Here is a 69,539-nt window from a genome sequence, read left to right as displayed (position 1 = left end):
GGTGGGGCACGATTATTAACCCTGAGTTGAAGATGGAGGAAGGCAGCTCAAATCTGAGATTTGGGAGCAAGATCCTGGGAGCAGGAGCTAGTGGTGAAGTGAAGGCGGAAACAGGAGAGACTGCCTAGAGAAAGGCCAACCTGGAAGAGGGCACACCCCTCAAGCAAGCAGGAAAAAGCCCCCTGCAGAACCTTGGCACCCCAGTTCCTAGGATGAGGGTCATAACGGGGATATTCGCTAACATTTATTGAACCTTTAATATTTGCAATGTTCTCACATCAGGGCCTCGTATTCATGGTCTCATTTAACCCTTACAGCAAACCTATGCTGTTATGGTTCCTGTTTTACAAGTGAGGAAACTGGTTGATGGACCCTGTTCTTTCCAGGCCTGCCCACAGAAGGAGGATGAGCCCAGAGATGCCACTTTCTCCCTCCAACTGGCTCCTGGAACCTAACCCAGGGAGGAATTGGGCACCTCCACTGCCAAGCCAGTGGGTTAGGGCAGTGCCCTGAGTTGGCACGGTTACTCCAGAATGGTCAGGGACAGAGGGATGAGAGAGACAGAGATGGGTGGAAGGAGAGAGGGAGGGCCAACTGTGGGACTCTGGGAAATGGGCTCCCAGAACTTGCTTCTGAAGCTCACACGGATTCTTGAGGGAGCCCTGCTCAGCTCCCAGTCCTAACTCAACATCCTAGTAGTGTCCCGAAGCTCACAGGTTGGGATGTTTCAGGTCAGGTGGCAGAAGGATGACATGGACAACAACCTCAACTTCTTCTCTGTGTCATCTGACGGCAGGATTGTGTCTTGGACGCTCTTGAAGGTGCCTGTTTCCCAGAAAGTGTCATATAGGGTGGAGATGGGGAGTGGGGGAGGGTGCTAAATGGCAAAGGCAGCCTTCAGCCCTGCTGATGCAGCCCCACCCGTGTACCCTCCCCCATCCCTTCTGACCACAGAGCGAGCTGGTTCACACAGATGTCATCAAGCTGAAGGCGGAGGGCAACACCACGGATGGTCTCGATGGGTTGCAGCTACACACAGTGGGTAGGAACCCCAGCCCACTCACATCCAGACCTGACCACTTCACTCAGGCCCCGTGAGGGTCAGAGACAGTGGCCCTCCCCTTTTAGCAAGCACTCCCTCCTCCACTTGCGCTGGACAGAAGCCTGGACAGGAGGTAATGGGAAAGCTTGGCCCTGCTGTCCCTGTCCCGGAGCTTGGCTGTTTGCAGACCCTCCCTGTTTATGCAGATCCCATCCCTGTTTGCAGACCCTTGTTCCTGTTTATGCAGATCAGGCCCCTGTTTACCCAGATCCTATTCCTGTTTACTCAATTCCTGCCCTGTTTATGCAGAGTATATCCCTGTTTGCACAGACCATGTCCCTGTTTGCAGACCCTATCCCTGTTTACCCTGATCCTGACCCTGTTTAAATCAATCCCTGCCTTGTTTACCCAGGCCCCATTCCTGTCTGCAGAAGCCCTGGCCGTAAGCAGAGTCCCAACTGCCTGGGACAGGCAGCAGGCCTGACGGCCAGTTTCTGTTTGCCTGCCTGGCCCCAGCCCCTGCGAGAGCTGAAAGCCGGGGCTCAGGCTATCACAGGGGCCTGCTGGGTAGAGGAGGTGCTGGGAGCCTCCCTCCCAGAACCGGGCTAAAGTTGCTCTACCTCTTCTCCCAAGGCTGTGGCACCGCCTTTGACTTCCACAAAGAGATTGACTATATGTTCCTAGTGGGCACAGAGGAGGGAAAGATCTACAAGGTGAGGCAGCGCCGCCCTGTGCCAGCTTCTTACGGGGCCGCTTAGGCCCGAGAACCATGGGACTTTATCCTTCTCAACAGACCCTATTCTGGCAGACCTTAGGGTTAGTCAGTTCTAGAAAGCTTCTTGGGAGAAGTTAATGTAGTCTTGACTTGCTTGGGTGGCAGGAAGAGGGGATGACTGCAGAAAAGGGGATGAAAATCTAGAGGGTGACTTTAGCCCAGCCTGGTATCTTTCCCTCTGGGCCCTCCCTCCCTTCCTAGGAGTAGAAGAAGTAGAAGTGGGAGCGGGCGCTGGGGGGAGTTGGAACATTCCAAGAAGACTTCCTGGAGGAGATCTGGAACTTGAGCTGAGCTCTGAAGGCTGGGTAACACGAAAATTTAATCTCTGAATCTTGGGTGTGTTCCAGCCAGTAGGATGGAACTTCATGGCCAGTTTCTGTAAGGTCTCAGTGTTAGTAGGTGAACATCCTTCTGAACCTCCATCTATCCAGAAATAGCTCTGCTGCAAGCTTTTCTTAGGCTCAAAGACTCAGAATGTTAATTACAGACAGCCTCCCAGGAGCCCCCGAGGCCCAGCAGGAGCTGGTCTGAATGCAAAAGAGGTCCCCAACCCCCCTATGCCCGTCTGAATGGCAAGCATGGGAGAGGCAGGAGGGAGGAGACTAGTCAGTCACACTGTCTCTTGGAGGGAGAGAGAGGCGCATGCTGGTCTGGGCAAGAAACCCAATGGGAAATCATGAGATTGGGACTTGCTCCTGGCTCTGCACCTACTCTTACCTGGGCAAGGTGGGATGTTTATCACTGTTGCAAGGATTTTATCTGTGGGCTATGAGTGGACCCAGGGCTCTGTCTGTCTGCCCATAGGCTTTGGCCTGGACACAGGCTAGGGCACACCTCACCCAGGGCCCCCAGATCTGCTCTGCCTTGACTCAGGGAGAGAAGGCCTTCTCTACTTGGCCTGGAATCCTTTGGGCAGACTACAGCACTGTCTCTCACCCTCCAGGAAAACTCCCCAGCCCGTTAAGCCCCTCCTTTCTCTCTGGTCATGTTGAGGACACAGAGAAGAGCAGCCAGCAGCTTGGCCCCAGTTCAGCTATGACAGTGATGTGGGGACAGAAGAGGAGTCTTAGGTTCTGACTCTCCAGGGCTTCCAGGGAAGTGGTGGCTGCTGACTTCTCTCTCATTCCTAATCCCTGATCCTCCCACTGCCCTCACCCTCGCCCCAGTGCTCTAAATCTTACTCCAGCAAATTCCTCGACACCTATGATGCCCACAACATGGCAGTGGACGCTGTGTCCTGGAATCCATACCACACCAAGGTCTTCATGTCCTGCAGCTCTGACTGGACCGTGAAGATCTGGGACCACACCATCAAGTGAGAGAGCCATGCCCTCCCTCAGACCCCACCCTGGGCGGGGGCCTGTGGAACTCTAGCACTGTGAGTCCTCTGTGTGGTGAACTCTCCACCCCTCCACCACTGCAGGACTCCGATGTTCATCTATGATCTAAATTCAGCTGTGGGCGATGTGGCCTGGGCACCTTACTCTTCTACTGTGTTTGCAGCAGTCACCACCAATGGGAAGGTGAGTGCCCCCTTTGGACCCTCTACTAGAGATAGGATGAGGTATCCTAGGGTCTCCCCCCTAGAGAGCCATGCAGTGCCCTTACCAGGTAGAGGAAAGTGAGACATAAGGACTCTCTATTCTCAAGGGGTAGGCCAGCCAGGGCCCTGGTCAAAAGAGGAATCATTCATCCCACGAGGCCTCGAGGAGAGAATGGGGCTGTTCATCTTGAAGGACAGGACACTCTGGGGGATAAGATGCCGTGAGGAACAGTTATCTTCTCTGACGGCCCTGGGGAGGGAGCTACAGGATGGCAGAGGCAAGCTGGATGTAAGGAAAAACTTCTGGACCAGCATTTATCTGTGATTGAAATAATGTCTAAAAGGTAGCAAGGTCCCCATCCCTGGGAATGTGCAAGCGGAGTCTGAGGAAGGAAGATGGGAGGGGTCTGTGCAACACTGAGAATTGGTAAAAACTCAGAAGCAAACATTTTTTGAGGAAATTCTTGGATGCAAATCCATTTTTCCTTATGGCCTTTGATATAACCTGAGAGGCACCCACTCAAGGAAAGTCTATATAGTCGAAGGCATCACCCTAAAGTCAATCAGTCACCTATTTGCCGAACAGATGTTTACTAAGGGCCAACTATGGTGCCCAGCACCAGGGCAGGGCCTGGCGACTTCGGTCCCTGCAGTTATAGAGCTCACATTCTCGTGAAAGTAAAGGGACACAAGGCAACCACAAAATTAGCGTTAAGTGCTAGGCAGAGATGACCGGAGGAATTATGTGTGCACACGGTGTTCATAGCATTATTCATAATAGCCAAAAAGTGAAACAAACCAAATGTCCATCAATTGATGAATGGATAAACAAAATATGGTATATCTAAAAGGATTATTATCCAGCAATAACAAGGAATGAAGTATCAGATACATGCTACAACATGGATGAACTTGAAAACATGCTAGCGTAAGAAGTCGGTCACACTGTATGATTCCATTTATGTATGTCTAGACTAGGCAAAACTAGAGAGACAGAGAGTAGATTTGTGGTTGCTCAGGGCTGGGGGTGTGGGAGAACATGGGAAGTGACTGTTAATGGCACAAGGGTTCTTTTGGGGTGATGAAAATGTTCTAAAATTGGTTGTGGTGATGGTTGCATAACTATAAATATACCAAAAACCAAGAACTGTATACTTTTAAGTGGGTAAATGTTTTTGTATGTGAATTATATCTCAATAAAGCTATTATATTTTTTAAAAGAGAGAGAAAAGGAGTGATGTAAAAGAAAAGGACGGGGCGGTCTCTTAGAGTGGTCAAGGAAAGCTTCTTCAAGAGGTGACATTCAGGCTGAGAGCTGAATGACAAGAGCTAGCCTGGTGAAGACGGGGAGAGGCACTGCAGACAGAGGGAGTAGCTAGGGCAAATGCCCCGAGGTGAGAATGAGCTTGAAAGGGTCTCAGGGACAGGCAGGCAAGTGTGGCTGGGTCTAGGAAACAAAGGCGAGAGCGCAGGAAGTGAGAGTGGAGAGTGCAGAAATCTGGAGTAAGGAATCTGGATTTTATGTATACTGCCAAGGGAAACGTCTGGAGGAGTTTAGATAGTTTAAAGCTAAGTCTAGTGGCTGCATGGAGGATGAATGGTAGAGGGCAAGAGTGGAAGCGGAAAGACCCCTCAGGACACGGCCACAGTTGTCCAGGCAAGAGGTACTAAGGGCTTGGACTCAGGGAATGGTAAAAATAAGATTAAACATTTGTCTGAGCACCTTGCATATATTAACTGGTATAAACCCTGGCTCTGCCACTTACTGGCAAGTTACCCTTAAGAGCCTCTATCGCCTCATTTATAAAATAGGGCTAATAACAGAACCTACCTTATAGAGTGTCTGTGAGGATTATTAGGTGATACAACTATGTAACATGCTTGCCCAGAGTCTAGTACACAGTAAGTGTATGGTAGTTACTATTATTGTTAATTCTGCATAGACTTAAATTTTCTCCCAACCTTTTTATGTTCGGAAAACACATAATCAGAGACACAAATCCCCTCTCCCACTGCCTCCAGCTCCAGCTAGCCAGGCTTCTGTTGTGTTTCCCCAGAAAGCCCATGTGCTGGTTCTTCTGAGGTGGGGGACAGGGGCCCCCTTATCCTTGAGTGTGCTGACACCCACCTCTCCACAGACCCATGTGTTTGACTTGTCCATCAACAAGTATGAGGCCATCTGCAACCAGCCCGTGGTGGCCAAAAAGAAGAACAAGATCACCCATGTGCAGTTCAATCCTATCCACCCCATCATCATTGTGGGTGATGACCGTGGGCACGTCATTTGCCTCAAGCTCTCACCCAACTTGCGCAAGACGCCAAAGGTACAGACTTGGGTAGTTTGGGCAGCTGTAAGAAGTAAAGTCCAAGGTGGTGGGGGTTGAGAGAAGGGGGAGGAGCCAGGGGGTGGCCCCCAGCTTTCTAGCTTGGGAAACCCAGGGTCAGGATGGTGTCATTTGCCCAAATACGGAGCACAGGAGAAGCAGGTTTGTGGAGAGAAAATTAGATCAGTTTTGCCATGCTAAATCTAAGTTACCTGTGAAACTTGCAGGTGGAGACATCGGTAAGTAGGCGACTATATGGGTCCAAAGCCTGGAGAAGCACATAGACATCATTGGCTTGTTTAGTGTAGACCAGATTACCCAGGAAGGGGGCTTGGGGCTTAGTCACTGCTTCATTGGCCTCAGCTCCAGTGGTCCTTGAGCTGGGAGCTGGGGGTCCACACAGGGAAGAATGTGAAAAGGAAAAGAGGTTAACTAGGTCAGCAGCTAGGCAGTCCTCCTTGTGAGCTCCGGTTTCTTTCTGGGATTTGTACTGATCTGGAGGCCCTGCCCAGAGCCCCAAAGCCCTGAAAACAGGCTATGGAGGCCAGAGCCAGCACCTCAAAGTCTAGATTTCAGAGTCCTGATTCAGACCTAAGCATCCAGGCCTTCGAATCCAGAGCCCAGTCCTGCCCATTTGGGTGCTAAGTGAAGATACGGAATTTGCTTTCTGCCAGGTTCTGGGCCAGGATCAGAGCTGAGCCAGGGCTGGGCCAAGTTGCCCTGGTGACTACACCTCTCGGTTGCAATATGAGGCATTTATTTGCGGTTTGAGGCAAGGGCAGGGCCCTGTCTCTTTCAACTAGTGATACCTGCCCCGCCCTGCGCCCTTACCAAAGCAGGGGTCAACGTAACATCCCTCTGGTACCTGCCTGGTCTATTCCGCACCATGACCAGGAGACAAGGGCTAGGAGTTTGGCCGGGCCTGTAATTGTAGCCAGCTGGGGGAGGGGGTGGACTTGGCTATAAATACTCAGAAGGCTGCTAAGCGCCTGCAGCTGTGGCCTAGAGTCTGTGGTGGGCTGGGGGTGGTGGGGTGGGGTGGGAAGGGATGGGATGGGGTGGAGGGTCGGGCATGGTCTGAAGCTCTTTGCTGAGCCCAGCAAGTTGGTCTCAAGGAGGGGGAAGGAGACAGCACAATTTGTGGAACAGATAAAATCTGCTCTTAATATAGTGAGGAGAGAGACCCAGGCTTGAGCTGGCAGAGCTGGACAGCCCAGTGGGAGGGGCAAGGGTACAGCCATCACACCTGGAGGGTGGAAGATCTGGGTGGGGGCCTGCCCTGCTCACTCTGACCCAGAGAGGCAAGGATCTCCCACAGTCCCAACTCCTCTCAGAGCAAGGGTCAGCCCTAGCTAAGAGGGCTGGGCTCTGCGTATCTGGGGACCTGTATCTCTGAAGCCCTGAGGATATGGGTACCTGGGGAGCAGAGGACCTGAGCGGGTGACAGCTGGGGGCTAGTGCTCCAGTGGATTGGAGGTTCCCGTGAAATTGTCATCTGATCCTATCAGTAGCCAAGTGATTTGTTCAAAAGGAAGTCCTCTGAGCATCCTTACTGCCCCTCCTCTTTGGGCTGCAGTCTCCCTGTCCTTCCCAGGAGGGTTTGGCCAGAGGCCCAACTTCCTGACCCGGGAAGCTTCCTCTGGTGTCAGAGCACAGCCTGTCAAAGGTCAAAGGCTATCTTTCCCTCACTACAGTACAGGTGGGAAACTGAGCCCAGAAAGGCAAGGGACTTGCCCAAAGTCACATAGGGAGTTAATGACAAAGCTGGAACTATAAGCCAGGTCCCAAACTCCCAGGGGATGGGGTGAGGCCAAGAAGAGAACACTAACTTGATTTGGAAGGGAGGATAGTTAAAGGAAAAGACATCTTTGTCCTCTGCCTAGAGAGTGTAGAGGTGAGCTGGCTAGTGGCAAAGGCACTGGGCCACAAGGGGGGGTGGGGGACAGGTTTGGGAGCAGGTGCGGCGGTCACACCAGGAGGAAATCTGAGCTCCGCATGGTGTCAGTAGCCAGGATGGGGCCAGGAAGGGGCCTGCTGGCCATGCACTCTCTCCTCTCCTCACAGCCCAGGCCAGACCCAGGCTGGGTCCTCAGCAGGCGAGGCTGGAGCGGGTGCCAGCGAGCAGTGGGCACAGGTGGCTGAGAGGCAGGGCAGGCGGGGGGTGGGGGCTCTGGAGCAGAGGAAAGGCAGGAAACGGCAGCCGCCAGCCTAGGCCATAGCCCGCTGCCTGGACAGAAGGGAGGATGGGACTGGGGCTGGTCTGCTGTGGAGCTCTTGGGGCCTGTGACACATACCCCAGTGTCCCAATTCTCGTTTTCTCGGGGCATTAGAGTGCCCTGTAGGCTGGGGTGAGGGCTCATAAATTTAGGATCTGCTCTTCTGAGGGACAGTCCCAGCTAAGGACATCTGGAATCACATGGGGTGCCTCATGTGCCCTCCTGGGTCTCTTGACAGACTCCTCCACCCTGGGTATGTCCGAAACAGCAGGCCTGGCCCCAAATGTCTCCCACCTGTGGCTTTGTCCATACCTCTCTCCCTCTGCAAACACACACCCCTTAGCTTCTTGTTAGGACTCAGCCAGGACCCCTCCTGTGGGAAGGGTGGTCCCAACAGTCAGAGGCCTTACCTCTCCCCGGAGCTACAGCTCTCCTAGCCTGAAAGGCTAGTTCCTCTGAGGGTTAGTGGGTAGATACCTTCTGCCACTCCTCCCAGCATCAAGACCATTTATTGATCCGAGATTCAGAGCCAGACTGAATGTTTCTCGGAGGCCCCAGCTGGGCCCAGGTCTCCTAACCTGAGTTGGGGCTGAGGAGAGGCAGGGATCCAGAATCTAACTGGCCGGGAGAGGGGCAGGACAAAGCTGGGGCAGGCTGGGCAAAGGAGGCAGAACTGGGACCCAGAGAAAGGTGGCCCATCCCTCACCATTCCCCCTCCTCCATGTACTTCTCCCCTCCCCAGGAAAAGAAGGGGCAGGAGGTACAGAAGGGTCCGGCTGTGGAGATCGCAAAATTGGATAAACTGCTGAACCTGGTGAGGGAAGTGAAAACCAAGACCTGAGGGCCTAGCCTCAGTCCCTGTCCCATTTTTTGAACCCAGTACTTGTAACCCCTGACCCTGGTACCCAAGCCCAGCCTTAGTACCCAGTATGTGACCCCCACCCCTGATCAGGTCCCAGAATCTACCATCAGCACTCTACTTCGGCCCTGGTCCCAGCACCTCACCCCAGGACTTGGCCCTCAACCATTATCCCATCCTACTTTGCACAAATAAACCGGTGTCTGGAAACTCACCCCACACCTTTATTTTTGCTACTGCAGGGCCCTCAGGAAGAGGAGGAAATCTCAGGGTAGAGCCATAGTTCCATTTATTATCCAGCAAACAGTGGGAGGACCCGAGGAGGGGCCCAGCCTGGACGCCCTCCCGTTATTGCCATGGATTCCAGTTTGCTTCCCCAACCTCAAGGGCCTGGAGGCAATTGGCCTAGGGAAAGGTAGCCCCAGTCCCTGGCCCTCAGTATGGAGCAGAGTCAAGATGGCCCTGGCCCTAGCACCAACTCATGAACCCCCACCCCAGGCCTGTACGAAGGGCCACCAGAGTGCCTCGTGGGGCTAGACCGGCTAGACTCTGGGCTGCTAGGTCCAGCTCCAGACAGGCTGGACTCTGGGTTCTGGACCCCAGGCTGGCTAGACCCTGGGATCCTGATTCCAGGCTCTGGGAGGGGCAGACTTAGGCCCCAGACTCCAGGCTCGGCGAGGGGCCGTCAGGGCTGCAGCAGGTAGCTGCCTTCATGGCTGGGCTTCTGAGGCGGGGGTGCCTTCTCAGGACAGGGGCCAGGGCTGGAGTTGGGACTGGATTCCGAGAGAGAGTCGATGTCCACAGAGCGGGAATGGCAGGCCCAGCAGAGAATGACCCAGAGCAGCAGCAGCAAGAAGCCTACAAGGCCGTTGCAGACGATGGCAATGAGGGCCCCCTGGGAGATGGCTGCCCCCATGACAGGCGGCACCCTCAGACCAGCCCAGACCACGGGGCTGGCTCAGTGGCAAGGCCCATGCCGAGGCGGAACTCCAGTATAGCCGGCCCTCCAAAGAGGCTGTCCTGTCCACACACTCAATGATTCCTGGGCAGTGGATGTCCACCTGCAGTCCTGAGCCTGTGGCAGGTAGAGAGCAGAGGAGAGGGTGGTGAGGAGGCAGGGGTAGGCTGAAGGGGTAGGGTGAGGCCTAGGAGGAGAGGGGTAGAGAACAGAGTCCTTTCCCACATCTCTGGCTTCCCTGGCAGAGGACTCTGGGTCCCAGCAGGTCTAAATAACCCACAGAGCCAAGGCCCCATCCTCAGGCCTGGCTCTGGGCACCTGGATGCGGGTGCGGCCACAGTGGGAAAGCTGGAGTAGACATCCTACATCTCAATCTCCTCAGAACCAGTGGGCATGGCCTGGCCCTGCCACCAAGCTTCCAGCTCTCAAAAGCACTGTGTTGAGTGGATGAGACTAAGGAAGCCCAAGGCCTTAGAGGACGGGGATTGTAACCAGCACTGGTGTGGCCTGGGCACCTCCCCCTACGCAGGACTCCAGCCAGCCAGCCCGGGAGGCCTCCAGAGGTGCGAGCTCAGACAGAGGGAACTTTGTGGAGGCCCCGGCACGCATGTGTGGCCTGGGTACCCAAGGCGGTGCTCCCAGGTGTGCCTCTCTGTGGGACTATCTCTCCAGGTCAGTTGTGCGTGTCTGTGTGTCTGGCTCTTAATCTTTCGGTGCCCTTGCCTAGACGTGTGCCTCCGCCTCTGCATACCCACCTCTGTGTTTGTGCAGCTGTCTTTCTGTGTGGCTCTCTTTTTACCTGTCTCCGTGTGTCCCCATCTCTGAGTGTATCTCTTTTCTCTGTGTATATGGGTCTCTTGTGTCTCTCGGTCTCTCTTTTCTTCCCTGCTGTGTGTCACTCTGTCCCCGTGGACGCGTCTCTCTCCCCTTCTCCGTGGGGTCTGTCTCTCTAGTTCTGTGAGTCGCGTGTGTCTCTTTGTGTCTGTCTCTTTCTCCCCGGCTGCGCCTCTATGTCTCCATGTGGGTCTGGGTCTCTTTATCTCTGTCTCTGGTTCTCGGTCCCCGTACCCGTGGGGGGAGGGCCCCCCCTTACCTGAGTTGAGCCCGGTGCGCGCCCGCGGGAGGGTCCGGGGCGGCGCGATGCTGGGTGCCGACTGAGTCTCTGGAGCCTGCGGGCGCGGGGCGGGGGGGAGGGGGGGGGCGGGAAGAGGCGGGCAGGGGCGATGTGCCCTCCCCCGGCCCTCCCCCTCGGCCGCGCAGCCTCCGCCGGCCGCTCCCGCCGCGGCGCGACCGGGTCGGCCTCTGCCGCGGGCGGTCTGCGGCGAGCCGGCACCTCCTCTCCCTGGGGCGGTGCCTCCTCCGCGGCCGCGGCGGCTCGCTAGCTCGTTCGGCGGCGTTCGGGCGGCGGCGGCTGCGGCCCGGGCACGAGGTTCGGGTAGGCTCGGCTACGTTCGGCTACGTTCGGCTACGTTCGGCTGGGCTCGGCTGGGCTCGGCAGGCAGCAAAAACAGCGGAGAACCCCGCTTCCTGGGAGGCCGGCGGCCGGCGGCCAGTGGCCACTGGGGGGTGGAGCCATCTCCGCGCCGCTGCCGTCATTCAATTGGCTGGCTGCGCCAGGCTCCCGGACGATTGGTCGCGCGCTGGGGTGGGGACTGGCTCGCCGCTTGTGCAGGCGTGGGGCGGGGGCGAGAGAAAGACTGAAGGGGCTGCTAAGTCTTGATCCGTCTGGAGGAAGGGGGTGGGAACGAGGCCCACCTACTTGCGGGGATTTCTTGCACCTTCAACACCTGGAAGAGCTGCGCACAACATCCGAGAAAGGCCTCTGTACCCTCATACGTGAGGAGACTGCCCATCCATATCTGCCTCTGCCCGCATCGTCCAAGGAGGAAGGCCTTGGGTCCCCATATCTAGGAGGAGACTGAACGTCCTCATCTTGGAAGCCCCCTAGACTTCTACACAACCACTCCCAGCTGGGGGTGGACTCCGCATCCCCACTTTAGAGGGTCTGTAGGTGGCTCTACATTCCCTGGCCCCAGGAGGTGTGAGCAGCTCTGCCAACACAAGTTCTTTGGGCGTATTTATTGAGTTCCTACCCAGTACTGGTCGCGGGTTCGTGCTTTGCTGCGCTGTGGGGGAGCCTAGGTAGAGAGTAATGGGGTATTCCGAGAGATCGGTCAGCCAGGGCTGGAACAGGACCAGGCATGACGCTCCATCCTAGAATCTCTCCTAAGAGGAAGATCAGCTTGGGCAGAAGCCTGTCAGGTAGGCCTTCCTACCCGACCTCATAGGTCAGTGATTCCTAAGTGTTCTGAACTGGACCCTTTTCTCGTCCTACTCTACATATTCGCCATGGATGCTCACATCCCTAAAGCTATACCATGAAGACTCTCAGTGCTCCCAAATCCAGCATTACTTTATCTCTGGAATTCTAGCCATAGATCCAAGTGCCTTCCAGAATCAGGGGGGTGTTGATTCCTGGTTCTGCCATTTAACTAACTTTGTGATCTTGAGCAAGTTACTCACCCTCTTTTAGCCTCAGCTTCCTCATCTGTAAAGTTGTTGTAGTAATAGGTACCTCTCAGGGTTGTAATTCACCAATTCATTTATACCCGACCCACCACATCTTAGCAAATGCCAACTGACACAACGCCAAGGACCATATGGCTAAGGGGCCCCTTCCCTCAATGCCATGAAATTCACATGAGATCCCTATAAATCCAAATGCTATCTTGAAAACAAGAAAGGGAAGGGTAAGATAATTTGAAATACTGAGTCATACTTACAGACTGTCTAAAATAAATTTTTGGACCTACTGAGTTTACCATAATGGATTAATTTTAGTTCCCCTGCCCCTGTTACCCAGCAGGGTGGGGGCATTGTGAGCAAGATCAAATCAGTTCTAGGAAAGAGAGGAGACCTATATTGTTGCACATCTGAGTGTAATGTGAGTGAATTTGTGACCCAGCTGCAGGAGTTCAGATTTTATCCTGGAAACAGTGGGGAGCCACTGAAGAATTTTGAGCAGAGGAGTAAATGTGATCATATCCAGAAATTACAGGGATGATTTGGGCTGCTAGGTGGAAGGGGAGATTGAAGGCAGTTGAGACAAAGGACTGAAATGATGTAGGGGAAGAGGATTGGAGAGAACAAGAGAGCACTGAGAATATTTGGGAATTACCATTGGCAGAACTTAGACACATAGACCTACAGGATATGGGGAGTAAGAGGGAGGGAAAAGTCTGGGATAACTTCCAGGTTGGTGACTAGGGATACTGTGATTCCCTTTACTGAGATAGAAAACAGGAGAGGAGGGGTGTTTCAGCAGGGGTCTGGGGTGGTGTGTGGGGGAGGTGGAGGATGATGAATTCCATTTTAGATATGCTAGATTTGAGGTACCAATTGGACACTCAAGTTGAAATGTCCCATATACAGTTGGATAAGTATGCCTGAGGTTCAGACTGAAGACAACATTTTGTGAGTTATCAATAAATGAGTAATAGTCAAATCAGAAAAGTGGATGAGCAGGTTGCCTGTGTGGCTCAGTCGGTTGAGCTTCTGACTCTTGATTTTGTCTCAGGTCATGATCTAGGGTAGTGAGATTGAGCCCCACATGGAGCCCCACGTCAGGCTCTGCGCTAGGTATGGAGCCTGCTTAGGATTCTCTCTCTCCCTCTCCCCCTTCCCACCCCCTCCCTCTCTCAAAAAACAAAAACAAAAATACATAATCAGATACTGAAACCTAAAAACAGGGATGCTTCAGGAATAACTGGAACTAATAGACACAAAAGCCATTAGGATCTCTCTCTACTTCTCATCTCTGTTACTTTCTGCCAGGCTCCTTCATTTCCTTCCCCTGCCCTGCCCAGCCCCCACCATCCCCACCACCAGACTGGCTTCTAGTGTTTTTCTGGTCCACATGGTGAAAAACATCACTTCAGACAATCCCAAAGCTTAAAAATATTATTGTCTAGGTATCCAACAAGACACTGGCTTCTTTTTCTTGGTTGCAGTTTGCAAATTCCTCAGGAAGTGCTCTGATTGGCTCAGCTTGGGTAGATACTTAACTCTGGACCCCATCAACTGTGGCCAAGGAATGGATGAAGCTCAAATTGCCTAACATGGCTCACATGAAAACCCCATGAACATTGTGGCAGGGGAGGGGGGTCCTAAGAGAAAAGAGAATGCAGAATGGCAGGTGTTCGCTGTAGCCCACCCTTTGCTTGCCCAACACACACACATTATTTTCCTACATATATATGATTCCAAAAATGTCCTCACCTACATATTCCAACCATTCCACTATACATATGCCAATAAATTCACCTCCTCTCTAGTGGAGGGCAACTCAATGACACATCTAGCTCCTGCTTCTGGGAATTATATCATAGGACCACTGTTCGTCACATATAAATTCTCTGCGTAATGTCCCTTCGTGCTCCAGTTAGGTTTCTATAAGGTGTGAATATGGCTTCTAATAATCTCATTACCTTTGTTTGAATTGCCTTTGAACTACCTTTAAACCACTACCCCCCTGCCCAAAAATAACCCCCAAAACTCCTGATATCTAGCGATGGAAGAAATAAAGAACAAAATAAAAAGAAGGCTCTGTAGAGTGGTCAGTAATCCAGAGCATCATATATTTTTTGGCCATGAATGACAATGAAAATGGTGGGCCATGAATGACGATGAAAATGGCATCTGTTTGTTGACTCACATCTTTGGCTACAGAGTTTCTCAGTCAGCCAATCTGCCTGCCCCAGGTTTTGCCCACAAGGATGTGATCCCTTATCCAGTGTTCTGAGAGCATCATTGTGGAGGATTTCTCTGTGGGGCACTGTACTGATTAGCACTACACTTTCTGGTGGTGTTTTAGGGATTATCCTGGGATTGAGCAATCACAGATCTCTGCATTTATGAGATTGGGTGTGGTTTTATTTTCCTCCCAGATCATACAATTCTTTTAAAATCATAATCAGCTGTCTGTCAGTTTCATCTGGGGGAGAATTCGTTTTGCTAATAAATTATTCATCCTAAAGCACTCTTCCCCCCTAGTTTAAACAACTCTAGGGATGCCTGGGTGGCTCAGTCAGTTAAGCGTCTGCCTTTGGCTCAGGTTATGATCCCAGGGTCCTGGGATTGAGCCCTGCTTCAGGCTCCCTCCTCATTGGGAAGCCTGCTTCTCCCTCTCCCTCTGCCACTCTTCCTGCTTGTGCTCTCTCCCTCTCTCTCTTTCTCTGTCAAATAAATAAATAAAATCTGTAAAAAAAAATAAACAACTCTGAAATCAGAATACAGTCCTACAATTAATTGCATAAAATAGTTTTTTAGCCTCTTTTTTTTTTAAGATTTTATTTATTTATTTGAGAGAGAGAGAGAATGAGAGAGAGACAGAGAGAGAGAGCATGAGAGGGGAGAGGGTCAGAGGGAGAAGCAGACTCTCCGCCGAGCAGGGAGCCCAATGTGGGACTCGATCCCGGGACTCCAGAATCATGACCTGAGCTGAAGGCAGTCACCCAACCAACTGAGCCATCCAGGCACCCAGCCTGTTTTCTTCTAGTACTGTTGACCCTGCCTTGTACAATGCAGGGGTTAGGGGCACCAAACCCTTGCACAGTCAAAAATCCATGTATAACTTTTTTTAAAACTTTTTTTAAGTTTAGTGTTTTAGTAATCTCTACACCCAATGTGGGGCTTGAACTCACGACTCTGAGATCAAGAGTCACATGCATTCCCCACTGAGCCAGCCACGTGCTCTCCATGTATAACTTTTGACTCCTTCAGAACTTAACTACTCATAGTCTACTGTTGACCAGAAGCCTTACCGATAACAAACAGTTGATTAACACATATTTTGTATATATATTATATAATGTATTCTTATAATAAAGCCAGAGAAATAAAATGTTACTAAGAAAATCATAAGAAAAATACATTTACAGTACTATAAAAAAAATCCGCATATAAGTGGACCCATGCAGTTCAAACCTGTGTTGAGGGTCAACTGTAGTTCATAAAATAACTTGCCTCAAGTAACGGATGGAACATGAGATTTATTAAATATAGTAATTTCATCAGAGTTCTTTTTCACAAATAATAGAATCCACCCTGGATAATTAAAACATAAAAGGGATTTGTTAAAAGATACTATTTAGCTCAGAAATGTTAGGAGGACTGGGGAAATGAATTTGAGGCTCAGTTTCTAGAAACAACACTCAAACCATACCACACAACCTGCTGAGGACACTGCAGCCATTGCCCCTCCAAATACTAAGTACCAAGAGTTTACTCTGCCTGCCAGCTTTACAAGCTCTGTAGCATTTCTGCGGTAAGAACTCAACATTGCAACCCCTGGGAAACCACCCCTGTTGCCACTACCACCCCCCGAAAGGGGACACTTATACTACCAGCAATAGCAGAAATTGAAGCCTTTTGTCCAACCCGCTTCCTTCCTGTATCAGTCAGAGTCAGGCAGGTAACAACGGTTATGAACAACCCCAGATCTTACAAAGATGGATTTCTTGCTCATGCTACAGTTCTGGCATGGGTGAAGTGGGGAGGAGGAGTCTGCTCACTGTGACCACTCAGGATCACAGTGATGATGGAGGTTTCACCATCTTAGGATGATGCCTTTCTTTCCTTTCTTTCTTTCTTTCTCTCTCTCTTTCTTTCTCCTTTTTTTCTTTGTTCTTTCTTTCTTTTTTAAGGATTTTTTAAACTAATCTCTACAACCCACGTGTGGGGCTTGAACCTACAACCCCAAGATCAAGAGTCGCATGCTCTACGGACTGAGCCAGCCAGGCATCCCTATGCCACTTTCTTGATTGGAACCTTCAGCGTTTGCTGTGGTAAAGAGAGTGAGGGAAAATGTACATTGGCTCCTGCTCACATTGCATTGATCAAAACAAATCTCATGGCCATACCTAACATCAACAGACAAAGAAGGGCAACCCTCCTGGTGCTCAGAAGGAAAGGAGAACCAGAAATATTGAACTTTAGTGATATTTACTCACTCGTATTATAGCTCACTTCCAAATCAAAGCCTCACATGGGGCCAAGTAGCAATGTCTATAAACAAGCTGCATAGGATGTTGCAAATTTTAGTTCTGACTACTGTACTAAGGAGACTGGATTTTAAAATGTGACTTTTCCCATATAGGAAAACTATTTAAAAGGTGAAGGACATCTATGAATACAACATATTTCTACTACCATAATCAATACTAGAAATTTGTAGAACCATGCTCTCTGAATCCTCAGGTTTGCCACAAAAATGCAGGAGCTGTGCAAGCTCTTGGAGCAATTTCTCTTTTTTAGGACTATGTTTTTCATAATGCTAAAAGGGGCACTTTCAATCCCTCTAACTATGCCTTCTGGCTTCATGGGAAATCTTAGGCTGGAGTGACAGGGCTAGAAGCCTTTCTTCTTCAACCTGCCCTGGAATGATGCCCTTCCCTCACTTGCATTCCAGTCAACTCACTTTACAATGAGAAGCACCATCATATTTGCCTGACAGGGTAGGAACATCCAAAATGGGTGGTCTGCAAGCAGTTAGGGGCCAACAGAGTAAGTATTTTGCTTGGATAAGGAAGTGTGTTTCAGCCTTGACCTCAAACTGCTAGAAGCTAGATCATCCTGCATCATGCTGAATTGCAGAAGCTGAGTTCTTGGCTCTTGTCCAATGTTGATGGTGAGGAAACTGAGAGGTCCTAGCAATCAGGATGGTGGTACACAGGGAGAGTCCGAGAAATTGGGAAGCCCTGCTTGTTGTCCCCACCCTGTCTCCTCTCCTTTTTTCTCTCCAGACAAGCTTCCTATGCTTCTCTAGCCCATACAATAAAAAACCCAGTTTCTGACAATTCTCAGCTTTACAGCTTAAATCCAGGTATACCCAGCAAGATGTTGGCTCATCTCTTTCAGTTTCAGCTTCAAAATTCCCAGGGACTTGCTCTTATCAGCCTGGCTTTGGTCAGATGCCATTCCCTGTATCAGTGATCCATGGCAGGGTAGGGAGGTCATAATATGCTGGCTCCCATGATAACCATATGAGTGAAAGGCAGTTCCCACCAGAAGGGAGGGCCATCCAAACAAAATATAAAGGAGTCCACCATACTAACATTAATGGATGCAGGAGAAAAGATAAATCTGCAAAATAAATAAGGAAGTAGCTGTCACAGAGGTAGAAGGAAAACCAGGAAGGAACATAGTTTCAGAGAAGCCAAGAAGGGACAGAGGTTCAAGAAAGAGGGAGGGGTCAGCAATCCAGAATGTCAAAGAGAGGTCTAGTAGTTATAGAAAAGGGAACCAGTGGACTCAAAAGAAAGGAGGTTGTTGATTATCTTGGCAATAAGTTGTTCCAGTGGGCAATGGACAATGGGAAATGGAGATGGGGTATGTGGGAGCCACCAGATCTGGAGTGGTTTGATGAGTAAGAAGCTGATACAATATAGATGACTCAAGATGATTATTGTTAAAAATTGGGGGGAAGGAGAATAGATATAGAAAGATGTGGAACCAGAGGAACTTTATATTCAATTTCTAGAAATTTCTTTTTTTTAATAAAGATTTTATTTATTTATTTGTCAGAGAGAGAGGGCTCAAGCAGGGGGAGCTGCAGGCAGAGGGAGAAGCAGGCTCCCCGCTGAGCAAGGAGCCTAACTCAGGACCGATCCCAGGATCCTGGGATCAGGACCTGAGCCAAAGGCAGCCGGTTAACTGACTGAGCCACCCAGGTGTCCCCTAGAAATTTCTTATGTGTTTCTTACATGGGCATGTTTAACTACTGGTGGGAAAGAACCTGAAGAAAGAATGTAATTGATAGCTAGGGCGCCTGGGTGGCTCAGTCGGTTAAGCAGCTGCCTTCAGCTCAGGTCATGATCTTAGGGTCCTGGGATGGAGCCCCGTGGTGTCAGGCTCCCTACTTAGTGGGGCGTCTGCTTCTCCCTCTCCCTCTGACCCTCCCCCTGCTTATGCTCTCTCTCAAATAAATAAATAAAATCTTTTTTAAAAAAAGAATATAATTGATAGCTATTTTTATTAATACTGTCCATCTCCCTTGGGCTGTGCAGATCCAGGCAGGCAGGGACAGGGACAGAAGTTAAAACCTGGCAGAAGGTATGAACCACTTCAACTTTTCCTAGGCCATACTAGCAAGTAGGGCAGAGATAGGAGGTGACTGACCTCAGCATTGGGTGACCCAGGTTGGGCCCCAGGACACACCCAGGGCCCTGGGATTGCACTGTGTTCTGTGCCCAGACAGAGAGGACTTGTGTGAAGGGCAAAGGATCCCAAGGCTGGAGCCAGTCCTCAGCGGGTGGGGGTAGGGTGAGCATAAAGCAGTCATACTCTGGGATAGGCAGCCTTGCCATGACTTTGCTCTGATTTCCTTATCTTGAAACCATGCCTATTCCTACCTTTACCCATCCACCCACTCACTCCTCAGCGTCCCTGCCAAGCTGCCACCTGCTTTCTCAGATCCACTTTCCTACCTCGCATCACTCCCCAGCCGCTGCCCCCACCTTCTGCTCTCATCATCCCTGGAGCTGGCTCACCAAGGTCACTTTCACCTCCTTGTCACATCCAATGAATATCTGTTAGTCCTTATCTTTTTGACTTCTCGGCAGCAGTGAGGTTGTTGATCCCTTTTTGAAACTCCATCTTTCATTGTCTTCCATGAAGCCACCCTCTCTGGGAACATTTATTCCTCCTCCTAAAACAACTCTTGTTTTCTTTGTTTATTTTTTAGAGAGGGAGAGGGGGGAGGGGACGGGCAGAGGGAGAGGGAGAGAGAATCTCATGCAGGCTCCATGCCCGGCGCAGAGCCCACAGGAAGCTCGCTGGATCTCACAGCCCAAAAGCAAGAGTCGGACACTTAACCAACCGAGCCACCCAGGTGCCCCTAAAACAACTACTGTTAATCAAGCGCCTAGACTCTGTCAGAGCTTTACATTCATCATAGATATCCCTCACCTGCATGCAAGACAGGCCCATGGAACAGATGAAGGAACTGGGACTGAAGGTCATCAAGAGGTTTTCCTTAGGCCCCAGAGCAGCTGTGATAGAGTCTGGATTTAAACCCTGATTTGCTGCATTGCCCTCAACTCCAGCATTCTGTCTGTCTCCCTTACCTCCCTGGCCCCTCCTTTCCGTTGGGCTGTGCTCTCTGCACCCACTCTCTTCTCCTCTCCTCTCCTCAAGTGAGGTCCTCCTCTGCGTTATGGCTTCTGTGCCCATTTTATGCTGACGATGCCTTAATGCTGACCCAGACCTCACCCCCAAGTCCCAGACCGGTGTTTGTTGTTGCTGCTGCTGTTGTTATTAAGAGCTAAGATTTATGGAGTGTTTACAACATGGCAGGAACTGTGCTAATTTCTTTACATACATCATCTCATTAAATCCTTACAACGACCCTATGAGGTACAAGCCTTTCTCATTTTCCACTTAAGGAAACTGAGCTGTAGAGAGATTAACCACCTTGTCCAAGGTCAACAGGAGCCCAGGTTTGTCTGACCCAAATACGTTCTCTTAACTACTGACCTAAGGCCTTCTACTAAGAAGTCCCAACACTTGACAGGTCTAATCTGAGCCCATGTTCCCCTTACTTGCTGTGTGATCACAGGCAAGTGCTTGCATGTGGGAGCCATGATTATTATCAACTTCCCCAAAGCCTGTCCTCCCTCTGTGCTAACTAGTTCAACAAACAGTGCTACCGTCTCCCAGTCGACAGCATCATGCAAGGCTCTTCCCTCTCCCTTCCCTCTTCACCCCACATTCATCAAGATTTGGTGACTCTGTGCTCACTGACCTGGCCCTGGTTCTTCTCTTACCTGCTCTCAGGCCTTCTGCATCATTCATTCAAAGCACCTCCCAGCTACTGCCGCTTCTGCGTTCTCTTCCCTCCTTGCTCTCCTCTGCACGGCCTCCAGACCGTCTCCAGACATGGCCCTAGAGCGGTCTTTCCCAAACACAAATCTGACCAAGTCTCCCCAGCTCCCAGGGCCCTCTGACTCTCAGTAGAAGCCCCCGAACCTCAGCCCCCAGTCCTCTGCAGCCGCAGCTCTCACCTGGCCCACTACCGACCGTAGGAGGGTCCTCACCATTCCTGCCCTTCCCTCCCATCCTGCCCCTGCCCTTCCCCACCCCCCAGGGGTAAGGTGTGTCTTCTGCCTCTTCATAGTCCCCCCACAACTGGTATGTGTTTTTCCTGGGACACTGAGCCCAGAGGTTGGTGTGTTCAGGTGTGTTAAATTGGTAATGTTTCTCTAATTTATAAAAATGAAATCTAGGGTCTCCAGGGTGGCTCAGTCAGTTAAGCATCTGCTTTTGGCTCAGGTCATGATCCCAGGGTCCCGGGACTGAGCCCCACATCAGGCTTCTTGCTCGGCAGGCAGCCTGCTTCTCCCTCTCCCTCTGCCCCTCTCCCTCTGCCACATGCTCTCTGAGGCTTCCTCTCAAATAAATGAAATCTTAAAAAAAAAAAATGAAATCTGTGGTTACACAACAATATATAACAAGATAATTAATACCTCAGGGGCACCTGGGTGGCTCAGTCAGTTGAGCGTCTGACTCTTGATTTCGGCTCAGGTCATCATCGCGGGGTCCTGGGGTTGAGCCTCACATTGGGCTCTGAGCTCAGCAGAGAGTCTGCTTGAAGATTCTCTCTCTCCCTCTCCCTCTGTTCCCCCCCACCCCTGCTCACATGGCCGTGCTCTCTCTCTAAAGTAAATGGATAGGTCTTTTAAAAATATGTATACATAATTAATACCACAAAACCATACACTTAGAAATGGTTACAATGGTAAAACAAAGCAAAACTAAATATAACTCCTTTCCTAGGTCTTTGCTTCTGGAGCTAGTAGTAAGGTCATCTTGGGAGAAACTCCTCACCCTTCCTCCCCAACTTGCAAAGGGGTCCTGGGGACCTGAGCCTGGGTGTTTTATGTTGTGATTCACATGGTCTCTGCTGAGATGTCCAGTTTGGGAGCTCAATATCCAGGGTCCTGCCTTCCCAAGCTCACCCTGCCCCCACTCGTAGGGCACTGTTAAGGAGTGTTTGTGTGTCCCACCTGCTCACGCAAACACATGAATTTAATTGAGGGAAAGCAACAAATGAAGAGATCCCCTCTTCATTTGAGGGTACTCTCTGGATTACTTTGTCCCCTCTCCTTAGCATAATTCCCTGAAGAAGCTTAAGTTTCCAGAAGGCTAGAGTCAGGAAGAAGCCTGAAGTTGACTCAGCCTTGGACCTGCGATGCTCACCCCAAGAGACAGGGAGAAAAAAGGCCCAGCCTTCTGCCTGAGCCCAGAAAGGGAACAATGTACTGGAACAAAACTCCATTAACATCTCAATAAATTATCCCTGTACACAAACTCCTGCCTCCGGCCATCAAATCCCTTGGGGGCAGAAATCAGACACACTAATACACACACACCACCCACAAAGCAGAGGCACACATACGTACAAACAAGTATTGACATGTACACATGTATACAGAAATAACAAGCCTACCCAGACCACAGGCATGCGCATGAAAACATCCAGAGTTACGCATGTCTTATACTCACTACACACATACCACATATCCAGGAAATACACACAAAGAGGTTCACAGGTCTCCATAACATACATGCGTACGTACACACACACACAAGCATGAAAGTAAACCTGCTGACAGACTCACAACAGGTGTGTGTTTTGAACCAAGGACTAAAGAAGGAAGTCTGAGATAAAGACACAGCTCGGTTTTCTAGAGATTGAAAGAGTATGTGTATGTGGAGGACAGGCTGGTGGGAGAGCGAGCCAGGTAGTAATAGGGAAGGGAGAGATCCTAACACCAAGGGAAGAGAGTAGTGGTTAGTTATATGGTACCAACTACTCACCTAGCCCTCATTTATTTATCTGTTAGCTTAATAGTTACCAGCTGGGTCCTCTGCTCGGGTAGGTAGGCCCAGAGCGCTGAGCCCTGCTCTGTTGGCACCTATGCCCAGCCTGGGAGGGAGACCTACCCATGAGCAACCGTAACCCAGAGTGGGGAGTGCTATGAGGGGGGATGCAGCAGTGGAAGGTAGGCAAGGTCAGGGAAACTTGAATCGAATATTGACCAATTGGCAGCTGGGGGGATGAAAGAGATGGATGGGGAAGCCAAGGGAACAGCGCATAGGAAGGTGTATTAGTTTCCTGTTGCTATTTTAATCAATTCCCATAAATTTAGTGGCACTGAACAACACAGATTTATTCTCTTACAGTCTGAGGGTCAGAGGTCTGAAATCAGTCTCACTGGGCTAAAGTCAAGGTGTGGGCAGGGCCGGTTTCTTCTGGAGGCTCTGAGATAAGAATTAATTGCCTTTTCAGCTTCTAGTGGCTGCCTGTATTTGTTGGCTTGTAGACCCCTCCTCCATCTTCCAGTTTCCCATTCCATCATCCGATCACCTCATCTTTGACTCTAACTCCTGCCTCTTTTCTATGGTTGTTATTACATCAGAACCACCTGGTAATCCAGGATAATCTTCCCATCTTAAGAGCCTTAACTTAATCACAGCTGCAAAATCCCTTTGCCATATAAGCACACTCACAGGCTCTGGGACTTAGGATGTGGATGTATTTGGAGGCCATTATTAAGCCTACCACATATTATCTCACAATCTCCAAAACATCCTCTAATAGGAATCTTGCTGTCCCCAGATTGAAGATGAGAAATCTGAAGTTCAGAGAGGTTAAGTGATTTACCTTAAAACAAAAGAAACAGATTTACCGTGGGGCGCCTGGGTGGCTCAGATGGTTAAGCATCTGCCTTCGGCTCAGGTCATGATCCCAGGGTCCTGGGATAGAGTCCCACATCGGGCTCCTGGCTCAGTGGGAGGCCTGCTTCTCCCTCTGCCTCTCCCCCTGCTCATGCTCTCTCTCTCTCTGTATCTCTGTGTCTCAGATGAATAAATAAAATCTTAAAAAAAAAATTTACCTTAAAACAAAAGAAATCGATTTACCTTAAAAATAAATGATCTTTTTAAAAAATAGACTGAAAAATATACATGCTTGTTATTTAAAAATTATAAGTCATACAAAAAAATACAAAGAAAAATGCAGCATATCACTGAAAGTCTCACCACCCAGAAACGGTCAGTATTAGCATTTGGTGAGCATAATGCGTTGGGGTGGGGGCAGAGAGAGAAGAGAAAGGTATGTAAAAGAGAGAGGTAGAAAAATTATACAAGAATGGGACATACTACCGAAGCTATTTTTTTTAAACAAAACATACTTTTACTTTTACTTTAATTGAGGGAAAGCAACTCAAGTGAAAATGAAAGAATGCTGAACTGCAGCTAAATATTTCTTCACCTCAAAAAATATTCATTCCTAAAAGACCCCTCTCAAGTTAAGAAAAACAATTTTGATTAAGCAGTTGGAGTAGGATTTGTATCATTATGTGTCAGTTTTATAAGCCATTAGTTGCTCGCAACTATGAAGGCAAATGCGAGTAGTACTTCTGCTCTCCCTTCCACCCCTTCTCTCCAGATTATGTTGCCAATTATCTAACTTTATAAGGATTTATATTTACATTCTGTTCTGCAACTAAAATTCCCAGTTTAGTCTTAACCTAAAGGGAATTACTGTTCACCACCAGTCCTTTTACCACAACTCTCCCTTCCTCAGCTCCCTATTTTGACTAACCTCTTGGCTGACTGGATTTTGTCACTGCGTAGTTTTTTTGTTTGTTTTCTCAGAAGGGCTCATGGGTTCTCTATCCCCAAAGTCATGACTGAGATCAATCACTTTGTTGGTTATGCTTTGGGGTAATACTTGTTTACCCTCAGAACCTCATAGATACTGCTTTGTCACTTTGGTTTGTAGAATGTTATGTTGGAGAACATCTAAGATCAGCCTTAATTTGTCCCCATACATGACTTGCTCTTTCTGCCTGGGTTCCTGAAGTATTATTATTTTATCTTCAGAGTTTAGCAACTAAATCAGTGTCTTAATGTCCATTATTCTGTATCCATTCTTCTGCCATAGGCTGTTCATTTTCTGTCTGGATATTCAGTTCTTCCTTAATTTCAGGGAAAGTTTTTCTGTAGGTCATACCTTAGTATCTTTTTCTGTTCCATCTTTGGAACCTCTACGTTAGGGCAGCCAACAACCAGGCTTATGGTAGCTTGCCTTTGTCCTATTAACTTCACTCTAATTGCTTTAATATCTTCAAATTTCTCATGTTTACTTTCAGGATCTCAAAGCCTTTCCTACAAATTACTTTGATTTTCAGCCATATCTATTCTGTGTTGTTACTGTTAGTCTGTTGTATCTGTAATGGTATTGTTTTGGTCCTTTACTATTTTTCCTTAGTTCTATAATCTCCCTTTTCATTTCATTGTTGTTTTATCATCTTGTCTTTGAGTTCTTGTTCTCTGGATTTCATACTATTGTTAAGGCCTTCTATAACAGGAAGAACTTGCCAGGAATTTTTTATTCCTTTGGTTTTCTTCTAGATTGGGTTCTTCCTTTATTTTTTGCATCCTGTCTTCCTTGTTCCTTTTCCTGCCCCTCCCTCCCTTCCCACTTTCCTTCTTTACTTCCTTCCTACCTATATCGTGGCTGTGATCCGAACGCCTAAGGGCCATGCCATTATCTTTCCACTTACAACTATCTACCATGGCTCACAGTTAGGATACCTCTCCTTGCTCTGGAGTGTGGGACCTTGAGCCCCTTCCCACCTGGACCAATTTATCCACCCCTGGGAGCTCTGGTTTGAAAGCTGGCTATTGCTTTCAAACTCACCCACCCCATTTCTGTGCCCTGAGGGTGGTTTGGCTGGGGCTACCTACTGACTTTGATGGGGCCAAGGCGCTGTCTCTCCTCTGATACCCTTAGAGGTGGGGCATATCCCATCCTATAGACTTAGACTTGTTCCCCCAACCTCACGCCTGTACTCTGGAAGTTGCCAAGCCATGGCAGCTCTTCTTGCCTCTCCTGAGGTCTCACGGAGGAACACAGGGGTTTTACTTACAAAGGCTTTTCCCGAGACCTTTCCTAAGGCTACCTACTCACGCAACAATTCATGTTCCTCAGATTAGAGGATGTTAGTGAAAATGGTGGGTATTTTGACTCATCTTTTCTCAATCCTCCTTTTGGGCATGGGGCACCATTATCCTCTGTTACTTTCCTCGGCTACCACATTTTAAGGTTTATAAAAAGAATTTGCGAGTTTGGTTGGACTTGAGTTTGTAGCAGCATTTTTGTTTTGGTTTGGGCGTTTGTTCCTTTTGTTAGTCGGGGGTAGGATGGAGTAGAGTGATTACGAGGCGGCTTCACTTTGCCTCCTAACCCAGAGATCCCACCCTTGCCTTGTCCATAGTTCTCCCCTCAGACCCCTCCTTAGGGCAAGAACCTAGCAGCCCCTCGCACTTTCAAATCCCTGGAGTGAAATAGGGGCCCATAGGACTAGGCCTTAGTACAGAGTGGGTGTTCAGCCCACGGTAGAGGAGCGGAAAGGCGGCAGCATCAGAGGGACCTCAGTACTTGACAAGAGAGCATCCAGGCAGGGCACGGTGTGTGAACCAAGGCATGGAAGTAGGGCAGACAGGAACAATGATTGGGGAATGGGGGAGGGGGCGGGGGCGGGCAGGGGTGGTATCTAGCTGGAGGAATGCCAGCTGAAGGGGGCAGGAGGAGAGAGGCTGGAGAGTAGGGAAGGCAGGGCCTAGGCATGCAGTCTGGTCTGGGGGCTGCCCCTGTGTGTGACCAAAGCACTTAGCTCTTGGACTCTCAGGGAATATTACAGAAAGCCCCAGGGTAGGTACAAGTAGCCTAGTTCCTGCCTCTCCTCATCTCAGCCCCTCCCAAGGAAACTTCTCTGCCCCACTTATATTGCCTCCCTGTCCTTGTGTCCAAGGATGCCTTTGCTCTCTTCCCTATAGCCACAGGTAAGGCCTCAGCCATGCCACACTAGACACCATCACAAGCTACACGCTAACATACCACAGACGTGCCCCTGGTCACCTAGTCACACGAAACCGTAACTGTGGTTGTATCCACCACCACAAACTGGCAGATGATGGCCCAGTGATGCATGATACTGAAGGTATACTTTGCACACAGCTCCGCACTGTCTGGCTCCCCTCTGGGGCCTTTGCCTCTGATTCTCCTGAGAGCTTGCTCTGCCCCCTGGTGGCCACTCCCGTAGCCACTGCCCTTCTGGAAGGACCCTATTATCCACTCCCTTACGGGCCTGGTTCCTGCCCAAAGAAGCTTCCAGCCTTAAACAGCCTCTCCCCTCAGACTGGCACTGTCAAACCAGGCCCCTTCAGATCCACTCGCCCACAGATCGACTTTCCCATCAGACCAGCACTGTTAGGCAAGGCCTTCTCAAATAGGGTTACCAAGAGTCCCAGTTTGCCTGGGACTGAGGAATTGCCCAGGACTTGAGATATTTAGTGCTAAAACTGACAGTCCCAGGCAAACTAGGAGTAGTTGGTGATCCTGTTCTCAGACCTGTGTGCCTTCAGAGTGCTCTTTCCTCAGACTGGACCCTTCAGAAGCTCTCTCGATTAATCACCCCCTCTCAGACTGGCCCTTCCAACTGAGATCTCTATAGTAGCATGTCCCAGACCAGCCTCCCCTCAGACTAATCCTTTCACACTGGCTCACTCACCTTCAGGTTAGCCCTTTCCCATTAGAGTACCCCTGTCAGAAAAGTTCTCCAGCCTCTCCTCATGCTGGCTCCATCAGACTCCCCTCCTCAGACCTCCTTCCTCTCTGCCCTCCTCTGAGGAGAGGGAAGGGTGTGAGGATTATACCCCAATCTTTTCTGCCCCCCAAGCACTCCATTCTTTCCCTGTAAGATGAACTTCCCCAGAGTCCAGTCTAGGGAGTTAGTGAGCTCACCCAGTGGCTCTGGGGAGGTCACAGGGCCAGAGGCTGCCCCAGGATTCCTGCCTACTGTCTCCAGATCACCTTCCTCTCTCCTGGCTGGCTGCTGGAAGATGTGGGGTGTGTCAGCTATCAGCCGCCTGCCCTGGAGCAGGAATGAAGGGCAGGCAGGTGGCCGAGAGGGGGCAGCAGAAGCCAGGACAGGCCCCAGCTCAGGCCAAAGAGGCACTGTGGCCACAGGCTGGGGTCTGGACCAGGGCAGGAACACAAAGAGGGAGGCAGAGAGCGAAGGGCTGACAGAGTCAGGAAAGAGGAACAGAGACACAGAGATGGGGTGGAGATCCATGAAGAGCCAGAGAGACACAAAGAGACTGAGATGGGGGTAGACACACAGAGACAGGGAGGAAGACAGAAAAGGGAAGACTGAGAGACAGGGAGGAGACAGAGAGAGACAAACAGGGATGGAGACAGAGACAGGAGTTAGAGACATACATGGGAAAGGAGACAGGATAGAGACATAAGAGAAACACAGAATAGGAACCAGGACAAAGACAAGTTCAGGGATAGGAAGGGGACAGAGACTGATGGAAATGGGTTCAGTGAGAAGAGGATGGGGGCAGAGACAAGTCAGCCTTATAAGAATGGGGCATATAAGAAGGTCCCCATCTCCAGTGCCCCTTGGGGGAGCAAAGAGAACTAGTGAGCTGAAAGGCTGAGCCACCATACACATTGGGCCTGGGATCCAAGCCTCCCCTGGCAGCCCCCCTCAGCAGTTTTCATTCTCTGGGATCTGATTTAGCTTTAAGAATTGATGTCTATACTTACCCCAGCTCCCCAGAACCACCATGGGAAATAATGACGCGGAGGGACAATACCTGGAGGCAGCAGCAGGCAGCACTCTAAGACCCTCCAAAGCGAGCAGCCCCTGTGAGGTTGAGGGCCAAGACTCCCAAAGAGGAACGACCACCCCCAGGCCCAGGCCCGTCAGAGGCAAGGACACCGGCCCTCCAGCCACCTTGGCACTTAGGACAGGGCTGGGTCTCTCTCTCTTGAGGTTGGGGGCAGGGAGATGCCACAGGCCTCTCCGTTGGCCTCTGAGGCACCAGCAGGCCCCCTCCCCTCTTTCTCCTCCCCAGACCCCACATAATTGCTTTCCCATGTTGCTAATGGAGGCCAGATTGCTGATGCCCAAGCCCTGGGTGGGCGGTGGGTGGGTCAGGGCTGACCAAGGCTCTCGAGGCAGGAAAGCAGCACAGGCTGGAGACCTCTGAGCTTTAGCCCCACTACCACAAAGACAGGGAAGGGGGCGGCTCAGACCCACCCCAGGAATACAATGTCCTTGGCAAGAGTTGGTGCCGCCTGCTCTGTCCACCCCTGCTGAACCTGGAATACAGGTTCAGGCTAAAGCCACATCTCATAGAAACCAGACAAACAGGCAAATCAGGGGTCCAGGGTCCAGAGGTAGGTCCACAGCCACTTCTCCGTATGTCCAATCTTGGGAGCCTCTTCCTGGAATGAGGAGTCATGCATTCCCCTAGCTGGGGCTACTCAGCTTGAAAAGCCACAGGCCCCTCTACCCTGACATCAGGCCTTTTGTTTTCCATGAGATCTCCCACCTGGAACACCCCCTCTCCTCCTGTAATGCCTGGCCTGGAAGAGAGCCAGCCACCTTCCCTCTGAGCTCTCACCCAGCCCCAAGCCCTGTCCAGGCCTAACTCATCAGTGCTTGAGGCAACATGGATCCCTCCTCCCAGGGGCACAATCCCAGGCAGGCCTGGTGAGACCAGCAAGGAATGTCCATTTTCTGACCCTGGTCTGAAGAAAAGGTTTGAGTTGGGGTGTGTGTGTGTGTGTGTGTGTGTGTGTGTGTGATCACGGGATGAGTGGCTTAGTGTAGGTGTGGCACTCGGCACCTGCTGTGGGGAGTGTTCGCGCAAGTCAGTGTATTTGTGCCTCTGACTTCATCTCTCTCTCATCCCAGCCACTCAGAGCAAGGCCAAGCCTGGCTCCCCAGGTTGGGGTTCTGGTCTAATCCTTTGCTCCCTCCCCCAGGCCAGAGGTACCTGCCAACGTGGCCCCAGCCCTAGGCACCCTCAGCTAAGGAGCTGCAGTGTCCCCCCACTGTGGTAGGAGGTGCAGGGGCTTCTACAAGGGGGCTGGACCTGAGCAGGCGTGGGGCAGCCACAAGCCCCTCCTCTGAGGAGAAACCAAAGGGGCCTTGGAATCCCAGTTTGAGGACTGGAAGGGTGTGGGCAGGGTACAGAACTAGACCAAAGATTGGGTACTCTGGAAAACCAAAGCCTGCTCTTCTGCTCACACTGAGTCTCGACTGTAATTTAACCCTGGGGGTAAATCTTGTTTCACATTTCCAGTCCTGCAACACAGGCCCAATCCCTAGTCATGTAGCAAGTGGCCTCCTTCACGCAGCCTCCCGCCCTGCCCAGGCCCAGTACGCTCTGCACTCTGAGCCTTGTAGCCTAGCTAAGCCCCAGGCCTGACCTCCTAGAGCCCCTGAACTGTCTGAACTGCATGACGGGGATGACAACCCCCCGTACCCCAAAGATGAAGTCTGGCCTCCTCACCTTCTTGCATCTCTGCCCCTATGGGTAAAGCCTAGGCTTTCCTGGAAGGCAGCTCTGGAGATGACTCTTGACAGGCCTACCCCTGTCAGGATTCAGTAGCCTCCAGGACTGACTGGACGTCCCCATGTGGGACCTGCCTCACTGGGACCCCTCATTCCCCACAGCTCTGCCCCTGGCCTCCAGGGAGCCTTCTCCTCCAAAGAAGCAGACAGCCCCACCCCCAGACACATCTGCCTGAGAGCTATACTGCGTCTCCCCATCTATATGGAGAGAGTTGTCTCTCTCCAACTAGAATTTCTTCCCTCTTCCAGGGCTAGAAGGGGAGGGATCCTTGGAAGAAGGATACCCTCCCAAAGTGGGTCTGTTCCAAGGACTCATGAAATGGTGACGTTTAATGAGAACCCCCCACCCTCCCACCCCTGTATATACATCTATAAAAAATTCAAATACAGCAAGTTACCATTGAGTCAGACTAGAAGGGACTGACAGGGCATTAAATACTGTGGGGTGGGAGCAGGGAAAGGGGAGGGCCGTACAAAATGGGGACAGGTGGGGGAGTGAAAAGTGTGGGCGCTGGGGGGAGGGGGATGGCTGGGCCCCCCCAGCATCAGGAGCTTATAATCTGATGGTGGCAACAGAGACCCTGGGACAGACAGGAGGCTGGGGCAGGAGAAATTATGGATGTGAGGGGCTCCCCTCAGACCCCCCCAAGGGCTCCTGGGAGTGGCTGGCATTGGAGGGTCCAGCCCGAGGGGCCAGGGTGGGGGTGGGGGGTCTTTGGTGGGTGGGTTAGCTGCAGGGTCCTCCTCTCCTGAGGGCAGGAGGAGAGCCAGCATGGTGTGGCAGGGCTAGGGGGTGGCAGGCCCGGGCCTGCCGGGGTCTCTACAAATTATGTTTGAAGAGAATGCAGAAGGTCCTCCCGCCCGTGTGCAAAATAGAAACTGGGGTCTGCGGGCTCAGCTCCGGCCTCCTGGTCCTCTGCAGGTGCGCTGGCATGTCCTCACGGGGAGCCGGGCTCTAGGGAAACAGGGCAGGGGGCTGTAAGGGACGACGGCGGGTGGGGGTCCCCTTGGGCTCCCGTCTGCCACCCCGCCTCACTTGATTTACCAGATCAGGAGACTGTTGGCAGTGGCGGCGGCAGCCAGGGCCAGAGTTATGGGGACACTGATCAAGAAGGGTGCTGAGGGTCCTCCGCCGCTGCCCAGTTCCCCGGGGTCACAAATCTTCGTGGTGGGTGGAGGTGCCAGTGAGCTGGTGGTGCTGGTCGTGGTCTCTGGGGAACATGGGGGGGATCCCACTCAGGGCAGGGCCAGGGCTGCAGGCAACCCAGATCTGGGGGGTTCATGAGGCACACTGTTCCTGCTCTGTGTTAGACCAGTACCGCCTCCCCCATCAGACAGCCCCTGCTTCCTCTCTCAGACGTGTCCTGCCTCCCCCATCAGGCAGATACTGCTTCCCCATGGCTCACAGATGACCCCTCCACCCCACGGCCCCTACCAAAAATGTCCAGACAGCAAGGACAAGGCACAGCTTGGTCAGGACAGACAGACAGGAGTGTGGCGGCCACAGAGGCTCTAAGGCTCTGAGTCCTGGGAGGGGTGGGAAGGCGCAAGATAGAGCCAGGTAACAGCGCAGGCCCACTGAGAGAACGGGGTGGGGGGGCTCACCCGGGGCCTGGGCCTCAGTGGTGAGGTGTCGTGGCTCCTCAGTCCAGGGTGTGGCATGAGCGGCCACGCTCCAGTCACTCCACGTCCCAATCTCATTGTCCTTGGCCGCCACCTGGATGATGTACTCCTTCCCGGCATAGGCATCCGTGATGGTGTGCGCGGTGCCGTCTGACAGCTCCACCTGCAGCCCGACCGCGGGATGGGGGTGGCGCCCGGGGGTCAGGAGAGTGAGCACCCCCAGAGGAACTGAGAACACTGCCGGGGAGAGAAGAGTGAAGACCACCCCCCCGGAGGAAAAGAGAGCTTCCTGGGGGGGGAGAGAGGATATTGAGAATATTCCTGAAGGAGGGTAAAGACACCTCGGGGAGGAGACCCCAAGGGAGGGAAGAGGATCTTGAAGGAGGAAGAAAATCTTCCGGAGACCGGAAGCACCCCCAGGGGAGCAGGGGGACTGTGCTCCGTGTCTCACTCTGCTGTCATCCCAGCTCCCTCACAGTGCCCAGCCTGAGCCCCGATCTCAGTCCCTCCCTGGAGTGACAAGAGTAACAGGGTAAGAGAGGAGATGGTGATGTGCTCAGAAGGAAGGTTATAAATACAGACGTGGAGCTAGGCTGCCTCAGTCCAGGTCTTAGCTCCATCCCCTCTCAGCCGGCTGACCAAGTTCCTTCACCTCCAAATGCCTTGCTGTCCTGATCTGGAAAATGGTATTAATGATCTATCTCACAGGAGTATAATGAGGACTCAGGCACATGGGAAGCAACACACACACTTCAGCCAGCTCTGTCATCATCAGAGCCTGGCTTCCCAGATGCCCAGGGCACCCACCAGCCTAGCCCCCGTTGAGTCTCCCACTCAGGAAGGCCTCAGGGTGGTTACCACCCTGCCTGAGGCAGAAGAGGGTGGGGGCGGGGGCAGCTCCCAAGCGGCAGGACAGCAGGACGGCAGGACAGCAGGACAGCGGTTCCATCTCCTCCTGGAGGCATCGCCACCCCACCCCCGCCCAGGTCAGCCCTATTCTGCTGGTCTCCCCCACCCTTCAGCCTGGCCTGCCTGTCCAGCGCCCCTCCCAGGCCCAGGCTGGGCTCTGGTTCATCTCAGCGGCACCCGCTGCCTCATTAAGCCTCCTCGTAAACAGGGGCAGCCGGCAGGGGCGGAGGAGGGGGCTGCTCTGGGCCACGTCTGGCTTCAGGGCTTTTTTGGTCCCTGTTCCAATCTCCCTTCCGGGAAAACCGGGTCTGAGCTACCTACCTGACAGGCTGTGAGTACGTGCACGCATGTGTATGTGTATTCATGTGTGTGAAGACGGGTCTAAGTAGAGCAGGAAGCCCCTCCAATAACGTCCCCCCCTCCCACCCCTATCTGTGGCCCTGAGGCGGAGACAATGGTAAAGGTCAGGGTCAGGGTGAAAGTCATTTAGGGCCCAGACCTGGGCTCACTCAGTCCTACTCCCAGCCCTGGAAGATCAGTGGACCCCACAGACTCTCCTCCCCTGGAGTTGGGGCCTAGTTCCTCCTCTGGTCCCCTATACCCTTTTGTCCTCCAAAGACCCCCTCTGGCTGAGTAGAGAGGAAGAGAGCTATGGAGAGCAGATCAAATTACCACCTCATTGGTGGGCTTATGGTGGGCACCATACACCTCTAGAAAGGTGGCCCAGGAGCCCAGTGCTTTCCTGGCAGCCACATCTAGGCTTAGGCCCTTCTTGCTAGGTTGTCACTGATCCCTTAATCCACACCCTTAAGAGAATGGCTCCTCAACTGGCAGGAATTCTCTAGTAGCTGGCATCTGCCTAGCCTCAGAGTCCTCCATCCAGTCGGCCGTAGCACATGTCAGACACGCCCTCCAGCCTCCCTGCTGAATTAGGGCCAGAGCAGAAGATGCAGGGAACCCATGCTGGGTCCCAGTACTTGCCTCACCTTGTCCATGCTGAGACAGCCCCTGCCACACCTCATGGTGCCCATTCTTGTCAATCCTGGCCTGTAGCTCTCATTTCCCCCTGAAAATCCAAGTGATGTTTTTCTCTGCTCTCCCCTCTGTACCACCTCCCGATCATACACCTGCTTCTCTCCACCATAAAGGATTAGGGAGAGTAGATTCTATTCAGAGCAAAATTCAAGTTCAAAAGAGCCCTAAATTGAGCCAACTCCAATGTCAATGAGATATGGAACAGGGCAAGCATGTGCCACGGGTCATACATGTTCTTAGCACAGAGTCCACGTATTTTGCTCTACCCACGTCAGTGTGGGGCTCAGTTCTGCAGTGCATGGTCTTGGCATGTTAGTCACATGCATGTGTGCAGCACGGTTCCTGCTGGGGACCACGTGTACGTGTGCATGTTCCTGTGTGTGTGGCGGGCGGTATGCCAGGGCCACCGTGAGGCGTGTGCGCTGTGATACGCGGTGCTGCTGCCTGCAGCTCGTTAGCAGGGGAGGGGGGCTTGTGAAACTAGACCCTGGTTATTAGCAATGCATTAGGCGCGGGCAGCTGGCCAGGCAGGAGGGACTCCGGATTCTGTCAGAGAACACGTGAGCAGCCTTTATGGGGGCCAGGCCTACAACCCGGACAGGCACCCTGGAATCACATTACACACTTTAAAGGCTAGCTGGAAGGGGGGCATGAGGAGGTGGGTTGACCCCTGGGTGCCAGTCTGGGCTAGCCTGTGGCGCACCCTCGAAGCCCCAGTCCTAGCCCACAGACCTCATGGGCCAGAAAGTGCCTACAACCCTATGGGCCCAGGGCTGTCAAAGGAGAGAGAACATTAAGTCAGCCCCAAATGCCTGGCTGCTCCTCAGAGCAACTGTAGCTTGATCAACATCGCAGACCACACCCTGACCCCATACCAGCCCTTATCCACTGCTTCGTTCCCAGACTAGGCTACCTTCCAACCTGTAACCTTGAGCGGACCCCTAAGCCACACCTGACTTTGGAGCCCTGACACTCATCATGGCCTGAACTCATACCCTGGAACAAGTGTGCCACCACTGCCTGATTCTGACCCCTTGAGCCGTTGAGACTATAAGTCCTTGAGGACCAGGATGTCCTGCCCCTTGGGGCCAGCACAGGCCCGCAGCCTGGGCCAGAGTCTAAGAGGGAGATGCCTGATCAGGGCTAAGAGCCAGAGTGAAGGAAAGGGAAATCTTACCTGCCCTGCTTGCCATCTCCCTTCCAGGATTTCTCCCCATTACCCCGGGCCACAAAAACAGATGTGTTCCCATCACACTAACGGAGGCCACTGGGAACCCTTTAGGGCCTCCGATCAGGATACCTTCCTCAGCCCCATCCATCCTTCCAAGCCCATCTGATCCCCTCTCCCTGAGGAAAGAAAGCCTCTCTGACTGCCCCCAGGCTTCACACTGGAACAGCAACCAGCTGATATGGGTGATATGGATACCTCCCACGCCACGAGGCTCTGATTCGGGCACTTGGGATCTGGGCAGGGCAGGGCACTCACATGCTGCCACTGGTCCAGGATGAGGGGTCGGTAGCGCAGAAAGAACTTGAGAGGAAAGGATTCAGGGTCGGGCCAGGTCGAGGGGGTCTGCCAAGTCACCTCTAGCCGGCGAGGGTTGCTGGGTACTGGTCGGGCTACCACATTTTCTGGAGGGTCAGGCTTCACTGTTAAGGAGACACAGCTTCATTACCTCACTAATCTCTGGGAACGACCCCACTATGTCAACCCCAGTTACCATGTCCACCATCTCGTATCACCAACCATTGTCCTAGTTGTCACGGTGGCCACCCCTCTTCTCTGCTGTCAATACTGGCAACTACCATTAACAACCGTCTCGTTATTTCCACCTCTCACATCCCTGTCACCACCAAGGACTGTCACTACAGTCATTGTCACCAGCTCATGATAGCGATATCCTAAATTTCATCCCATCATCCCAACCCCATGCTCATAATGACCAGCATCCCAATTACCAAGTCTATATGATGGCTCCACCATTACCAGCATTACCTCCCCTGTCCCCGGGATCACCCCCTCCTGCACCAGCATCATATACTCCCCTCAAGCTTGGCTTTTCACCTCAACTCTTCCAGTTCCAAACTGAGATACACTCTCCCCTGGAAGAGTCTGGGTTTGAAGCTGCTCTGTGGGTCAAGGTTAAAAAATAGTCCACAGGTGTGGCAGTTCTGGGTTGGAGGTAGGCTGGGGACATGATGGGAGTCTAAGGGCCCAGCTCATGTAGAAACAGTCTGGGGGTCTCAGCCATGGTATGGAGGGCAAGCAGAGGGTCTGGCTGGGATGGGGTAAGAGCAGGCAAGGGGTCTGGCTGGGATGGGGTGGGGGAAGGCAAGGGGTCTGGCTTCTGGCTGGGATGGGGTAAGAGCAGGCAAGGGGTCTGGCTGGGATGGGGCAGGGGCAGAGGGTCTGGCTGGGGTGGGGGTGGGGGTGAGGGCGGTATCTGTCCCAGTCCTGTCTCCTGTTCTGACACCTCATTCATCACAAGCCGTAAGGAAGCCATTAGCGTGGGGGGGGGGGTGGAGGCTGCAGCTGCACAAGGGTCTGGCCCAGCCTGCCCCCCTCCCCCTCCTGTATACTCTGGGAGCCAGAGAGACGATGGGGAAGAGCTGCTGGAAAGGTCTCTTGGCCCCTGCAGGTAAAGGACATTCACTCAAATGTTCACAGGCATATACGTGCCGTGAATACGTGTACACACGTGTACACACGCCCCACGTACCCAGGCACACCCGGGACTGTCCCCGCCAAGGCTCATATACGCCTCTGCACACTCCCACTGGAGGGCGCTGCAGGGACCACCCCCGCCCCACGCACCGATGGTGAACTCGTCGAAGGTGATAGCTGTGGCGTTGTGGCCCAGGGCATTGCTGACACTTATCGAGACTTTGTACTTGATGGTGGAGAACAGGTGCGCGTAGCGGATGTGGCAGCGGTTCTTGAGGGCTGGGTCCTTCTCACAGACCATGATTTTGGAGCCGTGCCTGGGGAAGGGTGAGGCCCAGGCGCTGTTACCAACATCAAGGGTCAGATGGGGCAGAGGCTGGGAGAAGGTCAAGCCCGAGGCTGGGCTAGGGTCTGGACGAGGGCACGGTGGGCGGCTGGAGGGGAGGTCAGAGGTCCGGGCTGGAACCGGGTCGCGGCAAGTCTACTCACAGCACGGTCACGTTGAAGGTGTTGGGGACGTAGGTGGGAGTGGGCAGATGCCAGCTGCAGTAGAAGCCCTTGGGGTACGTGTTGGAGCGGCAGCTGAGCACGGGCTCCCGCGGCGGCACTGGGGGGTGAGGACAGCACGGTCAGGGTGTTCTTGGAGCCCCTCGTCCCCTGCACTAGTGTGGGGGCAGTGGGCCCCAGGACCCCAGCTCTCCCCCCTCAAGCCATCAGCTATGCCAGAGGTTGGGGAGGGGTGGCTGTCAGCGAGGCTCTGAGGCTTCCCAGGCCGCAGAGAGCCAGATGTTTAATTAAAGAAAAACAAGGGCTCCATGAAGAGGGAGCCCCCCCCACCTGCTCAGTGGAGGCGGGAACTGCGGGGAACAGGGGGCTGCGGGCCTCAGCTCATCAATCACAGGATGGAGGTGATGTCTGGGGGAATCGGCCCAGCCCCACATCTCCTGACACGCTGTGTCCATTCACAGAGAAAAACTGTGCAACAGAGGCTGCGGGGTGGGGGGCGGGGGCTGTCTTGACTGGGTCCTCTGGTTGCTGGAATAATCAGGGTGCACTCCCTGGAGAAGAGTCATCCCAGGCTTCCCCCAGGAGAGACTAAGAAACATGAGGACGAGCCTGGCGGTCCACAGGAACACAGCACTGTGTGCACATGCGTATCCGGGTGTAGGTGTCTGCATGCACGGGTATACGTGTCACACGTGTCTCTGCGACACGAATGACCCACGATGGAATGTAGGTACATATACAGGAGTATCTAGCGCATGGCTCAGAACGTGTGTTCACATATGACTGCATGTGTGTGCATGTGCCTGTTGAGAGGAAGCTACTATTCCCTTGCTGTATACGTCACCCAAGCCCTAGCCCCCAGCTCCTCCATCACAGACCCTTTAAGAAGCCCTTTACTTGGTTAGCAGCAGCCTGCAATTCAGAAAGCGGAGTCCCAGAGAGGGACAGAGACCTGCCTGGGGTCACACAGCAAGCCAGAGCTGGGACAAAACCCCAGGATGGGGATACCACCTACATGACCACATTACACACTTGGGAAGTCCTTTCTGCTATCTAACCACACTTCTTGCTGCTGTGAGCACTTAGCCCAGCTGTCCCACCCTCAGGCACTGGGTAAGGCGTGAGGCCAGCCGGCTCAGGTTCCTGGAAGGAGGCAGCTTCTGTGATCTGACCCAGGCAAGGAATGTCCGTCAGTGGCTCCAGGGACACTGACACCTCCCTCCTGTGTCCCCCCCCTCCACCCCACCCCCTGCCTGACAGGTGGACAGGAAATGGGAGGGGGGCAGTTCAATAAGCCAGGGACTGTGAAAGGGGGAGTACATGTCTATGCTTGTCGAGTGGCCATGGTGACACATGGGGAACTGTGGGCTTTCATCCACAGTGTACACGTGGTTGTGACTGACTCCGATTGCATGTACATGTCCAGTGTGTGGGAAGTATATGTGTATCAGGGCCAAACCCCCAGGGCCCAATCTGGCTTTGCAGCAGGAGAGATGAGAGGGTCAGAGAGGCATCTGGGAAGCTTGGGTGTATGTAGCAGCTAGAGGGGGCTCTGCTGTGGGCAAAGGTGGCTCCGTGCCCCAGGCCTGCAGGGGAGAGCCAGAGCCCAGCGGAGCCCCACAAGGGGCAACCTGCATTCTATCCACTGCTGTCTGCCTCCCCTGGGGAGCCTTCCTGGCCCTGTGTCCACCTTGTGTCTGTTCCATGTTCATACTGTGTGCCTCTCATATCCCTTCCCTATCTGCCCAGGGACCCAGAGGCATGGGGGTGGGGTGGGGGATGGCCAAGGACACAGGAAGTGCCTTGTGGGGGCCTGTAGGCCAGGCCAGAGTTGGCAGCCACCCCAGGAGAAAAGGACATTCCGACGGCTGAGAAGCCTCCACTCCCCCCTCCTGCCACCACCCCTCCCTTAACCCCAGCTTCAAAGGAGAAGGGTGCTGGGGGTGGGGTGGGTACTGAAGTCTGCAGAGTCAGCTCCTTGCTGCCTGGGACTCTTTGGAGGGCAGAGCGGGCCATGGCACCGGACTCACAGGCCCCCTCCACCAGCCAGCCTCCCCACTGACTAGTCCCCTCCATTTCCCCTGACCATCCTCCCCCCTGAGACCAGCCTCCCCCTCAAACCAGTTCCTCTCTCTGACTGGGCAGGTCACGGGGGACCGGGGGGCCAGGCAGGGCTTTGTCTGTCATCTGGCTACTCCTGCCTGGCCTTGGGCCCTGAGTAGGGAAGGGCTTGGGTTTCCTGACAGGGACCAGGTTTCTCAGAGGGAGAAGGAGGAAAGAAAAACAAAGAAAGGAAGAAAAGAAGTGACTTGCTGCAGCTGGAGCCCAGCTGAGGGGCCGGGTGGGCGGAGGTGGGGGTGCTGTGAGAGACCAAGTGTGAGGTTGTGGGACCGTGTGCGATCAGGCCTGTGGTGAGCATGCTGCAAGATGGGGAAGAAGCGCTTTTTCAGACATGGCAATTGTGAGGCTGTCGCTGTGAACTCTGAGAGGCTTCATGTGCGTGACTGCAACCCTGGGCAGTTGTGTAACCATGCAACTGGCTGTGTGTGACTCTGGGCAGGCTGTCTGATTTCAAGACGGCCTGTATGGGTATGGCCGAGGGGCGGCGGTCCTCTCAGAACACGTAGAAGTCCGCCGTCGCGTCCGAAGCACAGGACGGCACGACCACACACCTGAAACACCATACAGGAGATGAAGCTTAAGCCTGAACGTATTTTTCAAACTGTGGGTGTGGGGAAGTGCCCAGAATCCCAAGTGCGCCCACACATATGAGCCGAACACCATGTGAGAACATGTTAGAGGCTGTATGTGAGCAAAAACTCATGTGGGTGCGTGTCAGTCATTCTCTGGGCATACAGACGTATTCCGGGATGCCCAGGCAGCCCAAGTTGCCCCTTGTGGGGGCTCCTGAGATGCCCACGTGACTGTGGCAGCCTGTGGCAGGATGACCTCAGGTCCCATGCGGGACCATGTATGCGTGTGCATGTGTGCGTGTGCCCCCGCTGGCCCAGGGTTTGTTTGTTTTCCTCCTAATTGGCTTGTTTTTCCATGTCCAGCCCACCAAACCGCATGTTTTTCCTCTCACCTCGCCAGCCTGCCTGGGCTGGAGCCCCCAGCACGCATGAGGCCTGCCCGCCGGCCCAGAGAGAAGGAGGGGCAGGCTGCCCACACCCCTGGCCAGGCCAGATCGGGTTGGGCGGGGCAGGGTGACCCTTCCAGCTTCAGCCCTGCCCAGGCCCCACCCATACTCCTCCTGTCTGGCATCAAAGCTCTTGGCCTGTCCCAACCTTATCTCATGATGTCTCTCAAGGCACCCCAACTTCTGGCTTCCCAGATGCCCCTCTCCTGCCTCCCACCTGTCTTTTTTCCCCCCAGACATCTTCATCCACAAGCTGCTCTTTCCTTCTCAGCCAAACAGAGCTGAGGGGGAAGCAGTGCTGAACCAGGGGTTCCAGAGTTCCTGTCCTGACCAATCAAATACAGATATGTAAAAACTGGACAAGGAACCGTCCATTTAAAATCAGTAAATCACTCTGATTTGTTTTAGCTTAAAATCAGAAAGACACTGAATCAGCAGCATCTAGTAAACAAAAGGATGCTACTAAAGGTAACCTGGTGATCCTGTTTCCTAATGTGGGCGGTCCTTTCATCATCCTGGGCGCAGGACTCCTCTGAGCTGTTTGTGAGCGGAGGGCAGGAAGGTGGACTGGGAGAAAGCAGTTCAGGGATCAGTCTGGTTAAGGGGACTTTCAACAGCATATTTTTATGATCAGTTTCCCTTGGAAATAGAAACATGAAAATCTTATATGTTTAAGATAAATATTAAATAATTTTTGGCTTGAATGACTCACAAATCAGGGATATCTTTGTCCTGTCCTCTGAGCGCTGGCTAGAAGAATAATTTGATACTGAGTGTTGCCAAACCCAGTCTCTTGTTACTAATATAAAGTGACTGAGACGATCATGATTAATGTCCCCTGTTCCTCTGACCAGCTCTTTAGAAGGAAATAAGGCAACGAGAGATAAGTACCTGTTACTAATGCTATAGCCAATTCATGGCCAGTTCTCATCTGACAGGCAGGGTCTGGGGAGTGGTCAGCACTATAAAGGGTCTGGGGTCTGGTCACAACGGGGCAGCTGTGGGCATGTCCTGTGGGTACAGACTACAGACATCATTTCTAGACCCAATTTCCCTCCAATGACCTCTGAAAGATCAAGTCATTAGGAATAGGGCCCAGGGTCACCAAGGCCCAGCCATCATGGCCAGCCTTGTCCTAAGGACTTCAACGACTCAAAATGAGAAGACAGGGGTCAAATTGGTCTCATCCTTCTTCCATGGCACTTTTCTGTAAGGACATGGGGCTAGGTTGAGCGTTCCACGTCAACAAACCTCGTGGTGGGCCAGGGAGAACTCAGGTAAGCTGGTCCTGTATTTCTCAAGCTGGCTGACGGGGGTCATTCCACCCTTGGCTTGCACCTAAGACCCTTGGATATGATTGCCATCTTTTCAGTTTAAACACAGGAAGCCTTTTTTGTGTGAAAAGGAATATCCCCACCAAAACATATTTTCACCCCTCCTCTAACCCCACTGGTGGGTCTGTGTTTTGTGGATGACCATGAGCAACCAACCCTTCAGTCTAACATTTCTCATGGTTGTCCATACCAATCTCCTGACAACAGGGAAAGGGCCTGCTCCCAAGTCGCTCAAGCATCTCCTCCTCTCAGCAGCTCCCAGGGAATAAAGAAACCATCCTCAGAAAGTGGGGTGCATCCCCCAAATGGGATGAGGCCAGAGAAACATGAATCTTTCGCTCAAGGAGAAAAGAAATGGAACTATTTTCAGAATATTCTGTTGGTGGGTGCCTGTCCAGCTGACCCTCAGAACACTGATAAGCTCCTCATTGCAACTTCTCCAAACCTGTCTTCTGAATCACATTCCCTTTTCCCTCTACCTTCCTGTTGGCTCCTTCTTATCTCTTTTTGTGGCTCACTTCTCTCCATCAACCCTTTATAAAGTGATGGTCTTCAGGGCCCAGTTTTGGATCCTCTTCTCTTCTCATCCCAGAGTTCTCTCCCTTGGCCATCTCACCCCCTCCATGGCCTTTCTCATCCCATCCTCAGCCCAGGCCTCTCCTGAGTCCCAGACCCTCAGATCCACTGGCTACAGCCATCAGTTCCCATTGTCCCCTGAGGACCCCAACCCAGCATATCTACAGCAGATGGCAGTGAGGCCCTAACAGATCCCTGGCCCATACCTACTGCCCTCTTCTGTAGTTATATGCCTAAGAGCTTTCATTGGTCACTAAAATCTGCATTGCCTGCTGAGGCATCAGGCCAAAATGCGGGGGGAATTAAAGCATCCCCACCCCCACCCCGGTAGACTCCTTCAACCAAGGATGGGTAAGAGTCAGTATATAAGCTTCTGAACTCCCTCACCACTCAGGCGGGAGAACTCCCAGGTACATGTTCTGCCTGGGCTCTCAGAGTTCTCACAGGGCGAAGCTGCAGTCGCCCAGAAGATAACTGGATAACTCCGTCTTTGTTGGTCCCCTTAACTTCCTTTTTCTAGCACTTTCTCATTTCCTTACGGCGTTTCTGCCACCTGACAAATAAACTACTTGCATATAAACTCTCATCTTGGGATCTGATTCTAGGGAAATCCAAAATAAGATGACTTGCATACTACTGTCCAAACAGAACACACTATCTTTTTTTTTTTTTTTTTTTTTTTTTTAAAGTAGGCTCCACTTCCAACGGAGCCCAACACAGGGCCTGGACTCAGGACCTTGGAATCAAGACCTGAGTGGAAATCAAAGTCAGACGGTGAACTGACTGAACCACGCAGGTGCCCCCAGAACATACCATCTTCTCCTCCACTGACCCTTCCACCTTGCCTCTGTTGCAGGGATTGGTAGCACTAGCCATCCTGACGCCTCCTGCTCTCTACGCTCCTGTCCTCTCTACCTCCAATCCACCACCAACTCCTGGAGGTCCAACCAGTGAGGGACTCCATGCCCTGGTCCCTCGTCCTCATCATCTCCCCTGCATCCAGCAACAGCCTCCTTCCTGCCCTGGCATTGCTGCCATCCAACCTGTCTCTCTTCACTACCATGAGAAGGATCTCTTAAGAACATGATGACCCTGCTCAAGTCACTCCCTAGCTTCTAGGATCATGATTTGCCCCATCCCCTCCTTTAGCTCCCTTCCCCCATTTACACCAGCCCAAGTGGCCCTTTCATACCCTCCCAGCCTCTGAGGCCTATAGTCACACTTAGCTCTCTGCCAGAAGTGACTTTGTCAATGTATCCTCCAAATCTCCCAATCTCCGTGTGCCCCCCACTCCAGGAAGTGTTCTTTCTTCCCTGGAGCCTCCCAGAGTACCCGTTCCTCTACCTGCATAACCAGCCCCTGTGAGAGCACACAATGGAGTGGGGTTGCTCCAGCTTGGAGCTGTGACCCTAGGATTCTTCCCTACCAGGCCCCGGAAGGATCACGCCCTGCTAGCCCTCCTCTGCCCATCTTGTCACAGGGAACATGATTTCCGGATCTCACAGACCTCCGCGGGTGAGGTGGGAGTGGGATACATGTGCAAAATGCCCAGGGTCTGGACTCCGTGGCAAACACTGGGCTCAGAGGTCAGAAGAAAAGGCTTGGATAGGATCAGAGGGCAAGGGTCAGGGTGCTGCAGCCCCCCCCCCCCCCCCCCCCAAGAGGACTTGATCTGAGCCAAGGGTCTAAGCCTCACTGACAATCCTCTTGAGTGAAGCGAGGGGCGGTCAGACGAGGGGTTGGGAGCAACACTTACAGCCCACACGTAGGAGGACCTGGTGGCGCAGGTGCCAAGAGTCACGGTGGAAGCAGGCGTAGAGGCCACTGTGGCCCAGTTCCAAGCCATGGAGCACAAGCTGAGAGCCGTTGAGCAGGTCAGGGGCCAGGTCTGTCCCATTTACCCTCCATGTGACTGCTGCATCCCAGTTTGCTGTCCCACATGGCAGAGTCACATCTGAACCTAGACGCTCATACTGCACATGGGGTGCTTCTGTGGGGGGCAGGGAGAGCACAGGGCAAAAGTGACAGGTCACAGCCCTGCCCAGCACCACCAGGTGAATGTGCATAGACGAGAGCCTCTGAGTGCAAAGTCTAGGCCAAGAAGCTCTGTGTCTGATGGTGTGAGTGTCAGGAGATGAGGAGCTTTTAAAATTTATCTCTAGCTGTGAGTGTCTCAGAATATGTGTGTGTGTGTGTGTGTGTGTGTGCGCCCATGTCTACGGATTTTGTGTGTGAATGGGTGATCTTCGGTGTGTATGTGTGTGGGAGAAAGTTTGTGTAGAGTGCTGGGAGGGGTTAAATCTCAGTGAAGACCCAGTTCACCTCCAGTCACTAGGTCCTACAAGAGGTTTTCTTGACCCCCGTGACCCTAACCTCTTGCCACCTAGAGGCCCAGCCCCAACCACTGATATCTGCTACCCAGGCAAGCTGGAGCTGAGGGGCCCTACTTCTGGACTCCTTTCTCTGTCTCTTGTCCCCATCTTTGTCTCCTGTCCTGCCTCTCTCCCTCCCACTCTGATCGCCCTGACAAGCTGCCCCTAACCTGCCCCCGCTTCCACCATCCAGGGCTCGGGCAGCAGCAGAAGGAAGATCCAGGATGGGAGCCCTAGAGAACTCCTGGCAGCTATCAACTTTGTGAGACAGGAACTGCTGGGATTGGGGGGCATGCAGGGGAGTGCTGGGGCCGAGAGAGCTCTCTGACCGTTCCTCTCCTGCCCCCAGGAGGGGCCTGTCAGAGCCAAAAGCAAACCCCAGCCCTGGCCTCGGCCACCCAGGCGTGATGGACTGAACCCAGGAGACTGGAGTGGAAGGGTGGGAGGGATCACCTGTTGGGAGGCAGCACTAGGTGGGGGAGGTGAAGAGGACACAGATCTCCAGAGGAGGGGCAGGCATGCAGAGCTGGGTGATGCGAATCGAATCTCCTCATTCCTCATCCTGCCCCCCAAGCCTGGAAGGACAGATGCTTCCCTGGTCTTGGCCAGATCTGTGGAGTGAGGGTGGAAGGGGAAGAGTGCAAAGTGGGGGGGGGAGGGGGCAGCGGTGCGGGGGGGCGGGGGGGAGGGGGGGAGGGCTGCGGGATCCCTCGTTAACACTCCCTTACATCTCCCCTCCGGAGAGCCACCCTGCTGAGTTGGGGGATTTTCAGAGGCAATTCCTGTTAACAAGCCAATTAACTTGGGCCAGTGGCCTCTTAATTAGACTTGTTAACACCACCAGGACTGCAGGGGGTAGGGATCCCCCTATGCCACCAGCCACCCCGCTCCCTCCGTTGCAGCCCCCTCCCCAGTACTGCTTTTCTCTGTGCTGGAACATCTGTCCCTGTTTGCTGCCTCTGTCACTCTTCCTGTGCCAGGTTCTCTCCGTGTCTTCAGGTTTCTCCCCCGCTGCCTGCCTCTGTCTTGCCCCTCTCTGAGCCTCTCGATCCCTGTCCCCTGTTGGAGGAGAGGGAAGCAGGAAACCCAGCCAGCCTTGACCACTGGTCTGTGGGGCCTGGGACCAGCCAAACAAAGGATGAACGGCAGAAGGGCGGTGGCTGGGGGCCTTGGAGGCCACAGCTGTGAGGCAGGACCAGAGACTGAATGGGGGCCTCCCCCCGACCAGAGGCCCAGTGTCCAAGGCTCAAGCCATAGAGCTCCCCCAATCCACCAGCCCTAGCCATTGAGCCCCCCTCCAACCTCCCCTGTCAAAACCTGGAGCTTCCAGGAAACATGCCAAGCCCCTCTCTCTGAACCCTTCCCCCCCCGCCCCCCCCCTAGCACAGGCTCTGCATCCAGCTGCCTGAGGAGGAGGCGGAAAACTGACCGTAGGGGAGGGGGTGTGGCCACCATGGTCCCAGCAGCAACACGGCAACACTGACCAACAGCAGCTCAGAACAAACTTGGACCCAGTGTGGTTCTTTAATACTGTGGGGCAGGTACAGCCACCCAAGAGCACAACAAATATAACGACAATGGGATAATGTTCCCAAATCACCCTGTCTGCCTCACAAAGGAAACAGAAATGCAACGTGACAACAATGACAAACCAACAATGTAAGGGCAGGGCAGGAAGGAAGACATGACAAGGCAATGACAGAAGACAACTACAGGCCACAATGCGGAGGTAGAGGGGGCAACATGACATGACAATCACGCAAGACACACACTGTCACAAATGCTACAGTAACACAACAACGGCAATATACACACAGCCGTGCAACAGCTCCAGAGATGGCAATGATTTAATCCTTTGTCTCTGGACAGCTCTCCTCCCGCCCCGTGGGTGCCCCTACTGATGTGCTGTCCATTTCGGAAATTAAATCAAGCGGCAGGGGGAGGATGGGGTTCTTGGCCTTGACGCGGTGACAAATGCTCCAAAGGAATCAGCTGTGAAAAGGTTGTTAGAAGCCAGTATGAGAGACAGAGACAGGATGAGGTCATGGACATGGAGAACACAGAAGGACAGAGCTGACGGCTCCCGCACACCTGTGCACACGGGCTCACATGGGGACCACATGCCGGAAACAGTCCCCCCGGGCATCCTAAGCAACTTCACATCGCCACACACACAGGATGGGGACAGTCACCACAAGAAGAACAAACACACACAGAACAACTGTCCACAAGGTCACAGTTACACAGGGAGCCGGTCCCACTTCAGGGACGGTTAACACCTCGTACAAGATGATCACACGCATGCACAGGGAGGGAATGTCACCCAAAGGCACACTTACACATAAGGGCACAGTCTCCCAGCAGGGAGACAACTGAACAGGGACACAGACATGCAAAGAGACAGAAACAGAGAAAAACTATCAAACTACCACACAGGGTACAGTCTCAACCACAAGGACAAAGCCCCACAAAGAGCATGGTCACACATAAATAGACAATGTCACACACAGGGCACAGCCCCCAAGGATACAATCACACAGAGAAATGCATCCGAACAGGGACATGGTCTCATCCACACAAGAACACAGCCTTAATGGACAAGGACAGTTAGACACTCTCAGAGATGCAGACTTAACGCTCAAGCCCTTGGTCACACGTGCTCTGCCTTTACCCATAATACAGGGCAGGGGCCAAGCCGGTGGGAATGGCCACTGGCAGGTCCAAGCAGGTGAGATCAGCACACAAGCCCAAGACAGACTGACTGCAGGCAGGGGTTAATGGGCTGGCCTGGTGGTCCTTTCACCCCCTGCCCACTGGGGAGTAGCCCTGGGGTGGGCTAGGCTCTTTCTGGGTCTCAGTGTCGGTCTCTCAAGGAAGAAGGCACAGGAGCCTTGACTCATTGCCCTCCTTGAACCCACAGCCTTGAGGGTGGCAAGGTGTGCTCTGTGCCTGGGCCCCAGAAGTGCCCCCACCCTCTCTGCCTCTAGCCAACCCAGCCAAGGGTGGCGGGGGGCAGGACCCATCCAAGGGGAGAGCTCCCTACACCTCAGAGCGTGTTTGAGGAGTTTCGAGGTCAGACCTTATGCTGATGTAGCCCTGTGAGGTATTGCCTCAAATGCAGTTTGAGCGCTGGTGGTCAAGTTAAGAGCGCACCTGTTTCCCAGCAGGGGGGCAGCTTCTTGCTGTGTGGGCTGCAGTAAGAACTCAGCCCTCCCTGGACAAATGGTAGGGGGAAGGCAGGAGGCGGCCGATGGTCCAGCCTGAGCAATCTCTGCCTCGTCCAACCATTCCAGCTGACTTATCCCCTTCCTTAGTGTGTCAGCCCCCTCCCACTGCTCACCCTGCCCATCCCCACATCTTGTTCTCAGTCTACCATCTCTGTCTCCATCTTCCCTCTAGGATACGGGAAAGTAGTCTTGGCCTCTGTCACTCTCAGTGCCTTCCACGGCACCCCCACAAACCCCCATTTCAAATGAGATCCCATTTCAAAGATACTATACAGGGCCCTACCCCTAGCTGCCCCCAACTCCCATCCCACCTGCCTGTACCCTACACCCACTCTAGCGGGACGAGGAATGGATCATCAAGCCAAAGATACCATCAGCACGGGACCACGTGGAGTGACTGGAGGACTGTGTGTGTAAGACACCAGTGGGTCACCCAGCATATCAGTGCCATAGGACTCATGGGTGTGCATGTGTGACAATGCCAGGACATGCCGGTGTGTGGTCTTGGGTGGACACACACAGCTGTGTCAAGGAGGGCTCATGCTCGGCTCTGGGTGGGGGTCAGCAGGGAGCACCACCCTGCCCCCCAAAATCCTCTCCTCCAGTACTCACCTTGAGGACTGTGTCTCTGGGTGTAGACAACGGCGGTGGCGGCAGCGAGCACAGCACAGCAGGCCCACGGGACAGGGGCAGCCATCTGCTGGGAGAAAGGGGGGTGGCGGGGGAAGGGGCAGCATCAGCCCAGGCAGGAACCTCCCGGGGAGCCCCTCCTGTTCTCCGGCAAGACCGGGAGATCCCAGCCCTAGGGCTAGGGGCACCCTGACCCCAAATGCCCTTCTTAATGGGGCTCAGGATTCTCTTTCGAGCAACAGAAAGCAACATTATTGGCATCTGTAGGCAAAGGCTCGCTAAGATGGTAGAAGGCAACCTACAGTGGTTTGCTGTTCACTAAGGCTGCTGGTTGCAGGATGTAGTCAACCACGGATGAGTTATGGAACACTGGTAATGCTAGGGCCATTTTTCTAAAAAAAAAAAATAACTTTACTGGTGAGGTTGGCTAATTAGCTATAAGCACTGCAAACCGAAAGGGTAATGTTTGAACTTAACAGGAGGTCTGTATTTCTCCAAATTGCCTTGAATGGAAGGCCCCCTGCTGTGCTCCTGGGGAGAGAGCCTGAAACCCGGATGCTCTGAAGTCCCTCGAATCTGCACCCCCACCTGTATCTGTACCCCCACCTCTCCGTGAGCCTTGCCCCTGGGCTCTGGGATGTTCACAGCAGCAGGGCACCAAGGTCAGATACGGCTCTTGCTTTAGTGTACAATGACCCAATGACCATGAGAGAAGGAGGGCATTTCACATGTAAGTCCTTGGCAGGGGCCCCAGGCCATCCTCCACCCCAGACACATGCCCCAGGAGCCTGAGACCCTCAGCCCAGATGTGCGTCGTGTCTACACACACCTCTGCAGGTACACGCAGCACAGCTGGGATGTCCCCAGAAGCCAGGATGGATCCAGGGGTCCCCTCATCTGTGTCCTGCTTCATGGGGTCGATCCACCTGCCTGCCCCCACTCTCCCCCCAACACATGATCACACCAGAGGGCAGGGAAATAACTATTTCCCGCAGGAAAAAAGCCTCAAATACGACTCTCTCCTACCCCAGTGTGAAGTGAGAGGGGAACCGTCAACCAGACAGAAACAGAGATCTAGAGAGGAATACTGCCAGACACTCAAGCAGGGTGAGCAGTACTGTCAGAGATACACCCTGACCCACAGCCGAGACGCTGCCCCAAACCACCACACAGAGTCCCAGGGAAAGAGCTCCACGCACAGCAGGAGATACATTAGAGACACTGTGTGAGGCACCATCAGATAAAGCCAGAGAAACGGGTAGCTATGACCCGATAAACAGGCAGAGGCATGGTCAGGGAAAGACTGACACGGGACCAAAGGGTCCACCAGAAATACTGGAAAAGGCTCGGCCAGATGCGAGCAGACCTACCCACAGAGAAAGAGCAAGAAACACAGGCACAGAAACCATGAGCGACATAGCAAGAGGACTAGAGACACTGTCAGAAACCCTGCCAGAGAAACTGCCTGACACACAAGCAGAGAAATACCAGAGAAACTGATAGACACAAACAGGCATACACCCAAAAAAACAGCTAGAAAGAGAGCCAGAGACATATAGCCAGATGCTCCGTCAGGAAGTATCCACACCACTGAAAAGAGTGCCAGGGACACTCAGACACACAGACCCGCTGCCAGACACAGCCTGAGACACTGTCAGAAATACTGCCAGACAAACAGCCAGACACACAGCCAGAGGACTGCCAGAGAAACTGCAAACGGAGCTACAGCAGGGAGGAGACAAATGTGGGGGTCAGCCTGCAGCAGTGAGTGGGAGAACTGGAGAGAATCTGACTTCCGGGGGCTCCTGTATGGGACAGGGCTCCGGCCTGCCTGTGGCGATGCTTCGCCCTCACCAGGCAAGGCCCCCCTTCTGCACCTGGCTTCCTCCAGCCAAGCAGCAGGTGCTCTTCCTGCCCCTCCCTGGCACAGCTTCTCTCTCTAGGCCCCAGGTGGCTTTGGCTACCCCTCCCACTTCAGGGACTCCCAGGGCCTTAGCTACCACTTGGCCTGGCTCCTCCTGACCCTCAGCCACTCCCCTATCTTCCACTACTCCTCAGGCCTAGAAGGTGAAGACGATGGCCAACATCACAGTCAGCGAGCAGTGGGGCCAGAAAATGAACCCAGGGACTGTCTGAATTCAGAGGAAGGGAGAGGCAGAGAAAAAGAGAGGCAGGCAAGAGGCTACAGGCCTACCTGGTTCCCCACCTCAACCCTTGCAGGTAGGCCTCAGACGCTCTGCCACCACCTCTGCCATCTGTCCGTGCCTTTCTCCTCACAGCCGGGAAGACACTCTATGTCAGTGCCAGGCCCCACTGCCCACTACGTGGGGGCAGGAACCAGGGCCCGGGGAGGCAGAAGGGAGCAAGGTTGGATCACAGGATGGAAGAGCGACAGGGTGGCCCTCTGCTCCCAGCTCCTTCCTGTCCCCGTTGGGGGTGCAGGGGCAAGAAGACAGCCTGGCATGAGTGTGCCTGCATATAAGCACGCACGCACACGCGCGCACGTGCACACGCATGCACACACACACACACACTCAGGCCCCCTCAGGGGGAGGGGTAGCTTCTTCATCAAAGTCGCCTCCATCAGCCCGATGAGTTACTGTAAGGGCCGGGCCCTGGGCCAACGGAGCTGCAGCCATGGGAGACGGGCGCTGCCGAGAGCGAGTGCTGCAGAGAGTGGGGGATGGGGTACCGAAACAGACACTGCATGGCTGGGGGCACCCAGAAAAGGCAGAGACCCCAGGAGGGGGCAGGAAAGAGGCCAAGAGAGAAGGAAAGCCACGAGCCAAGACCCGGGGGACAAGTAGAGACCAAGTTAGGGAGAAATGGGAGAAGAGACCCAGGAAGAGAGATGAGGACAACAGGGGATGGGCAGAGATTCAAGGACAGAGAAAGGGACAGATCCAGAGAGGGTCCCTGTGCCCATCCTAGAGCATCTCTCTAAGCCCACCTAGCTCCTCCAGTGCTAAGGGAGGATGGTGTCAGTGCAGCCTTCCTGGAGGCTGTAGGGCTTCTCCCTGGCGATCCAGGAGTGCAGCCCCCAGGGAATAAGGGAAGACTAAAACCCCACCTACCCCACCCCATCTCTGCCCCTGCAGATCCAGAAAACCCCAAGCCAATTTCACTCCTCCCTTCCTTCAGAGTCCCAGCTGGGTCCATTCCCAGGTAGGGAAGCTGAGGCCAGAGGCATCCAGGCTCTATCTCCACCCTGCCCTAGCTCACCTCGGGCCACCCATCCCAGGGCAAAGAGCATCCTCCCCAAGAATTTTCCAAGTCCACACCCCATGGCTCTGGGATAGATCTGGAGGATAAATCCCATAAAGCCTCAGATAGGGGCTATGCAAACTGGCTGAAGCTCTCTGTAGACCCCCTGCACGGGCCAGCCTGGCCTCTAGCCCCAGCCCCACAATGAGGAGGCAACAGAGGGCACTCATCAACAAGACAGGAGGCCAGTACCTAGCAGCCCACACCCCCTGTTAACACAAGGAGCTCAGCACCTCTCCTGACACAGAACCTCACTATACACACACAGGTGACACATCAAGAGACAAATCCTGGGCCCCCAATTTACTGTCACTGTCCGACTGTGACACAAAGACACCATTACACAGTGAGAACACCACCCAGTGAAAATGACCCATGTGTATAGTTGACAATGACACACCGGGATATTGACAGTCATTATAGTGACAATGTAGTGAGTGACAGTCATAAATAATGGCACCAACAAATGGGGCAATGACACCTGTTGACACAGACAAAATCACAGTGACAATAACCCCAGAATCAAAGATGCAATGAAATGGACAGTCACAGAGAGTTACAATGACGGTGCATCCACAGTAACACAGGGATGCTGACAGTCAGACTCAGTAACATGGACGGTCACACAGAATAACAGCGGCACCACAGAGGCTGGCAATCACTGGCAGGGACGCTGACAGACAGTGACAGGCTCCAGATTAGGGACCTCAATTACTCAGTTTCTGAGTCTGGCTTAAGATCCAGGGCCCAAGACCCCTCTTGCCAGCCCCAGCAAGGTCCCAGGTGCCTTGTGCCCCCAACCCTCACCCCTTGACCAGCTGAAGGCACGACCTGAGGATGGGGAGGTGTGAGTCTGGAGAGCTCCTATTAATCCCTGCAGAAGGTTACAGAGGCCCAGCCCTCAGGAATCCCGGCCACATCCAGAGTAGGAGTGGGAGATTCTGAGCACCACTGGCTGGGGCCCAGCTCTAACTGTGTGTGAGTGTTGATGTCCAACAGTATGTTCTGACTTCAGGGCGTTAGTTGGGGTGGGTGTGCTGAGGGTCAGGTAGGCTCAATTTGGTCTGAAGAATGAATGAACAGGGAGGCCCATGTGGTATGCCCCCAAATTGAAATCCAACCAAAGTCACCGGCCTACACTACCCACCCCAACAGGGATGGGTGAGGTCAGGAACATTCATATCTGTGGGAGGGCATCTAACCCATAGCATGGCCAAGGTGACATCTCCACAGCTTCTAGTCCGCCTCGGTAACCCCCGACTCCAGAATCCCTCAGTGTGAGGGAAAAGACACTTTGTCCTAGGGCCTCGCCTCCTCCCCTCTCCCTACAACAGCTGTAGAGGACCCATCCTGAGAAAAGGCAAGAACACAGGACAGGACACAGCATGGATTAAGTGACTCAAAAGCCTGGGAAACTCTAGAGGCCTCAGACCTGCAGAGGAATTAGGGCAGAGCAAGGAAAAGAGACACCTTCACTTGGAGGTAGAGAGAGAAAATGAGAGAGCGAGGGCAGAGACAGAGACAATGATGTGGTGGGCAAGGAGGAGCAGCACTGGCTGAGGGAGAGCCTGGGAGGGACAGTCAGGGCTGGCTGGAAGCTCCGGGAGGGGGAGGAGGGGCTGAGACCAAGAGGCCCCCAGATCCCACCAGGCCTAGGCAGCCTGGACAGCGTGGGTGGTGGGGGCGGGGGCAGAGGCCTGAGCAGTCCAGAGGGTGTGTGAGTGTTGGGGGGGGGGGATATAGACTGAGGAGGGAGGTCTGGCCCCTGGCAGCTGGCCCAGCAGACCCCCCACTGGGGAGGGGGCAGGCCTGGGTCAGGGGCCAGCTCCTGGGGCCGGGGCTGGCTGGCCACTGGGCAGGCTCCCATTCCCTGTGGTGTCTCTACCTCCTATCTCTGAGTTTCTTGTCTCTGGCTCATTCTCTCTGAATCTACACCTGGCCCTCCTCCCAGCTACTGATGCCCCCACACTGAGGGGCATAGGAGCCGTGCCTGGGTTCAGGGGATTCAAGCCTTATCTCCTCCTGCGTTACCACATGTCCACCCACTCCAGGGTCAAGCCCCAATGTTCAGGGGAAAGGACCCCACCCAAATGTAGGCCCCCGTCTCCCCCCATAGAAGGGGGCAGGAGACGCTCAGCACCAGTGGGAGGCAGGGGGAGCAGTCCCCCAGCTCCAGCCGCTGGCTGAGGTTGTGGAAAAGGAGGCGGCCCAATGTGAATGAGTTTGGGGGGGAGTGGGTATCCGCACCTGCTATTGTGACCTCCACAGCCGGAGATGGGGGCCTGGGGGGGACAAGATTCCAATGGATTTTGGCAGCAGCCCGGACTCTGAGTGCTCAAACCCCCCACCTCCAGCCTCTTGCACCGTGGGGACCCTGAGATCAGCATGTGCATGCCCTGCTGCACGTGTGTGCAGGCGTGTTGTGGGGGGAGCCTGGGGCGTTCCCATGATGGGCCTGGCTGGGCAGCGGGGAGGTGCCTGGGGGAGGTGGGAATCTGAATCCTACCGGCCCATGCCCACAATGTGGAGCCCTACTCAGGGCCCTGCATGCTGTCTGCGGACCTGGCATGGGCTTATATCCGCACATATATGCAGGCCTGGGCTTAAGCAACCCTCTAGGTGCAAAAGGTCTGGGCTTTCTACCTCGAAAGTCATCTGGACCAGTCCCCTGCCCTTCAAATGGGGAAGAGGAAGGAGCAGATAAGCGCCTATCTTCCCTATGGGTACATGGGCTCTAGACAACTTCACAGAACCTGGCTCACAAGCACCAAATCCCGTAGCCCCTGGCCCCAGTCCAGGGTCTTTTCTTGCTTCTAGAAGAATTGGGAGGACCCCTCTACCTAGAAAAGGGCCATGCACCAGTCAGGTTAAGTATGCAGGGAGTGGGGGCTGCTCCTCTTGGATCGACAAACCACTACAGCAGGAGGTGAGACAGCTGGAAGAACTCCCATTCATTGCTGGGGGGTGGGCAGAGTAAAGGGTTGAATGAGACTTCCCAGGCGAGGGTGGGGGAGCCTCCCAGCTGATGAGGCAGGGCAAGAAGGAGGCTGCAGGCCCTCCATGAAGAGAGAAAGATGGACAGAATAGCTTTGCAGACTCGGGGGCTGGGACAAAGACCTACTTGCCTCAGCATCTCTCACTACACCCCACCCCTGGCCCCATCACTGCTATGGTGCCGACACACCCTCAAAGGCCTATGCTTGCAAGCGTGCGCACACACACACACACACACAGGGGTGGGGTGGGGGGGCGGCACTGCATATGAAGCATTGGTTTCTAACAAAAAGAACTGAAGATGGTCTTTCTGACAGAGCTAGAGTTGGGGGGAGGGGGACAGAAACTTCGCCTGTCTTCATGTAACAGTGTCCCGTTGTCCCTGCCCCCTAGCATGCATGCACACTGCACACACTACTTCTGAGGAAGCTTCTGGGCTGCTGGGCAAAAGCAAGCCATCCTCCCCCCGCCTTCTCCCTCCTCGCAGTGGGGAAGCCAGAGCAATCTGTTCCTGATGGGCAAACACAGGCCTGAGTATGTGCGCACACATGCTCACACACACACCAGCAATTCAGGGTCACACGGCACCTGGGGCACACTTCCCCCCGAGACGTAGCCCACACTTGGGACTCTCGCTACTGCTGGCAGAGCTCCCCAAAGCCCTCCCTACCTCCGCAGACACACCCAGGCGGCCTCACAGACACTGGCACTCAGAGTTCACCACCATGACCACACATCTCGGCCTCCCACGTGGACACCCACTGCCACAGCTTCGCACACGCTGTGCATGCACACACGTATTACAGTCACACACGCAGACTCTCACACGCGCTCACTCAAAACGGTCACAGTCTCACATATGGATGCCATCCCACACTCGGAGCAGTCTATCTTCCACATAGATACCATCGCACCTTCAGAAACCCAGAGTCCCCCAGCCACCCTCAGCCTCTCATGCTCCCACATCCAGCAGTGGGAAATACAAAGATACACACTCACAGCAGTCATTCCATGCTGGGACCTCGGACTGCCCAGGCTGCACTTGGAGGGGTGGAGGCTAAAGCTCAGGGTGGCCTAAGGAAGGAAGGAAAAGGGAAGGAGGAAATTTGTTGGTCCTTAAAAAGCAAGGAGATACGATAATTTCCTAGATGGCTCCTTCCTCCCCTGGCCCTGCTTTCCCAGCATTTGGGAGTAAGCACAGACCCAGCCAGACAGGGTGGGTGGGGTGAGGAAGCCCCTGGGTGAAGGGGTGGCACTGGTAGTAGCAGGAGCCAGAGAAGCCCAGAAAGCAGCCCACACCCCAGGGCCCCTCCTGCCTCCTCCCCTCAGCAACCCCTCTTCTCCAGGATGAGAATCAGCAACAGCGCTCAACCTAGCCACCTGCTGTGTGATCCCGAACCTCTTCAAATCCTCTCTGTGCCCACAACTATCTGGAGTGCACCTGCCTGTCAGGCTTGGCTGCAAGAGGCAAGGTAAGGAGAAGGAGATGTGGCCCAGACCTCAACCCCCAGCCCCTGCCAAGGCCCTGTCATCACTGTCAGGCCCAAAGAGAGATGGGGACAGCACTGGCCAAGCCAGTGCTCCTCTAACCAATCACTGAGGACAAGAATCCTGAAGTGTCCTTGGACCCTGTAGCCCTGCCCCCCATCACAAGAAAGGAAGCTGTGTCGCTGTCCAGGCAGAATGGAATCCAAGCTGTGCTGGCCAGGCCCCAACCCGGGAACAACTGGCAATGCTGTCGACATCCTTACCACTTACCGCTCCAGGTGTCGTTTGGGCCCTGATGCTCTATCCTAAAGGGAGTATGACAGGTTCCAAGGAAGCCATGCAGGGGAGCAAACACCAGACGGCAGACCGGGCAGGCGGGACAGGCCAGACAGGATGTAAGGAAACCAGGTAGGGCAATCCCATAAAGCCAGGTGGTAGGGACTTAAGGAGAGCGGACAGTGCCAACAAAAGAAATCAGGCAGCAGTGTCTAGGGAAACCAGGTGACAGGCCCAAAAGAACACAAGCTGTGGGGACCAAATGAAACTAGGCAGTGGGGACTAAAGTTTGCTAGGAGGTGGGGACAAATCAAGCCAGGCAAGAGGCCCACAGGATGTGAGAAAAGAAAGATATCAAGAGCTCATCCCCCTCTGTGTAGATGTCACCCCCACACTCTGGGCCTCTCTCTCGGTAGCCCCCTTCCCACCCCTGGGGGTGGTGGTCCCCTCCCCCAGGCCAATGGACACTGCCAGAGCCCCCTCCTCTCTCAGAGGCCTGGGCCGATTGCAGCCAATGGGCCCCGGCCCCATCCCTGGGACCTCAGGAAGTCCCAGTCCCTCCCACCGGCTGCAGAGGCAGGGGGGCTGGGTGGGGGGGGGGGAGAAAGAGAAGAGAGACAGCTTGGCAGGGGGAGCGCGCCGAGCAGCCGCGGGGGGCGGGGGCCGAGAAAGGAGCGGGAAGCTCCGAGGCGGGCTGGAGGGCGGGCGCGGGCGGGGGCGTCTCAGCGGCGGCGGTGGGGGTGACAAGTTCTCCGGCCCCGCGGCCGCGCCGCCACTGACCTGGGTCCCCGCGCAGGCGCCCCGTCGGTGCCTCCGGCGCTCCGTGGGTCCGCCAGGCAGCCCGCGGGCATCGGGCCCCCGGGGCTGGGGCTGGGGCCCAGGAGGCCCGGGGCGGCCCGGGGGGTAGGAAACCCCCGGAACAACACCGGGAGTCTGGGCGCGCGGGCGGCCGGGCTAGGGGCCGGGCTGAGCTGTGAGCAAGCGAGCGAGGCGGCGAGCGGGCCGGGAGGAGGGGAGGAAGGAGCGCGCCTCGAGCGAGCGAGCGAGCGAGCGAGCAAGGCGAGCTAGCAGAGGGAGCGAGTGAGGGACGGCAGGCAGTGAGGTCATCCTTTGAATCTAATTGTCTGAGTCAGGAGGAGATGTGGCACTTGATGCTGGGGGAGGAGAGGGGGAAGGGACCCTCGGCTCAGAGCCGGGCCCCTCCTCACGCCCAGGGCGGCCAGGGCCTCCCTTCCCCCAGCCCAGGGCGAAGTTGCCTCAGGCCAACTCCGACGGACCCCTTCTCGTCTCAGGGTTGACGCCTCTGCAGCCAGGGGGGATCAATAAGCCATGAGATGTGGGACCCAATCCCACATCACCCCAGAGAGTGGCCATCTTCCTACTCTCTGGGGGTGATGACGACCCCCACCCAGGCCCAGGTCAAGTCCCTAAATTTCTGAGTTTAAAGGGAGGCCCCCAAACCCACCTCCAGGTCTTATTCCTACCCTTTGAGGATAAAGGGAGAACTTCAGCCAGGCTTCCAAGTTACCTTTGTGCACTTCAGGAGCATGGAGTCCCCAGTTCTATTCCCCAAGTTACGTCTTGCTCTGGGAATCTGGGGGAATCTGGACATTGGACCCCAGCTCACCTTCTTGCCCTCTGAGAATGATGGTGCAGTGCCACCCAGTCTTCCAGTTACTGCGCTTTGGGGGGTCTGAGGACCCCCAAATGACCCCAGAGTTCTCCCTATTCTGCTTGCCCAACTCTTCAGGAAGGGCAAGAACCAGGTCAGATTCCAGGGCTACTCTATGGTGGGGGTGAAGGGAGACAAGATGGGCCCTGGGCCTGTTAGGTATGCACGCCCATGCGTGCACATATAAGCACATGTGCACATCTGTAAACACACTGGGGGAGCACCAAACAGCTGGGGATGCTCACACCAAGGACCACACACTCCTCCCCTCACCCCTTGGGGGGAGGGGTGATAAATATTTAAGGGGCTTTTAGTTCAGAAGGGGCTGAAGCTGGAGGAGGGAGGAGGATCCACGATGCCTGATTAATGGGGTTACAGGCTTGGATCAATCCATCTGCCCGCTGCTCCCTCCTCCCTCCTCCTCCCTCTCCCTCCCTCCCTCGGCCTAATGCGCTTTATCAGGAGACGCTTTTCTGACTTGGCAGCGTCGGGTGTTTTAAATAGACCCATTTAGAGCAGGGGTTGGGGGAGAAGCGGGCGGGGAAGGGAGACAGAGATTGAGACAGGCTAGGAGACAGAGATGATTCAGGAGAGAGACAAGCCCTGGAAGAGAGACCCGGAAAGGAGAGACAAAAGGAGATGCAGAGAGACTGAGGATGAGACTCCCAGGGAGGCTGATATGGGAGGTGGTAATGGGAGGCCAAGGGGAAGCTGCGGGGCCACGGAGCAGAAACAAAAAAAGAGACAGAGAGGAAAGGAGCCACCAGCAGCGGGGAGAAACCGGGAGAGAGGCTCTCTGCAAGGGCTGAGTGATAGCCTGGGAGACAGCAGATATCTTTTATTTCCAAAAACAGGTTTTCATCCACTTTGTTAAATTAAAAAGCTGTTTTTAAAGTGGTGCTGGAGGTGCTGCAGAGGGAGGGTGGACAGCACTGCCAAGTCCTCCCTCCCAGCCTCCTCTTGGTGGGGGGCGGCCCACAGAAGCTGCCTAACCCTTAACCCCCAGGGGTGTTCTCTACCTCCCCTGCTCTCTGTGATCCTCTGGGATCCCCAGAGATATGGTCAGGGCATCAGAGCTACTGTTCATTGGCAGGAAGACCTTCCTGCTGTCTGGCCTCAGTCCCTCCTGCTGCAGGGAGCCCAGTCTCTTGCCTGACCACTACTAGCTTTCTCTTCTCCAGCCCCCTTCTTGGGAGATAAGATGTTCCCAATTGTGGGGGAGGATTGTGTGCCCTCACAGCAGTAACTCACTTTACTAACAAGCCATGAGACTCCTCCCAGGTGTGCCCCCTATAAATATTTATTATCTATTGTTGTGTAAATCGGAACTTCTATCAGATACCCTACCCTTGTCCTTGGGTCCCCTGGGAACAGTGAGACTGGAAGCTTAACTCTCTATAGCCCTCTGGGGCCTCCCTTCCTCTTCAGAACCCCAGCTCCATTTTAAGTCCCTTTTATGGCCATGTGTCAGCCTGGGATACCCCATCCCACCCAACAACACCCCAGTCCTAGTTCTGAAGGGTCAGTCAGTCCCCCATTCCTGGGCCGGGAAAATGGCCAGTCTGTTTGGGAGCTGAGATGAAAAGCCGGCTGGCCTTTGTGGGCCTCTGGCGGGTTTTGGACAATAGGCTCTTCCGTTCCGCTCCAGTGCCTCGATTCCTTGGATGCCCCCACCCGGGGCTGCCAATGGGGGGCCCTGGCTGGCCTTAATGAAAGGCAGAGAGAGTCAAGCCCAGCCCCATAGCTGGCCCCAGAAGATTTTGGAATTTCCGACCCCCATCCCATCTATTCTAAGCCCAGCTGCTCCCCCAGTCAAGCCAGAGAGATGCTTTGGGGGCAGAAAGGGAGCCAGACAATGAGACAGAACATACTCCCACATCCAGGACGCAGCCCTCTCTGGGTAGACCTGGCTTTGCCCTTGCCTGTGTGACTGCAGGTAAGTCCCTTCCCCTTTATGAACCTATCAGAGGGGCATGAAAAGCCTCAAGAGAAAGAACAGAGGAAGAGGAGGAAGGGATCTCAGCCCCTCCTTCACTCACATCCCCAAACCTGTAGCTCCACCGCACCAGCCTGATGCCCGGAGACTGGCCTGCCTCATTTGGGTCCCCAGCACATACCTCTTCACCACTGGCCCTACACAGAGCACATCAATGTCCTCCTCCTCCAGACCAACTTTTTCCAAGACTTCCAAAACCAAGGGAGCAGGATGATGCGACAAGGCTGGATTCTGGAAGGGCAAAGGGCACAAATCAGAGGTCACAGAGGAGCCAAAGGCCTAAGTCCAACAAAGAACTCATTCCATACAACCTCACCGAGAGAAGGGGAGACTGAGGCAGCAGCATTTAAGTGTCTACAAGAGGGAAAGTTGGAAATAGTCCAGACTCCCTCCGGCACCCCTTGCTGACTTCAGGTTCTAAACCACAGGGACAAAGGGAGGCCAGAAGTGGCCTAACACCACATGTGCATACACACTCATACACACCCACAGACAATCCAAAGTTCCCACACAACCAACTCACAGGCACAAGTACCTGAACATCACATACTTTCTCATGTGGCCACTGGCAGGGCAAAAACACCCACCATCATACTATCCTCTTCCTCTGCTTCGTCACCACTATGATTTATTGAGCATCTGTTATGTACCAGGAACTGTATCAAGCACTTTATATGCATTATCTCATTTAATCCTCGTGATTTCTCTATGAGGTAGGTTCTATTATTATTCCCCATTTGACAGCTGAAAAAACCGAGATTCAGGGAGGTTAAGTCATTTGCCTAAGACCATATAGCTGATCAGTTCCAGAGCATAGATTTGAGTCCAAGTCTAGCTCCAAAGCCTTTGTGCTATACTAATTTACTTCTGCAGTTCGCTCTCTTGCCTGCACAGTGCCTTTCCCAGTAATAATAGTAACAGCTAACACTTGTTCAGGGTTCTTAATGAGTCAGGTATCATGATAAGTACTTAACATACATTTTGTACTGAATCATCAAAACAACCTTTGCAGGTAATCCTGCTTCCATTTTACAGATGAGGAAACTGAGGCTCAGAAAACAAAAGCACCTTGTCCAAAGTCACACAACTGGCAGGTGATAAAGGAGCTAGCACTGTACTCAGGGCTGTCTTGAAAGCCACTATTGCTTCTCTGGGCTCCAGTCACTTAACAGAGCCCTCACCTTCTGCAAGACCCCAAGAGATCCTTAGTGTCCAACTTCCTCTCCCCCCCCTCAAAAAACAGGTCCTAGATGTGTCTGACAAAGGCATGATCAGGTGCCTAAACACATACCCATGAGAAAGGGTCTCCATGTCATCCAACTCTGCCCAAAGATGCAACCAGAGAGAGATGGCCACAAACTAAAATAAGGTGTTAGAGACAGGCTGGCTGGTGGTAATAGATACAGACACACCAAGAGATAGGCCCCAAGAGAAGGAGACGGAGAGAACGTTAGAGACAGAGAGACACACATCAGGCCAAAGAATAGTCGGGAAAGGAGACAATTGAGGGAGAGGAGGGTACAGGCTGATATGAAAAAACACAGATACACACTAACATAAACAGACACAGACACACATAAAGAGCCCTCCAGGGGCTCCTGGCTGGCTCAGTCAGTACAGCATGTGTCTCTTGATCCTGGGGTCATGAGTTCGAGCCCCATGTTGGGTATAGAAATTACTTAAAAAAAAAAAAAAGAGCCCTCCAACCTTCACAAGAAAAAAACTGTAAGCAAACAAGGCTCAGGCTGTGTGTGGCTTGTGTGTGTGTCTGCATGCACACATGTTGGGGGGGCATGCAGAGTGTATCGCTACGCACATTACACCAGCTGCTTCCAGCAATTTCATCTGATTAATAATAAATGCCCCATAATTACAGCTGCTCCCCCAGCCTTTCTTCTTGTTTTTTGTCAGCTGCCACCAGGCCAGCCCCCTATGGACCCCATGGCCCTCTCCGTCCTCACCTGCTGCCTTCTAGGAGGCTGAGGGGACATAGGCTGATGGAGGAGGCCTGACTCCCAACTGAGAGGGAATACCCATCTCTCTAATTGGGATTAATGCCCTCTGCCTCCAAGCAAAAGATCATCTCCCTCAGGTCTCACTCAGCACTCTCCCCTACCCTGGGTATAACCTGTGACCCCTAACATGGCCTAGGAGCCCAAGTCTGGGAAGCAGAGACATGAACTCTGAACTCCCCTTGCCCACTCTTTATCATTCACTGGCTGAAAAAAGTCTTCATTCACAAACTTCCCCTAGCCTTGGAACCCCACAGGCTCAAAGGAGAAAGGGACTAGTTCAACGGCCCCTACCCCATCATTCCAACCCAGGCAGCCCCAGAATCTCTGCCTACTTGTGCACCCTCATGTTTTGGACACTCCGTGGCTCCACCTCCATTCCTGAGCCCCGCACCGGGTCCACCTCCTTCCAGGCCTCCCACCCTAGCTCTCCAAGGCAGCTCTATCAGAATCAGCTGCGGGCGGGTTTGTGCTGATCTGTTTCTAATCGCTGGGGCCTGGTTCACGCTTGCTCCCCCCAATATTGATTCCATTATTTGGAGAGTCATTGACGTCAGGGACCTGGACGAGTGCCAAAACCGCCTTCTCTCCGGGCCTGGGCTAGGGCCCAGCCCCCCCATCCTGCGATTTCACAGAGGGGCCCAGAAAGGTCAGCTTACAAGCCAAGGTCACACGGCATCTGCCCTCAAAGGCTGGGATCTTCTTACCTTTTTGGGACCACTGTGCAGCATCCATCTCCTGGGAAGAGGGGATACACAGAGGCCTAAGGGTCAGAAGTGAGGTGGGGGCCTATAAAAGGGGGTGTGCAAGAACCCCACTGGGACTCAGGCTGTGGGGAAGGACTCCACGAGGTAAGGCTGGGGGCAGTGGCTCAGAAAAGTCTACTTAGGGAAGATTTTTTTTCTTTGCCACACACTTATTTTGGAATGTCCTGAAGCTGGACTTGAAATGGTTACTACTGACTACTTAATTTTTATGTAGGCTGATATCAGATGTATCTTCAAACTCTCCAAGAAGGAAATTCTCTGCAGCATAAAATAACAGATTACCCTAAGTGTTGCCATAATTTGAAGAACGGGCACCACTAATTTTATAAATCTCTGTTCCGTATAAAACAGAGACTCTGTCTCCTGTCCATGCTGCCTCAGTTTCCCCATACTCTCCAGTGTCTCCCAGCTCTGTGTCTGTCTTATCAAGATGCAGCTACTGCTACACCAGCCCACACCAGCAATTCCTAGGCTCTGGCTGGATAGGATATTTTTAGGATCCGAACCCCCTGTTCTCAGACAGACATTAATAACCAATACAATTTGTGGTGCCCACAGCAGCTAGACAACCTCAGAGCCTAGCCTCAGTGGCTCAGAGGTGGGGTCCATTGCCTTGGCTAGAGTCCAAGAAACTCTGACCTAGAGAGACCAAGGGACACGCTCACAATCACCTGAGGAGAAAAGGACTTTTCCACCTTCTGAAAAATCCTGAAGCTGGGGAGAGGACAGAAGTAACCTCCAACCTCTGCCACAGAATCAGGGTCATCACCCTGCCCCAGTCTCCCTTAGTCCTGACCTTTCCAAGGAAGAAACCCCCTATCCTCTGCACTCCTTCCCTGACTGCAGGCAAGTCCTTCCTTTAGTCTAGACTGCAAATCATTCAGGGGTTCTTTGAGCCAAATAGGGGTAATACAACAGAGGGTGTTGGATCCAAAGCCACAAACTCCAGAAAGTCCCCTCTCCCCGTGGTCTGTCCCACTCAAGGATTCATTCCTCAACATTTTTTTTTAAGATTTTATTTGTTTGAGATAGAGAGCACAAGCATGAGCGGGGGTGGCGGGGGGGGGGGAGGGGCAGGAGGAGAGGGAGAAGCAGGACCCTGGGATCATGACCTGAGCTGAAGGCAGATGCTTAACCGACTGAGCCACCCACGTGCCCCCCCCCTTTTAAAAGATTTTATTTATCATTTCTCAACATTTATTGAGCACCCAATCCCTGTCAGGTACTGTGCTGGGACAGGGTACAGTAGTGAGCAAAGCAGACCCAGTCCCCAGGTCCCACAGAGCTCACAGGCAATTACTATGTAACCTTGCTGAGTTTTGTGAAGGGTAAGTATAGGTAGTGTACGGTGGGGCATACCGATCATCCCAGGTCTGGAAAAACTCCTGCAAGATTGAGGACTCTTCAGTCCCTTCCTAAACTCCAGGAGCTCTTGCACTGACCAGAAGTCACCATCATAGTCTAGCTTCAGTTCCTTCCACTATAGCGGTAGCCCCAGCTTCTGGGAGCTGGTTCTGCAAGCAGCAGGGTCTAACTTCCCCACATCTGCCCCAGCTCCCCCTTCCACTCCTTGGCCCCCAGAGCTCCTGGCTCTGGTGACCCCCAACCCAGCATGGCTCTGTGCTTTGGGGGCTCTCTGCCTCTATAGACAGGGTAAAGGGCGGTGATGACCTCAGCACTCTCAGCCCACAGGGACCACTTGCTTCCCCAGCCCCTCCCCACAGGAAGCTGGAGCTTGGGTGGATGTGGTCACCCAGGGCCACAGTTTACACAGCTGAGGTCTCCCCAACTCCCTTCACCCCATGGTGCGTCTGGAGGAGGGGTCAGCTCTCTTCTCAGCCTCCTTGCTCTCTGGGACCCCTCTCCCACCAAACCAGGCACACATGGTCCCCCCCAACCCATCTGCATTTCAAAGAAAATCTGCTCCATATGTTTTGATTCATTTACACTTCAACTCACCATGGGGGGGCAGAGAGCAGGATGCCTTGGCTTTAAGCCCCCCACCCCCATAGGGGGGCTGGGGAGCATGTGTCCCCTTCAGGGACAGGGAGCTGACACAGCCCAGCCATCTGAGGCTGAGGGCCAGATCTCTACTGCCCTCGGGGTGCCCATGAGGTGACTGTGCACCTCAGGCAGCCCCGACGTGCTGGCCTCCATAATGGGAGGGCATGTAAGCCCAGCAGCGTCTCTAAGGCAGGTGGAGTCCTGGGATAGGTTACAACCTAGCCCAACTCTCCCCCACAGGGCTACTGCTCCTCTAGGGAGGGAGAGAACACTGGTCACACATAGAGACAAGGTAAGCGCTCAACAGACCTTCCAGAAGACAGTGTCAGATATGATATAACTTGGCCCCTACCCCTCCTCTCCAGCCAGGGCAGAGGAGGGGAAGGTGGGTTTCAGTCCAGTCTCCTCCTTCAGCTACCTTCTCACCACAGATCTGGGCTACCATCTCCCTTCGAATCTGAGATCCAACACCGTGGAATGTTCAAAGGAGCCAGAGGTCTACCCTCTTACCAAGTCAACCTTCACACTCCTCCCATACTAAGGATGACTGTGGTGAGAGAAATGTCTTGGGAGGACATGAGTCTTTTTTCCCCTACACCTGATTCTGTTACCACAGAAGGGGTACCCAAAACTATTAAGGGGGATGTACATGGCACGTGGGAGACTCTAAGAGTACCTATCACTCCTGTACCAAAAAGCCACTCAGACCTTCCTGCCAATATAGCCTAGTCTCCTTGTGGAAAGAAAGGGAGAAAGGTTTAACCCTAACTGGGTCAGGGTTTCCCTCCACCCTCTCCATCAGCCCACAGCCCAAGTGAATGACATGCCCAAACATGTATCCCCTCTCCTCCCCACCTTTGGAGGGGACATGTCTTGTCACAGTCTGTTCCTTACCCAACTGCCCTGATACACACCATAAACCAAAGAAAATACGGGTATATTTGACTATGAGTTCCAAGTTTCACTGGAGGGTAAACACCACATCCTAGTTTAGGTTTGAATGTGAGCCCCGGGATGGAACCATAACTGGGTGTGATTCCAAGTGTGAACCCCAGGGCCCCCACGGGGAATATAAAAGTCTTAAGATGGAAGCATAAGTCTGAGTGTGAGCACTAGAGCCTTAGTGTGAGTCTAAACCCCAGGATGGAAGTGAGATTAATGTAATCACCAGGGATACCAGTCTGAGTGTGAACACTGGGTCCCTAAGTGATCCCAGGATGGAAGTGAGAATCTTGCTAGTGTGAATCTGAGAGTGAGCTCTAAGATGGAAGCATGAGTTCATGAATTCCAGTGTCCTATGTGAGTCCTTGAGTTCAAATGTGAGCCCCAGGTTCCCCATGGGAGTCTGTGTGAGCCCTTAGTCTTAATGTGACTCTGAGTATGAGGCCCAGAATGTAAGTGTGACTCTGAAATGAGGACCAAGTGTGAACTCTAGGACCCCTGTGAGATTCTGAGCATCGGCTCTAGGTCTCTATGTAAATCTATGAGCCTCAGGACAGAAATGTGAATCTAAGTGTAAGCCTGGAGTCCCAATGTGAGTCTGAGTGTAAACCCTAGGGCTGAAGTGTAGAGCTGGATATGAGCCCCAGGATTTAAGTGTGAATCTGAGTGTGAGTCCCATTGTTCTGGTAATTCGGAGTGTGAATCCATATGAATTTAAATGTCCCAGTGTGAACCTGGGTATAAATTCTGAACTCCCAAGAAGTCTTGAATGTGAACTTTAAACTCCTAGTCTTCGTATAAGGTCAGGATCTGTTGGAGTATTAGTCCTGATGGAGTGTGAACCTTAGCTCCATGTCACAATCCTGACCAGGAACCCCAAGAACCAATTCAGAGGATTTGTGTGGGTTTTGACAGTGGAGACAGAGAGGCATAGTTTACTGAGACACATAGGCCCCTCAAGCCCTGGTACCCCTGCAGCCATAGGAATATTCAACTGTTCAAGTCCCATCCCCACATAGGCAATGATACACCATCACACCCAGAGTTAGACACACAAAAATACAGTTTCAGACCCCCTGGACATACAGCAACTGTAAATGCACAAACACGTTCTGCATTTCAAAGTCCCACCTCCGTGATTACAGCCACATGAACACCCCCAGTGACACAGACACAAATGTACCAAGTGTTATAAGCAAAACAACTAGTGTTACAGGCACACTCCCACAGTGGCATGCAGATACACACCTAGTGTTGCAGACAAGCTGCCAGTCACACAGACACACGTAGACGCTTCTCAAAGAGAGAGACTAGACGGAAAGGGAAAGAAAATCCTGAATTTTCAACAAGGCGTGAAATAGTCCTGCCCGCCTGAAGCTACTGAAGGGGGGTGGGAGCCAAGGGAGCGAGCGAGTGCGAGAGCTAGCCGCAGGAGGAGAGGCTCGGGAGAGGAGAGAAACCGAGGAGAGCTGTCCGTCTGGTGACCTCCCCGCGGCCCAGCCCCCACGCACCGGGAGATCCACTTCTCGGAGCAACACAGGGGCACCCAAGCCGGCTCACACAGAGTCACCCAGCCGCACTGGGGGGAGACACACACGGGCAGGCTCACAAAGAAATAGGGATACACCTCAAGCGGACTCATACAAACACACGACACAGGAGGTCTTACAAAGAGACCCTGAAGGAAACCCACTACATGGAGATACATACAGGCGGACTCACGAGGAAACCACACACAGGCAAGATCACACCAACACACACACACACACGCGCGCGCGGATTCACACGGACACACATACGCTGGCAAACGCGCAACCGTCCGTTCACATCCCTGGGCGCTTTGAAGTCTAGATTTCTGCGGGAGAAGGAAGCCGCCTCCGGGCGCGCGGGGGTCACCACGACCCCCCAGTTCTGGAATTTTCCCAGACCCCGCGCGCGCTGCGGCGGGGTGAGAGAGAATAGGGAAGCTAGGACAATCCGCCCTGGCCACCTCCCCCCAGCCGATTGTCCGCCCCCACCATCACCACGCCCAACCCCCCGACGCGCCCGGGCGCGGGGGGCGGCTTCTCACGCGCCCCCGCCCCAGAGTTTGCGGGCAAAGTTTCCCTCGAACTTTCCCGTTTCCCTCTCCCCCCGGGTCGCGGGCCCACGCGTGCCCTCTCCCTCTTCCCGCGCGCACGAGGGCCGCGGGTCTGTCGGTCAGCCGGAGGGTCTGAGGGTCCGGCCGCGCGCGGTCCGCCGCGGGCGTACTCACCGCGCCCTCGGGCCACCAGGACTCCGCGCCTCGCTCTTCGACCACCCCGGGCAGGGAGCGAGGCACGGAGCGCGGAGCTAGCACCGCTGCCGGATCCCGCTGCCGAGCCCCGCGCCGCGCCGGCTGGAGCCACCGCCTCCGCTGCCGCCGCCGCCGCCGCCGCCGAGCTGCCCGCTCTGCACCGGCTCCTCGGCGCTCGGCGGCTTTAACCCCCCCATCCTCCTCCCTCCCTCGCGCGCTCCCTCCCTCCTTCCCTCGCCCATGTGACCGCGGGCGCCCGCTCGGCCGCGCGCGCCCTCGCTCCCCTCCCCCTCCCGCCTTGTCTCCCCGCGCCTCCGCGGCCGCGCGCCACGACCCCCTCCCGGCCACTGCCCTCGCGCGCCCCCGCCTTGGCACGCTCCCGCGCCTGGCACGCGCGGACACACTCACTCTGCTCAGGCTTGTGAGCCCCCACTCCCACTCGACTCGCGCTCGCACGCACCCTCCCCCCGCTGGCACACTCGCCCGCACTGGCACGCGTGGCCCGCTCACATTCGCCCTTTCCCGGGAACGCCCTCCAGACGGCTGTGGCCCCTGTGCTTCACGCGCAGGCCCGACCGCGGGTCTCAAAAACGCGCGTGCACACGTACCCGCACCCACTCTGCCGGATCCCCTAGGGACGCTGGGCGCGCCCACCCCCCCACTCTCCCCCTCCAGGTCGCTAATTCACACTCCCTCTCTCCCTCAGCCTTGGCCAGGTCTCTGCTGCTGAAAGCTCCCGCTTGTTCAGGCCCTGACTGCCTCGTACCGACACCCTGGCACACCCTGGGCGAATTCTGAGGGTCCTACCGCCGGCATCTCTGTGGGAGGAGCACGAACCAGAGCCCCCGGGCCCCATTTTGGTTCCTGGAGGCCAGTCGTCTCCGCCCCTCCCCTATTCCTGCTGCTCCCAGCAATGACTACCCTCCCAGTCACAAACACATACGCTCCCCGGACCAGGATAACCAGGCTGGGAGCCCAGGCCCTCGTCTCCCACCAAGTCTCCGGTGACACCACCACAACTACCCTCGCCTTCCTTGCCCCGCGGGACCTATGGTCTGGGGAGAAACCTCCGCTGGGAAGAACAGGGTAGGGAGGGTACACCCTCTATGCCTGGATGGGCAGTTCCAGAATGCGGGGCACGCGCCACTTTGGCGCTGGAGGTTCACCCCTCGAGTTTTCCTTTCGCAGCCTGGGCCTCTGAGGGACCAGTGTGCTCACTTCACTTGCCCCCGGGACCTCCAGTCTGGCTACAGCATGGGGGATTAAGGTTAGACAACCCGACCAATTTCTGAAGCCACGCGAGAGCGCAACAGAAAGGTTGAATGCCAGAAGCGGAGAACGAGTGGCCCACCCCCATCTCCACCCCATGGATTTTTCACCTGACCTTTGGCCCATAATCCCTGCGCCTTGCCCCTCCTGGGAGCTGGTCCAGGGCTGGGGGCGGGGAGAGGGGTAGGAAATATCTTGCAGTTTCCTCACACCCTTCCCCAGTAGGCTGCCCAGAGCGCCCGGGCCCTTTCCCAAGCAGTGCCTCAGGGACTCCCGTTGCAGAGGAAAAACCTTCTTCCCGCCACTGCCGGGGCTTTTCACTTTCACTTCCGTGGCCTCAGAATC

The 69,539-nt window shown here is 53.9% G+C and overlaps 4 protein-coding genes across 7 annotated transcripts in view; 1 reads left to right on the top strand and 3 right to left on the bottom strand.

Annotated features, from left to right (window-relative positions):
* Positions 1 to 8,973, top strand: part of DNAI1 (dynein axonemal intermediate chain 1) — a 39,442-nt gene extending 30,469 nt beyond the window's left edge. Inside the window, exons 14-20 of the mRNA XM_035016611.1 lie at positions 732 to 821; positions 955 to 1,042; positions 1,676 to 1,755; positions 2,984 to 3,132; positions 3,241 to 3,340; positions 5,499 to 5,684; positions 8,643 to 8,973. Coding sequence (XP_034872502.1) covers positions 732 to 821; positions 955 to 1,042; positions 1,676 to 1,755; positions 2,984 to 3,132; positions 3,241 to 3,340; positions 5,499 to 5,684; positions 8,643 to 8,741 — 792 coding nt within the window. The 3' untranslated portion in view covers positions 8,742 to 8,973. The remainder of the gene's footprint in view (positions 1 to 731; positions 822 to 954; positions 1,043 to 1,675; positions 1,756 to 2,983; positions 3,133 to 3,240; positions 3,341 to 5,498; positions 5,685 to 8,642) is intronic.
* FAM219A (family with sequence similarity 219 member A) overlaps positions 1 to 10,892 on the bottom strand; it is a 120,889-nt gene extending 109,997 nt beyond the window's left edge. Inside the window, exons 1-2 of the mRNA XM_035016451.1 lie at positions 10,811 to 10,892; positions 5,897 to 6,071 (exon numbers count right to left, since the gene is read on the bottom strand). The gene's annotated coding sequence lies outside the window, so the exon portion shown is untranslated. The remainder of the gene's footprint in view (positions 1 to 5,896; positions 6,072 to 10,810) is intronic.
* ENHO (energy homeostasis associated) lies at positions 9,026 to 10,892 on the bottom strand. The gene is made up of 2 exons (XM_035016456.1): positions 10,811 to 10,892; positions 9,026 to 9,834 (listed from the first exon to the last, which is right to left on the bottom strand). Exon 2 carries the CDS (start codon positions 9,673 to 9,675, stop codon positions 9,445 to 9,447), a length of 231 nt encoding a protein of 76 aa, XP_034872347.1. The 5' UTR covers positions 9,676 to 9,834; positions 10,811 to 10,892; the 3' UTR covers positions 9,026 to 9,444.
* Positions 10,893 to 30,551: 19,659 nt separating this feature from the next.
* Positions 30,552 to 68,086, bottom strand: CNTFR (ciliary neurotrophic factor receptor). Of its 4 annotated transcripts, XM_035016431.1 has the most exons (11): positions 67,905 to 68,085; positions 60,047 to 60,156; positions 55,493 to 55,567; positions 48,218 to 48,302; positions 43,763 to 43,996; positions 36,940 to 37,057; positions 36,601 to 36,767; positions 35,272 to 35,435; positions 31,824 to 32,004; positions 31,264 to 31,429; positions 30,552 to 31,173 (listed from the first exon to the last, which is right to left on the bottom strand). In XM_035016431.1, coding segments are annotated over exons 3-11 (1,125 nt in total). In that variant the 5' UTR covers positions 55,502 to 55,567; positions 60,047 to 60,156; positions 67,905 to 68,085; the 3' UTR covers positions 30,552 to 31,172. The 4 variants fall into 4 exon arrangements, with proteins under 4 accessions (XP_034872322.1, XP_034872324.1, XP_034872323.1 ...); XM_035016433.1 differs by lacking the exon at positions 55,493 to 55,567 and having other exon boundaries at positions 48,218 to 48,305; XM_035016432.1 differs by lacking the exon at positions 55,493 to 55,567 and having other exon boundaries at positions 67,905 to 68,084.
* Between the last annotated feature and the right edge of the window lie 1,453 nt (positions 68,087 to 69,539).

This window comes from Mirounga leonina, unplaced genomic scaffold (genome assembly GCF_011800145.1).
Source record: "Mirounga leonina isolate KUSES-001 unplaced genomic scaffold, KU_Mleo_1.0 Mir_170, whole genome shotgun sequence".
NCBI classification, from domain to species: domain Eukaryota; kingdom Metazoa; phylum Chordata; class Mammalia; order Carnivora; family Phocidae; genus Mirounga; species Mirounga leonina.
Note: the sequence above shows the minus strand (reverse complement) of the source record. Positions and strands in the feature narration are given on the sequence as shown.

Bases quoted from the DNA above. Each gene is read 5' to 3' on its own strand.
- CNTFR (XM_035016431.1), bottom strand. The intron at 36,768-36,939 runs GTGAGTAGACTT...ACCCTTCCCCAG, and splicing joins ACCTTCAACGTGACCGTGCT to GCACGGCTCCAAAATCATGG. The intron at 31,430-31,823 runs GTGAGCCCCCCC...CATGTTCCCCAG, and splicing joins CACTGAGGCCCAGGCCCCGG to AGACCACGACCAGCACCACC.
- ENHO (XM_035016456.1), bottom strand. From the start codon at position 9,675: ATGGGGGCAGCCATCTCCCAGGGGGCCCTCATTGCCATCGTCTGCAAC.